Here is a 72,089-nt window from a genome sequence, read left to right on the forward strand (position 1 = left end):
AGACAAGGGAAAGGTGTAAAAGTTGTTTTAAAATAAGAACAAGAACAGTCATGAAGAAGAGGGAATATGCCTGTTCTATGATGCCCCAGAGGGCAAGACCAAGTTCAAATAATGTAAGTAACAAGGAAGCAGGTTTTACCTCAACCTAAGCTCTAATCATTAAAGGGCACAGGCTATTTAGAGATAGTAAGCCTCTATTTTTTTTTTTTTTTTTTTTTTTTTTTGCGGTACGCGGGCCTCTCACTGTTGTGGCCTCTCCTGTTGCGGAGCACAGGCTCCGGACGCACAGGCTCAGTGGCCATGGCTCACGGGCCCAGCCGCTCCGCGGCACGTGGGATCTTCCCGGACAGGGGCACGAACCCGTGTCCCCTGCATCGGCAGGCGGACTCTCAACCACTGCGCCACCAGGGAAGCCTTGAAGGATGAAATTTTTGATAGGAGTCTTAGTCCATAGTAGCTAGATGTCCACTTGTCATGCAGCACTTGATGCTGAAACTCCTAAATTCTAAGTGACTTTAAAATTTTGTCCTCAACGGAAAAATGTAGGGCATTTCCTCTCTACACCAATTCGCCAACACGAGAGGTAATTCCCTGCTTTGCAAAGTCGTCTAGCATTACGTTGTATTCGCCTTTTCCAACACTGACCTTCCTTGAAATGCCCCAAGACGACGTCATCCAGTGAGTTCAGGGGGCGGTGCGTCCCTGACCACACCCCCTGCTGCCAGAGCCTCGCCCCTCAGCAGTTTTTCCCCTCTTTTCAGGTGCGTCGTGACGTAAGACGTAGGTCACGCAACCTTGGCAACTGGTCCCGGAAGCAAAACCCGAGGGGCGGAGAAGAAGGCGGAAAGGAGGGCCTGCGTCCGGGTAGGCCGGCAGGGGGCGGGGTGGGGCCGGGCATGGTAACGGCTCGGAAGCCGAGGGGGCTGGGTCGGGGGGAGGCGGAGGGACCGGTGTCGGTCGCCGCCGCCGCCGCTGCCGCCGCTGCTCCAGCCTGTTCCGTGTGGCCCACGCGGGCCCCGCTGCGGCCATGATGATCCACGGCTTCCAGAGTAGCCACCAGGACTTCTCCTTTGGGCCCTGGAAGCTGACGGCGTCCAAGACCCACATCATGAAGTCAGCGGATGTGGAGAAGTGAGGCTCCGGGGCTGGGATTCGGGCGCGAGCTGGGGAGCTGGGCCTGGGCGGGAGGCAGGGCGAACTCGGCGGAGCCCCAGCCCTTCTCTGGGGGGCGGAGGCTCGGGTCCCTCCGGACGGAACCTTTGAATTGACAACACCAGGAAATATTCCTGTCTCCACCTCCTGTCCTTCGGTTCGGGCCGCCAGGCGCTGCCTTCGTGAAATTGTCACTCCGCCTGGATTTGAGCAGAGCATGATTGTTGCGGTGGACTTTCCCCTCCCGTAGGTCTCTACCTGACGCAGCCTGCGCCACCTTTAGACTATTTCTTTCTGGGTGGATATGACCTGTTTTCTTAGGGGTTGATAACGGGGATGATATATATGCTTGGTTTTTAGCATGTCAGGGGCCGTGCCAGGCACGTGAGATACAGAAGATGAAAGACAGCGTCTGCCTCGAGGAATTTACAGTCTTGTGAGAGAGACAGACGATTATAATACAGTGTGAATTGATATAGGTGTATATGCAGGGTTATTTGAGATTGTTTAAGGGAACAAGGCATCCGGGAAATTGGGATGCCTGAACTGAATCTTGATAAAGTCGGTGGGATGGGGTGGGGCTTGGGGGCCTGTGTAAGGCCAGGGAGAGTGACAGCTGTGATGCGTTTGTGATGCCTGAACTGAATCTTGACAAAGTCGGGGGGTGGGGCGGGGTCCGGGGGCACGTGGCAAGCCGGTGGGTCAGAGAGAGTGGGAGCCATGAAGGACTGTTTCTGTGTGATTGGAGTGTGAGGTATCAGAGGGGGAGTACTGTAGTGAGAAGCCAGAGGCAGGTAGGGCCCTGGGCAGTGGAGATACCACTGATAGAACTTTTATGCCAGGCTCAGGAGTTTCGAATTTTATCTGACTACTACCGGGTGCCATTTTATACAAAGGATCGACATTATCAGATGTACACTCTGAAAGATTTCTCTGGAGGTGATGTGGAGGATAGATTGGTGGGCTGCAGGACTGGGTAAGGAAACCGGTTAGAAGGGGTGAGAGGAGAGGTTTTAGAAGATTAAGTGCCTGAATTTGATGGCCACTTGATAGGAGGAGGAAGGAAGAAGGAGGAATCTATACCCTTGGCAAGATTTCATTGCCATTGGACAAGGTGAGAAACCCAGGAGGAGGAGCAGATTGGGGGCAGGTGTTGGATAGAGGATGAGTTTAGTTTTGTTGAAATATGTGTTGTGTGTGGGTTATAAAGTGGAGGTGTCTTAGGCGTTTATTTTGGAGCTTAAAAAAGATGACTTGTCCATGGATTTAGGTTTGGGAATCATCAGCTTATAGTTGATACCTGGAGCCTTGGGAGTGAATTAAGATCATCTAGAAGTTATCCAGAAGAAAAGGAAAAGGTCATGAGATGGAACCCTAGGGAGCACTGACATTTTAAGATTTAGGCAGAGGGAAGTGACCAGGGAAGAGAAGAGAGTCATGAAAGGATGTTTAGCTTCCTAATTGAAAAAAAAAAAAAAAAAAAGTAACATTCTTGCAGAGTCACTAAGAAAAATTGAGAAAATACAGAAAAGAAAGGGAAAAAATTCCCTTCATCCCACCACAGACTGAGTTACTCTCTGAGTTTTCCTCTCCATATAACTTTCTCTGTTACGTATTGCACCATATATATAATTGTGGTATATAAAGCAGTCAGCTTCAAATTGCGGTTACCCATATAATTTACTTACAGACTCCCTAAGAGGTGCTGGATGCATGGAGAGTTCTAAGGGAATCAAATTCCAGATCTTTAATCTCCTTGTTTATTATTTCTAAAACAGCTCTGCCTGAGTATACTTAGTCCTTTTTCCTTCACAAAAGAAAGGTTTATCTGCTCCCATCCTAAATTTTTCTGTGATGCCTTGCCCTAGGGTATAGAAACCTCTTGGGTGCTATATAAATGAATTAGGGGAAATTTTGGATTAACGAAACTTCCTTTAATGAATTTAGGCATCTTAATCCCATAGAGGCTTCCTGTCTTCCTTGCCTTATAAATGGTCCTACCTATTTGTTAATGGTGAAGCTTGACATTAGAAATGGGGTTAAGATACTCTGTGTTTGGCCTGTGTTTAAGATACTCGGAATTTAGGACATTTGAAGAAGTGTAAGTTAGTGGCAGTGATTCTTTTACATATATGACTGGAATATTTCATAGGACTACCAGATTTTTCCAGATACGTTGGGAAAAATCCAGAGAATCACATCTTATATTAGTTCATGTTTGGTATGCATTATCCAGTAAAGTCGTTAAAACTTTACTACTTGACTGGTTTATTTTACTTAGCATAATGTCCTCAGGTGTCATCCATGTTGTCACAAATTGCAGAATTCCCTTCTTTTTAAAGGCTGCATAGTATTCCATTGTATGTGTAAAACACATTTTCTTTTCTTATTTTTTTGTTTTTTTTAAACCACGTTTTCTCTATCCATTCATATGTCTATGGACATTTGCATGGGAGTGTTGATCTCTCTAGTATTTAATATTTTCTATTTCCTAATAGCAAAAGAATAAATTTCACTTAAATTTATGATGAAAAATTAATGTTATTAGACATCATACTAAAGATGGACAACTTAAAAGGTTAGATCACTGATATGTGCACATATACATAAACACAGAGATAAAATAAACATACAGTGTGCCTGTTTTTTCTTTACTATTGTATCATAAGCATTTTTCTCCATTATATTCTCCCTTTAAGTATTTTTAATGGTTCCATAATATTTCATCATATAGATATACTATAGTTTACCTAACCATTTATTTCTTTATAATTAGAGTATTTTCTATTAAAAATAAGATGATTATGAGTATTAATGTGTATAATTTTTTTTTCCTACATTGGGGATTATTTCTATATTACAGATTTCCCAAAGCTGATATTTTGGGTCAAAGAATATAAATTTGATTAAGTTCTTGGTACTTTTTTCTTAATTTTTGCCTCAGGGTGGAATGTAAATTGATACAGTTCTTCTGAAAATCAAGTGAGCAAGTGCTTGTTTCCCTCAGTGGGTGCTTTTGCTTTTTTTTTAAAGCTTGCAACAAGTAGAGAATTTTACTGGCGAAGGTGTTTTCCTACAAGAAACAGGATCTTTAATTGCTATCTTTTCTTCATAGCCAAAATTAATATAATTGTTGTGTAAGAACAAAAAGTTCACCAGAGATAGGAAGCTTATGGAAACATGGGACTGTGGTGCATTAAGTCCTCTCCTGGGCAGTCATGGTGGAATTAGAACCCGTCTTTATTCTTGAAAGTGGTGGGGCTTTGATGATCCAGGAATGAAGTAGATGTTTATAATAAGAATCAATATTTTTTCCATTTAGGGCTTAAGTATTTTAATTTGTTTATGCAAGGTTTTTTGCTTGTTTGTTTTTAATATATATACAAGACTTGATTGGTGTGTCTGATTGGAAATAGATTTAAAGCAGTTGGAAAGAGAGTAATTGTGGTCTTGGGATATGCATAGATCCTTTGTTAGTTTTATGTCAGAATATATTCTTTAATATAGCATTATTTTACTTTACCTAACAAGTATAACTATGTAGCTGTTCAAAAATCCAGAAGTCTTAAAAAAGAAAAAGCCTTCGGTTCTGCTAAAGTAGCTATCATATAACACTTGCACTAAAATTCTGTGCTTTGTTCAGGATCCGTTAGAACTTCATTCAGAGCATATTTACACTTTTGACTCTATTGCATACTTTATAATTGTAACCATATTGGAAATGTAGGGAAGGAAAAGAGTTCCATATAGTCACTTTGCCCTAATAAATGAATTGTTAGCATTTTTCATGTTCTTTTTTTATTCATTATGCAATTTTAAGGAGTATGATTGTTTGATTTTCCATCCTTTGATAGATAAGAAACCAAATAAAAAGGGATGAGGTTGCTTCAGGGGCAGATACCTACATTCTAGAGTAGCTAGAGGTATACACACTCAATTGAACTTGAGGACATTGTCTTACAAGATTGTTAAATATGATGATCTCGGGCTTCCCTGGTGGCGCAGTGGTTGAGAGTCCGCCTGCCAATGCAGGGGACACAGGTTCGTGCCCCGGTCCAGGAAGATCCCACATGCCGCGGAGCGGCTGGGCCCGCGAGCCATGGCCGCTGAGCCTGTGCGTCCGGAGCCTGTGCTCCACAACGGGAGAGGCCACAACAGTGAGAGGCCCGCGTACCACTAAAAAAAAAAAAAAAAAAAATATGGTGATCTCTGGTCAGCAAGAAAAGGTAAAATAACATTTTATATATTTTGTTTAAAAACAAAGAGAAGGGTACAATACATTATGAAAATTTTCCAAAATCAGTATTAACAGAAAAAAATTGGTACATAAGATAACCAGAAAATCACTTCCATGGAACCTCTGTGTTAGTTGTGCTTTCAGGTTGTAAGGAACAGAGACTCCCGTCCACTGCCCACCCCCGTGTTGCCTCAAGTGATGAGAATTTAATCATACATGAGGAAATAACTAAACACGGAATTAGCTCAGAAAATGAACAGCAGTTCTTGTGGCCCCAACTATAGATGTCTCTAATCTTCTTGTCACCCTTATTTCTCAGTCTCTACTTTGCTCTATCTGCTTCTCTTGCTATTACTTAAAAATTTCACTCTCCCCTCTTCTCTACCTCATGGTTCTGTGTCATGCCATGTCTCTTAGTCTGTGCTTCATTTAACTGTCATTCAGACTTATAAAAAGAGGGATCAGAGTAAGTTTAATTGGCCGTTATTCAATTCAGCATGAGTGTTTCGGGCAGAGTTCTCAGGCTAAAATTCAGGGGTTCCTGCCAGCCCATAGATAATTGCCTTTGGTTGAGAAGCAAAACTTTCATCCCTAAATTGACAGTCCTGGTTGTCACTCAGGGGTTGGGGTCATAAGGCATGGTAACCTATACATTGACCTACTTTTTTCAGAAGTAACGAGTAGCCACTTAAAAGTCTTTATAACAGGGGTCACAGACTCAGCTTTTAAAGGGCCAAGGAGACTGGTGAACCAGAGAGCCTATGCCCCACTTGAAGGGGGCAACCTCCACTCAGCTCCAGCCAGTTGGTGTCACGTGGAAATACAGGTCCAATGTTGCCAAGTGTTTTTTTTTTTAAGAGAAACTAGAAGTCCAGATTTCTCAAAAATCTCTCAATTTTTATTGGCACCTCAATAATTTTGCCAGTTATTTCAAATATTAAAAAATATATTGTGTAGGCTAATCAAAACACATCTGTGGGTTCATAATTTGTGATCCTGGTCTTATAGTATGTCTAATATAACTTTCTTATGTAATGAGGCTAGCTAGATGAGGTCCAGGTCTTTAAAAGCAGTCTTATATAGTGGAAATAGGCCTGGTGTTACCACTTAACTGGCTCTGTGATTCGAGTTAGCTGCTTAAACTCTCTGAGCCTTTCTTAGCTCACAGGGTAGTTTTTTTTTGTTTGTTTTGTTTTGTTTTTTTGCGGTACGCGGGGCTCTCACTGTTGTGGCCTCTCCCGTTGCGGAGCTACAGGCTCTGGACATGCAGGCTCAGTGGCCATGGCTCACGGGCGCAGCCGCTCCGCGGCATGTGGGATCCTCGCGGACCGGGACATGAACCCGCGTCCCCTGCATCGGCAGGCGGACTCTCAACCACTGCGCCACCAGGGAAGCCCCACAGGGTAGTTTTGAGGCGCAAATTCAAGTGTCTCAGATGTGATCTCTGATCATCCTACCTAAAACAGTGCCTCCCCCATCACCTTGCTTTAATTTTTGTATATCACTTGTTACTAGCTGACATTATATTGTGTATTTATTTGTATATTTATTATCTGTCTAATTTAGCCCACTACCTAATACAGTGCCAAAAAGATATACACAGAGAGAATGGATGATGAAACCCCTTATAGACTTTACAAATATATCATTTTATTAAATCATGTATTATTTAACTCATTTAGGAGTAGAAGGTATTCTGTGGGGATCAGAAGGAAGCAAAAGTGCCAACAGTGATATAAAATAATCCTGCTGACTTTTGGTTATACATAGGTTAGCTGATGAATTGCATATGCCATCTCTCCCTGAAATGATGTTTGGAGACAACGTTTTAAGAATCCAGCATGGCTCTGGCTTTGGGATTGAGTTCAATGCTACAGATGCATTAAGATGTGTGAACAACTACCAAGGAATGCTTAAAGTAGCCTGCGCTGAAGAGTGGCAGGAAAGCAGGTGAGAATCTGGGTAGTTATGGGTTAAACAAAACAGAAAAGAGTTGAAAAAATATTCAGTTGTGATATGTGTATTTTATTAGAATGGCTAGTACTATTATTAAATCTGATAGTTGAATCATTCTAGAGTTCATTTTTCTCATCCATAAAATGGAGGTTAATTACCCTGCTCTTGAACACTTCTTGAATTAAATTGAATTACAATTGAGCTGAGCTATGTAGGGTTTACTTTTTTGAGCTTTCAGTGTTCTTTACTGAAGAGGCATTACACTGTGTACTTTAATGTTCCTAGTTTTGAAGAACAGTGTTTACTTATGATTTGCGTTGAAAATTTGAGGAGCACTGAAATTAAGAAAAATGTATTTTCTTTCATAATCAAATCAGCAGTTATTTACTTTGTGCCTATTGTGTACTAGGTTCTTTGAAAAAAGTATAAGCCTTTAAACCATGTCCTCAGGCGGTGTACAGATTAATTGGAGAGACTACACTATCAGTACATGACAAGTTAAATAACAATAAATGTGCAGAAAAACTAAGACAGATCTTGTGTTAGTGAATTATGACAAGCATATGTATTTAGTAGGGTATTTTATATTATCTGTAGAATGTAATTGGGTGTGATAAATGAAGACACATGATCTATATTCTACATCACTGACTGACCCTTCTCATTTTGGTGTTTGAGGACGGAGGGTGAGCACTCGAAGGAGGTTATTAAGCCGTATGACTGGACCTATACAACAGATTATAAGGGAACGTTACTTGGAGAATCACTTAAGCTAAAGGTAAATCTTATTTTTTGCTTTTATGAGTCATTGATTGCCTTGGACAGTTTCAGTGTTAGAACTTTCTAGTAATGAGTTATTTTATGCTGCTACTTTACTTTCTATTGTGCGAGGCTTCAGAACCTAATGTAAAGGGATTTTGCTTGTTGATTATCAGCACAAAATAAAAGAAAGCCATAGGGGAACAATTTTTGCTAAAAATGTGGTTGGTAGCAATGGCAGACTGCCTTAATGTTATCATTATCGCTATCAAGAAGCATTAAAATGTGTCTGTTCTTGGTGTAATGTATTAGGTGATTTAGACAGAACCTGCTAGCTAGTAGCTTACAGTTTTACAGATGAACAGATATGTGGGCAGATAGAAATTTTGGTCAGACAGCTTGGATTATTGTTTGCCTACACTATGTGTGAACCTGGTGTGACTTCAAGCAAGTTATTTAATCTGACTGGTTTTGTTTTATCAGTAAATTGGATAAACAGAAATATCTACCTCACAGCAGATATAAGATAAATCTAAGGGAAAATTCCCAGTGAATTCTAAATCTCTATATTAATGTTAAGTTGCATCTGTGTAAGTCCTGCTTAGGAAGAGATTCACTTCGTGGTAAATGACACCAGGACGGTGGAATTGGTAGGCCTCATATTGGGAGCTTAGCTACATAGAGCCATGGATACTGCAGGGAACAGACAAAAAAATCCTTCCATTACAGTCTAATGGGGGAGGAAGGTTTTTCTAGTCCATTAATACTTCATAGATTAATATTCTCTCTTTTCACTCCTGATTGAAAAACTTTGCAAAGTGTGTAGGCTTTTTGATATTTCATTTCAAGGAGTGAGGAAGCGAGAGCTTGTTTTAACCCAATGCGATAATGATGATGACTTACTTTGCGGGCTGACTTACAAAAGCCTCCTGGAGGCTATGAAGTAGCATTAGCTGTGATCAAGGAGCAAGATCCACGGCAGTAGAGACAGGGAGTGAGAGAGTAGTAGGAGGTGAAAGACATGTGCTCAGTACCCTTTATTGGCACGTCAGCCTATCATGTGTTTGTTGTAATTTGTAATTTGTTCTAAGGTGTTGCTGACAAATGTCAGTGTGATCAAACACTCACTAGTGGTAAGGAGCTCAGGCTTTGGCAAACCTGAGTTCAAATCCCAGCACCATCACTTAACAGCTTGGAAAAGCAATTTAATCTTTGCTAAGCCTTAGTTCTCACTTTGGTAAACTAGGGATAATATCAGTTGTGAGGTAGTAAATAAGATAACATGTATTAAGTGTTTATGGCACAGTGTCTGTTAACACAATAAGATGTTAATAAATGGCAGCTGCTATTATTATGATAACATCATATCTCAAATGTCAAGGCAACTAAGTTAATATTATTGAAATACCAAGAGTAAAAGTAGCTATATTGTCTAAATAGTATTTACCCTTGCTTTATGGTCTAAACAGAGTTGATGAATGTGTTCCTTTATTGCCTTAAAAAATAGAGTGACTATTTTCCAGGTAAAATTGTTAGGACTTTGTTGCTTAATTCTCAAAATAGTCTTGTAGGATAGGCATTTTTATCCTTATTTTGTAGACGAAGAAATGGGTTCAAGATCTTAAAGTATGTGTCTCTTAGTAACATAACACTGATGTTAGAGCTTCTTTTAAGCACATTTGTTATATGTGGAAGATCACTTTCATAGGAACATTTTTTACTTTTAACTTTGTTTTAATACCTAAGGATTTTTTGACCTGTAATATTATTTGAGATTTTAAATTATTTAATCCTTCAGCTCTTCCTTAAAATACTATTCAGAAGCCCTGGTATGTATAGGAAGTGTTTGCCTGTGTGGGAGAAGGTATTTTATGTGTACAGTAAGAATATCAGAGAATGAGGCATTAGAATGAAGCCTTTCCTTTGCCCTTAAATTGTTGGTTTTTAGTTGCTGGGGCCTGTTGGTGTGTGTGTGTGTGTGTGTGTGTGTGTGTGTGTGTGTGTGTGTGTGTGTGTGTGTGTGTGTGTGTGTGTGTGTATGTGTGTGTGTGTGTTTAATGATTTCTCACTCTTTAGGTTGTTAAGCCTATTACTCTGAGTTGTAGCATGGTGTAAGAGGAGAGAGCCAGTCACAGAGTTGTACTGACCTGGCTGGATTCATATCCAGCCTTGTCATTTGTTGTCTGGGCTACCATAGGCACTTCTCTCAGACTGTGGTATGAGAATGTTATGAGAAGACAGGTCAAATGCCTAATATGTACCTGGCCTATAGTAACCTATCAACGTTTGGCTGTTTTCTTATTAAATAAATAAATTGAATATGCAGGAAAATATAAGTAGAAGACTGCCTCTTCTATTGATACTGCTTTTTAGGAATAAAACATGCTTAGTGTTCATGCATTTTAAAAAGCTTTTTTTTTTTAAGCACATTGGAACATTTGCCCAACTTAGTGCAATTCAGTATCTTGAGCTTTCTTTTTTCCTTTTCTTTTCATTGTGGTAAAAAAATATGTAACATAAAATCTACTATCGTAGTTATTTCTAAGTGTATTAAATACTGTTAAGTATATTCATGTTGTTGTGCAACTAATCTCCAGAACTTCTTCATCTTGAAAAACTGAAACTCTATACTTATTGAACAGCAACTCCCCATTTCTTCCTTCTCCCAGCACCTGGCAGTCACCTTTCTACTTTCTGTTTCTGTGAATTTGACTATTCTAGATGCCTCATATAAGTGGAATCATACATTATTTGTCTTTTTGTGACTGGCTTATATCACTTAGCATAATGTCCTCAGGGTTTATCCATGTTGTGGCATGTGTCAGACTTCCCATCCTTTTTAGGGCTGAGTAATATTCCATTGTATGTATATACCACATTTTGTTTTTCCATTCATTTGTCAGTGAGCATTTGGGTTGCTTCTACCTCTTGGCTATTGTGAATAGTGCTGCTGTGAACATAGGTGTGCAAATATCTCTTCAAAATTCTGCTTTCATTTTTTTGGGGGGTATATACCCAGAAGTGGAATTGCTGGATCATATGGTAATTTTTTTTTAATTTTTGGAGGAACCCCTGTACTGTTTTCCATAGCGGCTGTACCATTTTACATTCCCACCAGCAGTGTATGAGAGGTTTTGATTTGCATTTCCCTAATGGCTAGTGATGTTGAACATCACTATGCTTGTTGGTCATTTGTATATCATCTTTAATATCTTGAGCTTTTAAAAGTAACTTTAGGGCAGGAATGTGCTGACATAAACATTGGAAATGAATGGAGTTTATAAGACAAAAGGCAAAAAGAACTGCATATGAGTACTGTATGCTTGTTGATAGTTGTTTTCCTCAGAGGTATTAGCAATTCCTCAGGGTTAGCAATTAGCAATTTCCTCAGGGTTAGCAATTCTGATACTGTTTTAGTTTTGCAAGATGAAAAAGTTTTAGAGATCCATCTTACAACAATGTGAATATAATTTACACTACTGAACTGTACACTTAAATATGGTTAAGATGGTGGATTTCTTGTTATGCCCTTTTTTTTTTGGCCAGCAATTAGAAAAAAAGTTAAACATGATTGCCATGTAACCCAGCAATTCCACTCCTAAGTGTACACTCAAGAGAATTGAAAACTGTATATCCACATAAAAACCTGTACATGAATATGCATAGCTGCATTACTCATAATAGCTAAAATGTGAAAACCACCCAGATGTTCATCAGTGGATAAACAGAACTGGTATATCTAGACAGTGGAATATTATTTAGTCCTGAAAAGGGAAAGGAAACACTGATACATGCTACAACCTTGGAAACAGTATGCTAAGTGAAAGAAGCCAGACACAAGGGTACATGTATATGATTCCAGAATGATTTGCTGAACAAACAAATCTATAGAAACAGAAATTAGAGTATTGGCTTCCAGGGGCTGGGGGACGTGAGGAATGGAGAGTGACTGCTAATGGGTATGGCAGTTTCTTTTTGGGGTGATGATATGTTCTGGATTAGATAATAGTGGTGACTGCACAGTCTTGTGAATATACTAAAAACCACTGAATTGTACACTTTAAAAGGGTAAATTATATAGTATGGGAGTTATGTCTCCATTTTTTAAAAAAAGAAAAATCATTGTAATACATAGCAGTTTCACTGTATGTTCCTAATGGGATGTACACACACACACACACACACACACACACACACACACACACACACTACTTTCAGCAGTTTTCAAAAAGGGAATTTAACATAGGGTTCTTAGCATTTGCTGTTAATTAACTATATGATAAATTTAAAAATATTTATGTCAAGTAATTTCCTTATTATAAGCCTCCATCTGATGTGAGGGAGGTTCCACTTGAAAGATGTGACCAGGACTTATTTTTCTTGTAATGTATCAAGAATATTTGTAGTGCTCCGTATGTTTTTTAAGCTTTTTAAAGATTGTGGAATAACTTAGAAAAGTCCATAAAACATGAAGGTAGAGTTTAATGAATTGTAAAATGCAACCACCCAGGAAAAGAAATAGAACATTGTGAGCACCCCCAAGCAGGACCCTTCCCGATCATAGTTCTTTTAAAAAAATATTTCCTAGTATCTTTTGAAATTTTCAACCTTAGCTTTTATTTCCTTGAAACTAGTGTGCATTGTTGTTTTACAGTTTGGGCCTCATATTTTCAACATCTAGAGTCCCCAGTGTCTTTTATTGTCTTGTTATTTCTGTTGGTTCCGATTTATGGTGTCTAGACTCCTAATATGCTTTCTTATTTTTCTTTGAATCCTGTTTTACCTCCACAGAGGATTTTTGTTTATTTCTGGTGGGCAGCTGACGGCATTCATAGTCAAGGGCATAGGTTTGCAAATGGTTTCTGTAAAGGACCAGATAGTAAGTATTGCAGGCTTTGAGGACCATAGAGTTTATGTTGCAGTTACTCAGCTGTGCTGCTGTAGTCGAAAGCAGACATAGACAATATGCAAACGAATGGGTATAGCTGTTTCTCAGTAAAATTTTATTTATGGACATGGAAATTTGAATTTCATATAATTTTTATGTGACATGGAATATTCTTAAGAAAAAATTTCCCCCAGTCATTTCAAAAATGTAAAAAGGATTCTCAGCTTGCAGTTCATACAAAAATAGGTGGCAGCCCACATTGACCTGGAAGTCTTAGTTTGCTAACCTCTGGTATGGGGCCAGAGTTTGAGGTTTACTGGGCGTGTAATATAAGAAGCTCTGCAGCCAGCATAGCACTTTGAGATGTTATCCCAAAATTGGGAGCAGGGCAAGGAATTCTCCAAGGCCTCTGCCCTTAGTGAATACTGAGCAATTATGGTGCCAGCAGAGCTCAGCCTCTCCTCTGTCCAGTCATTGCTGATGCCTCAAGGCCAAAGCTGGAAAACCGTAGGCTCAGTTTCACTTTTCTGGGCTCCAGTCCTCTTCCAGATATCAGTCCAGTCATTCTTTAGTGCCTTGACCCTATAATGCTTTTAAGAAGTTTTTGTTTTTTCATCCAGCTTTTTAAATTGTCTTCAGCAAGAGGGTTTGTCCAGGTTACTTATTTTGACAATACCAGAAGCCAAAAATATCCCATATGTCTTAAGTGTAGCTGTTTTACCTTTTCTTTTCAGATGCTTGAGTTCAGGGAGGAGATAAGTGGAGTTGAGGAAGAGAAAAGGCAGAGAAATACAAAGTTTTAAACATATTTGTCCTTATGAATGAAGAAGATAGTATATAGATAAATATATTGAATTTCCCTAATCCATGTGTTATCTAATTATTTTTTGTCTTTCTCTTTCAAACATTTTATAAGAACAAGTAACTGGCAAAACTGATGGATTCATGTTCACCAATCACTTACTAAAGGCATATATGAAGTATTAGTGAAGTAGCCATTTACTAATGAGAAGATTCATGTAATGATTAATTTTTTGGAAGTCAGATGTATCTATAAGGAGGATTTTCAAATGTGTTCCTTTGAACTAAAACTAATTAAAAAGTAAGGAATTTAGAAGTTGTGTTTATTTAATAGTAACTAAAGTTTCATGCTCTTAGGGAATCCTAGAGGCACCAACGTTGGTCTTAAATAGATCACAAACATGCAAGTGATGCAAGGGACTGATTATATATGCTGCCCTATCCCTACCCCTCACGTTCCTTCCCCACTCCGAATTTCACCTTCACGTGTGGTCTCATGTTGGAATAAAATTGCAGAGGGCTAAAATGTTATCTGTAGGTAAACATGGAAGAACTATGGACATTTTTTTCACCTCTTGGGAATCACATACAAACTGCTAGTTTCTTTCATAGCAACCTTTTCCCCCTCTGCATCACTTAATACTCCCTAAGATCATTTTCCCACAAAATCTATGTAATCTCTTGGACATCCGTATCATATTTTTCTAATTCTTGTCCAGTTTTCTGAAACTACTCTTCATTTCTTAATTCTATGCATGAGTCAAACAAATGACCTAGTCATAGCTGCTAAGTAAAGTAAAATAATAGCTACCATTTACTGAATTCTTATGGTTTGACAAGCATTGTTGTGTTTATTTATGATACAACTATGTCAAAGAATTGAAAAGCTGAACATTTTGTAGTGAAATTGAATGTAGTAAAGAATGGTATCACAAATCATACTTTCGTGTTACTATTAGGAGACACTTGGATTTAGTGAGCTACTGACGTGACCTGCCTTGAGATTGTTGGTGCTTTTGTTGGGTTATGTATGTTTGTGTCCGGGGGCTACAAAATAATACTTTGGAAAAAATAGCTGGTATCCTCTACAGCCCTTTGGAATGCTACGAGTTTCTCTTAGAATTTCTCTGAAAGTTCTTATTTACCTCAGAATTTAAAACACCTTTGTTTGTAGATTTGGGGATCTAAAATATATACCATCATTCTAATGGGAAAAATTTTTTTTAAGTTCCAAATAAATGTCGTAAAAGTAGACTTTTATGGCACAAAACTGCTTTGAACTTCTATGATAGTAGTAGTTCATCACATTGACTAATTTTCAGATGGTTAATTTTCTCATAGTCACAATAGAGCACTTGATTTTAATGTGTTCTGTTTAATGATTTTCATATGAAAGACGATGAATTTTGACTCTTTATGTTGTGAAGCTATAATATCAGACATCTTAGGTTTTTCAGGGACAAGGCATATATCTCGTTTTTCGTGTCTACTGATAACACCCAAATTTAGAACCGGGTGTTCTGGCTATGCAGAAAATACTGGTAGGAAAGCTGTCTAAAATTTTTTTTTTATGTGCCCCTTCTTATATTTTTTCTTTTAGGTTGTACCTACAACAGATCATATAGATACAGAGAAATTGAAAGCCAGGGAACAGATTAAGTTTTTTGAAGAAGTTCTCCTGTTTGAGGATGAACTTCATGATCATGGAGTTTCAAGCCTGAGTGTGAAAATTGTGAGTATTGTGAATGTGTTTAAAATTAACTTCTTCCATTTTTACCATTGGTCAGAAATACAAGACTAACTTGAAATCATACCATCGTAACGTGATGTCATGCAAAGTTTCACTTGGGTCTAGAATACATCTTGTTAATATCCATCATAAAATTCACGAAATCTTACATATTTTATATATTGTATTCTGTATATTTTGTATATTGTTAAGACTTTAGCAAATCATTTTTTTGTAGACCTGTCTGGCTACTTTGCTGTTTGTTTATTATTTAATTTAAATGAAAACTGTGACTCAATTTTCACATTTCTGAATTAAAAATGATAATTGAAAGGATCTGCAGACAGCACAGTGGGTGTCATTTTATTTTATTTATTTATTTTTTAAATTATTTTATTTTATTTTTTTATCTTTGGCTGCATTGGGTCTTTGTTGCTGAACGCAGGCTTTCTGTAGTTGCGTTGAGCAGGGGCTACTCTTCGTTGCGGTGCGTGGGCTTCTCATTGCGGTGGCTTCTCTTGTTGCAGAGAACGGGCTCTAGGCGCGTGGGCTTCAGTAGTTGTGGTGCATGGGCTTAGTTGCTCTGTGGCAGGTGGGATCTTGTTGGGCCAGGGCTCGAACCCGTGTCCCCTGCATTGGCAGATGCATTCCTAGCCACCAGGGAAGCCCCTGGATGTCATTTTAAAAAGTCACCCATGTGTCAGAATTTCAGTGCCCTGTTAAAATACACTTTAGTCTCCAGCATGGAAGTGGAAAACAGAAATGACAAGTGTTAATTCCCTCTTTTTTTTTTTTTTGTATTCTTTTCTACCAGTGGAGGACAGACTACTTCCATTAACAGTGTTATTGGTGGAACATGCTAAAAAAGAATAATAAATAGACCCCCTATTTGTTTACTATTAGGTTATAATTGGGTTTCTAACACTTTCCAGAGAAACTTCAACTGAAACTTTTTATTAAATGCCTTATCCTTAAGATCCAGCTAAAATATCACCTCCTCTGTAAGGCCTTCCACAGCACCCCTAGGCAGAGTCAAATATCCCTTTACCATACTCCTATATGGTACTTTTTTTTTTTTTTTTTTTTTGCGGTAGGCGGGCCTCTCACTGTTACGGCCTCTCTCGTTGCGGAGCACAGGCTCCGGATGCGCAGGCTCAGCGGCCATGGCTCACGGGCCCAGCCGCTCCGCGGCATGTGGGATCTTCCCAGATCGGGGCACGAACCTGTGTCCCCTGCATCGGCAGGCGGACTCTCGACCACTGCATCACCAGGGAAGCCCTTTTTACTGTTTTTTTTTACCCCCTCTATTATAGCACTTATCATAACGACTGCCAAAGACAAGGACCCCAGCATCAAACATTGTTCTTGGAGCACGATTATGGATACTGTGATTTAAATAATAATAAAGAATGAAAACAATAAGTCAAAAGCAGCAATAGGTGTGTTTTAAGCTGAGTTTTTCTGTAGAATCATAGGATTTTGGAATTGTAATGAATTTTTAGAGAATCATTTAGTCTAGCCTCTGTAGATGAGGCCCAAAATGTTAGTTTATCTAAGGTTGTGACACTAATTAGTGACAAAGTTTTCTTTGTACCATCTAACATATATCATTATTCTAGCATTAGATGATTGTTCCTTGTTCACCTATAGTTTTCCCCCAGTTTACCTCTTGTCATTTAGATTTGTTCATTCTCCAGCTCATCCAGTCATGTACCTTTCCACTTGTCTACCTACCTACGGAATTGGCTATGTTGAATGTTCATTATGAGTTTGCATATCTGGATGTGCATTTGTATCCGAGTGGGTAGATAGTCTACAGTGTATACAAGTGGGTAGGTATGTAGGGAGCACTTGTTTTTTGCAGCTGAAGGAGTTGGAGAGGGTATGGGCATAAATGTATTATGTGTGTATCAGAGTAAATAGTAAGTCTCAAGCTGAAGCATAACATCATCTTAAAATGCTTTCTTCTTACCTAGTGTAACTCTTAAAAAGTATGTGATAGGGTTCCATTTTAAGAATGCCTGGAAGGATTTCATTAGAATAGTGAACTTCCTTTCTGAGTTGGTTTCTTTCTCAGAATGTAACAGATATTACTGTAAATAAAATAAATGCCATAATTTCTGGCTTAGAGGCAATAGGGTATGGACAAATGAAGTTCTTTCCTATAGAAGCAAAGATTAGGCTGGTAAATATGGATGTAGGTGAGAAACCAGGAATGTGGTGCCTGGGAATCAAAGGGAGTAGAACTTCTCAAGGTTGGCATGGAGGTCAGTATGCTGAAAAGAGATCTTAATAAGCTTAGAATGGGATGGTGTCTGCTAGACTAAAACATTTGTTTTTTGGTTTTAGCAATCAGGATATTGTTCTTCACTGTGGCAAGATCAAGGGAAGTTACATACTTAGGGGGTAAATAAAAGATGTGGAGGTGGAGACAAAGTGTAGATAAAGGCCAAACTTTCCTAAAGCTTACTGATATAGGAGGGGAAATAGATATAGCTAAGAGAGAACATGAGGTTGACAGAGGAATGTGTGTGTTTGTGTTTTTAAATATGGGGAAGACTTTAGCATGTTTAGGTACAGGAAGGACTCACTTGTAGACTTGTAGAGAAAGGGGTGAAAATGGCTGGAGTGAGGTTTCTGAGGATGAGTATGGGAGGAAGAGGAAGGCTTTGAGCCTTTGCTGTATGTGAGACTGATTGGAAAAACTCCAGTCTTCTCCTGTGTTTCTCCTTTACTCTTACACTACTATCCCACTCACAACACTTCTGACACCAGATGTGTGAGTTTTTTCCCAGCACCAAGCAATTCTGTGACACCAGTTGGATGTCCTACAATTTAATCCAGTTCTGACATTATCTACGTGGAAATAACGTCAGGTCCCACTCAGTCCCATGAGACTGCCCTCCCTCCAGATGCCAATAGCAGGTAGTAGGTCCCAGGTTACCCACAATCTCTGTTGGACTTGGCTACAAGTTGGAGATTCCCATGACATTCTCCTTTTGGATTTGATTATTTGCTAGAACAGATCATAGAACTCAGGGAAACACTTATGTTTACCGGTTTATTAAAGAAAATATTAAAGCAGGGGTCCCCATCCGGGCTGCACGGCAGGAGGTGAGGGGCGGGTGAGTGAGAGAAGCTTCATCTGTATTTACAGCCACTCCCCATTGCTCACATTACCACCTGAGCTCCGCCTCCTGTCAGATCAGCGATGGCATTAGATTCTCATAGGAGCGCGAACCCTACTGTGAACTGCGCACGCAAGGGATCTAGGTTGCACGCTCCTTATGAGAATCTAATGCCTGATGATCTGAGGTGGAGCTGGGGTGGTGATGCTAGTGCTGGGGAGCGGCTGCAAATACAGATGATCAATAGCAGAGAGGTCTGACTGCCCAGAGACCATAATAAATCAATTGTTTGCAGGCTCATATCAAAACCCTATCAGTGAGTGGCAAGTGAGAACAAGCTCAGGGCTCCCACTGATTCTGCATTATGGTGAGTTGTATAATTATTTCATCATATATTACAATGTAATGATAATAGAAATAAAGTGCATTATAAATGTAATGCGCTTGAATCATCCCCAAACCATCCCCCCGCCCCCCGCACCGGTCCGTGGAAAAATTGTCTTCGACGAAACTGGTCCCTGGTGCCAAAAGGTTGGGGACGGCTGTGTTAAAGAATACGGATGAAGAGATACATAGGGTGAAGTCTGGGAAGGTCCTAAGCCTAGGAGCATCTGTCCCTGTGGAGTAGAGGTGCATTGTCCTTCCAGTATGTGGGTGTGTTCACCAGCCTGGAAGCTCTTTGAATCGCACGCCACTGGGATTTTATGGAGGCTTCTTCACATAGGCATGATCAATTAGTAATTCCATTTCTAGCCCCTCTCCCTTCTCTGGAGAGTGGAGGTGGGCCTGGAAATTCCGAGCTTATAATCATGGCTTGGCCTTTCTGGGTACCAGCTCCCATCCAGGAGCCCACCCAGAGTCACCTCATTGGAACAAAAGCTGCTTGCTTCTAGTGCTCTTATCGGTTAGGGATTTATAAGGGTTTCAGAAGTCCTATTTCAGAAACCAGGGGTAGAGACCAGTGTATGATTCTCTATTATCTCACAGATACCATGCTAGATAATTATCTATATTATCTGATTTAATCCTCCTGAAAATTCTATGCAGTGAATACTTATTCTTATTTTCAGAAATATTAAGTAACTTGCCCTACATCAGTCATACAATGGATACGTTTGTCTCTCTGCCTTTGTTCATAATCTTTTAGGATCTAGATCATCAGTAGAAGGACTAGCCTTAAGAGAGAGAGATGCTTCTTCCATAGTGATAGGAGGAAGGGAGAACAGGATGCAGTTAAGTCAGCCTCTATGCCAGTGATTCCTAAACCTGGAGTTTTATCAGAATTCCTAGGCACATTAGAGATTTAGTTGTTTTTTTAACACTATAGGACAAAGAATAGATACATTGCTTTTATTTGGTGTTTTAACCTTGGCCGGAGGACGGCTAAAAAGTTATTAGAACTGCAAAGTAGTTGATTACGAATGTTTGTTTTTCCAGTTTCCATAATAACTATAAAACACTCTGAAAAATGCTGTTGAAATGTGGAAGATGCTTAAATAAACAAAATAACGTACTTTAGATTCTTGATATTGTTGGATTGAGCCTTTTAGATTCTCTTAATTTATTTAACTGTTTCAGGTTTTAAAGTGTGTTTTCCACCTTCAAATTTCAACCCAGACAACTTTTATTAAAAAATAATCATAATTTCTTTGTGGTACAGTTCCCTAGTGAGAAAGAGTGGATTTAGAGCTCTGTGCACCATGAGGCCTGGGATATTTTGGATTTGCTTCATTGAGTTTATTATGAGTTTTGATAACTTTGTGTGAGTGGCATTACCTATATCTAATTAGGAGATATTTGTTTCAGAAATTAATTTTCTTTTGTATTTCTAAATTAGCTTCTCTCAGCAATGTTTGTTTTTAGGTTAGGATTTTGTGTCTTAACCTACTTCCTTGTTAGGGCTTGCAGCTTGTAGGGCTGTGCTCTAACAGAGATTTAAAGAGAAGCTCTTTTTGTGCTAATGTTAGTTTTTAACTTTCAAAGAAAATTAATTTCCTATCTACCAAATACTGGCAGCACTGTGATGTTCTGTAATGGCTTTAACAGCTAGTGGTTAATTCCATGCTGAGCAGAGTCAAGAGTGAACATTGTCTGCCTTCTGCTCCCATGTTTTATTTAGAGTCCAAGTATACTGGGCAGTGACATATCTTTCATCTCTGTGTACAGAGAATTCTACAATGCTTGTACAGAGGTAGCTTTTTTGGACGCGTAGTCCCATAGAATTGTCATATTTTACAGACACAGGGCCCAAGAGATTGTTTCTTTACATCCCTTATCTTTGTAGGTGAAAGAGAAGACTTTGGGTGGTTCAGAAACTTGCTCTAAGTTGGTTGTTCTCAACCTTATCGGACCCATTGCTCCATTTTTTTTTTTTTAACCAAATACTTTAAGCACCCTCTACCTTTTACTAACCTGAAAGAAATTCATAGATAATATAAGCCACCTTCTTTCTAATAAATCAACATAATGTTCTAATTATAAGATAAAAGGGAAATTTAAAAATTGATTTAGAGTAAAATGATAGGAATTTCAATATGTAAATGCATAGTATGACTGTATAAGTAGTCAGATACTTATATTTGCATACTAAATCACTGTGAATGTGACAGCTACAAGTGTAGGCTGACAGATATGCCAGGTATCAGTCAGTGACTCAGATAACACAATCGGGACTGTCATCAGTGATGTAATTTTTCAAAGTGGTGAACAACTCTTAGTGAAGTGTCAAATAAAACAAAGTATAATCTTCCCTTGATTTACAAGGTAATTGCCTTCCTGGAAATTGAGTGAATTTTATATTTATATGTAAAATGGAATTAGGTTCAAACGTCAGATAATTATAAATCAGGTTTTTTCTCACCCACATAAATGCCAGGTGAGATATTTGACAGTTTTGTGGGATGCAGAATTGGACTTTGTTGTAAAGGATCGTCCTGGGTACTGCAGAACATCTGATGTCTCTGGTCTTTAACTGCTAATTGTTAGTATTGGCTGCTCATCTTTGTGACAATGAAAAACACCCTCAAATTTCCAAACGTCTCCTTGGAGAGAACTACTGCCTTAAAATATACAGCTGAATTGTAGAATTGGGACTAGAACTTGGTCCCTTATTCTTAGTCTCCCCATTGTGCCATGCTGAAACGATACTTCAACTTGCTTCACATGTTATGCCCAGTATGACTGTTAATAATTAATTTTGAAATCTGAAGAAATGTTGCAAATAAGTCTTTCCAATAATTACAAACAGCACTCTGTCAGTGCTAATGATGTGCTTCTCAATTTGTTGTGATACTAAGTTATCATGTCAGGTTCTTCCTCTAGCTCTTCATCACCGTAAGTCTTGCTTTTAAGTCTGTTGTTGTTAACCTGCAGAATACAGTTTGACTCAAAGCCTTTTCTCCATCAAAGAGCTTCTAGCCTCTATTTCATTCAGCCAATAGTTAATGAGCACCTGCTGTGTGCTAGCAACTTTTTTAGGCAATAGGGACACAGTGATGAACAAAGCAGGTATTCCCACTGTTGTGGAGCCTACAGCCAAGTGGAGGAGAGAGGCCTTAAGCAAGTAAACACATAAATGAATATGGTTACAGGTATGTTCATTCATTTGTGATGGAGAACTATGAGAGAGAATAACAAGAAATCTCTGTGATTATGAAACAGTAGGAAAGGCCTCCTCGTAGAAGTGACATTTATTCTAAGATCTGAAGGACAAGTAAGCGTTAGCCAGGAGAACAGCTCCAGGTCAGGGAACAGGGTATTGAAAGGTCCTAGGGCAGGAGAGGTTGGCCTGTGGCTGGTGACTCTCCAGGCAGTAAAGCTACTTTGGTTACTGGGTTATCCTTGTTATTTCTTCTTTCTTCATTAACATTGCCCTGTGCTTATCTGGAATTACAGGCAGTTCCCTGAATGTATCTTAAATGGGGTATTTCATGCCCCAGTACTTTTTTTCTTTTTTTGGTACGTGCTATTTCCTCTTTCTAGAATTCTTCTTCCCACCCCAGCTTTTCTTTTCATGGTCAGCTCAAAGATTGCCTTCTCTGATTTTCTTCAGCAGGCTTAGCTACTTATTTCTTTGAGTGCTTATTGAACCTTGTGTGTACCTCTGTTATAGCAGCTACCACATCATTTTGTCTGTCTGACTGTTTCCCTCTTTGATAAACTTCTTGAGAATTTAGATTATATTTCATTTGTATAAATCCAAGACCTACTATAATAAGAACTTGACACTTAGTAGACAATAGTATTTATTTAGTAAATGGTCAAATGTATTCTTTTTTTTTTACTAATCCTTCATTATAAAACTTTCAAATATGTTCAAAAGTAGACACAATTCTCTTTTATTTAAAAAAATTTTATTGAAGTATAGTTGATGTACAATATTATATAAGTTACAGGTATACAATATAGTGATTCACAATTTTTAAAGGTTATACTCCATTTATAGTTATTATAAAATATTGACTATATTCCCCATGTTGTACAGTATATCCTTGTAGCTTACTTTATACCTAATAGTTTGTACCTCTTAATACTCCACCCCTGTGTTCCCCCCACCATCCCTTCTCCCCACTGGTAACCACTGGTTTGTTCTCTACATCTGTGAGTCAGCTTCCTTTTTGTTACATTCACTAGTTTGTTGTATTTTTTAAATTCCACATGTAAGTGATATCATATGGCAGTTGTCTTTTTCTGTCTGATTTATTTCACCATACCATAATGGTATGGAGTGCATACCATAATGCACTCCAAGTCCATCCTTGTTGCTGCAAATGGCAAAATTTCATTCTTTTTTATGGCTGAGTAGTACTCCATTGTATATATATTACCATATCTTCTTTATGCAATCACCTGTTGATGGAAACTTTGGTTGCTTCCATATCTTGGCAATTGTAAACAATGCTGCTATGAACATTGGAGCGCATGTATTTTTTCTTTTTCTTTTTTTTTTTAAAGATTTTTTTGATGTGGACTATATTTAAAGTCTTTATTGACTTTGTTACAATATTGCTTCTGTTTTGTGTTTCGATTTTTTGGTCGTGAGGCATGTGGGATCTTAGCTCCCCGACCAGGGATCGAACCTGCACCCCCTGCATTGGAAGGCGAAGTCTTAACCACTGGACCACCAGGGAAGTCCCTGGAGTGCATGTATTTTTTCAAATTAGTGTTTTTGGTTTTTTGGGGTATAAACCCAGGAGTGGGATTGCTGGGTCATATGGTAGTTCTATTTTTAGTTTTTTGAGAAACCTCCATACAGTTTTCCACAGTGGCTACACCAATTTACATTCCCAGCAACAGTGTACGAGGGCTCCCTTTTCTCCTCATTCTTGGCAACATTTGTTATTTGTGTTCTTTTTGATGATAGTCATTCTGACAGGTGTGAGGTGGTATCTCACTGTGGTTTTGATTTGCATTTCCCTGATGATTAGACAGAATTCAGTAATGAATTAATATGTACTTGTCACACACCAATTTATGTCAGTCTTTAAAAAAATTTAATTTTTTTATTGATGTAACAATGATTTATAACATTATATAAGCTTTATGTGGACAACATTGTATTTCTACTTCTGCATACTTTACAACATGCTTATCACCAAAAATTTATTTTTCATTCGTCACCATACAGTTGATTCCCCTTTACCCATTTTGCCCTCCCCCCAACCCCTTCCCCTCTGGTAACCACTACTCTGTTATCTGTATCTATGTGTTTGTTTGGTTTATTCACTTATTTTGTTTTTGTTTGTTTATTTTTTATATTACACATATGAGTGAAATCATGCTGTATTTGTCTTTCTCCATCTGACTTATTTTACGTAGCATAATACCCTCAGTGTGCATCATGTTATTGCAGATGGCAAGCTTTCATCTATTTTTATGGCTGAGTAGTATTCCATTCTATATATATACCACATCTTTTTTATCCATTCATCTGTTAATGGGCATTTAAGTTGTTTCCATATCTTGACTATTGTAAATAATGCTACAGTGAACACAAGGGTGCAGATATCTTTTCAGAGTAGTGTTTTCATATTCTTTAGATGATACCCAGACGTGGGATAGCTGGCTAATATGGTAGTCCTATTCTTAATTTTTTGAGGAATCTCCATACTGTCTTGCATAGTTACTGCACCAATTTAAATTCCCATCAATAGTGTACGACTGTTCCCTTTTCTCCATATCCTTGCCAACAGTTATTTCTTATCTTTTTTATAATACCTATTCTGACAGGTGTGAGGTGATTTCTCATTGTATTGTGGTTTTGATTTGCTTTTCTGTAATAATTAGTGATGTTGAACATCTTTTTATGTGCCTATTGGCCATCTGTATGTCTTCTTGGAAAAATGTCTGTTCATCTCCTCTGCCCATCTTTTAACTGGGTTGTCTGGTTTTTTGGTTGTTGAGTTTTACGAGGTCTTTACATATTTTGAATATTATACCCTTTATCAGATATATTATTTACAAATATCTTCTTCCATTCGATGTCTTTGTTTTATTGATGGTTTCCTTTGCTGTGCAGAAGCTTTTTAGTTTGATGTAATCCCATTTGTTTATTTTTACTTTTGTTTCCCTTGCCTGAGGAGACATATCTAGAAAGATATTACTAAGACCAATGTCAAAGAGCATACTGCGTATGTTTTCTTCTAGGAATTTAATGGTTTCATGTTTTACATTCAAGTCTTTAATCCATTTTGAGTTAATTTTTGTGATGGTGTGAGATAGTACTGTAGTTTCTTTTCTTTTTTTTTGTATGTGACTGTCCAGTTTTCCCAGAACCATTTATAGGCAAGACTGTCCTTTCTCCATTGTTTATTTTTTGCTCCTTGGTCATATATTGTCCATATATGTGTAGGTTTATTTCTGGGCTCTCAGTTCTGTTCCATTGATTCATATATGTGTAAGTTTATTTCTGGGCTCTCAGTTCTGTTCCATTGATTCATATATCTGTTTTTCTGCCAATACCATGCTGTTTTGATTATTATAGCTTTGAAATATAGTTTGAAAAGAGGGAGCATGATACCTCCAGCTTTGTTCTTTTTTCTTAGGATTGCTTTTGCTATTCAGGGTCTTTTGTGGATCCATATAAATTTTAGAATTTTTTGTTCTATTTCTATGAAAAATGTCCTTGGGCTTTTGATAGGGCTTGCATTGAATCTGTAGATTACTTTATGTAATAAGGACTTTTTTTTTTTTTGCGGTACGCGGGCCTCTCACTGTTGTGGCCTCTCCCATTGTGGAGCACAGGCTCCGGACGCGCAGGCTCAGCGGCCATGGCTCACGGGCCTAGCTGCTCTGCGGCATGTGGGATCTTCCCGGACCGGGGCATGAACCCGTGTCCCCTGCATTGGCAGGCGGACTCTCAACCACTGAGCCACCAGGGAAGCCCTGTAATAAGGAAATTTTGACAAGTTGTATTTTATTCTTTTTGTTGTGATTGTAAATGGGATTGTTTTCTTAATTTCTCTGCCAGCTCATTATTAGCACATAGAAATGCAACAGATTTTTGTATATTGAACACAGCAACTTTGCTGTGTTCATTTATTATTTCTAATAGTTTTGTGTGTGTGTGTGTGTGTGTGTGTGTGTGTGTGTGTGTGTGTATGTAGTCTTTAGAGTTTTCTGTATATAAAATCATGTCAACTGCAGATAGTGACAGTTTTACTTTTTATCTTTCCAGTTTGGATGCCTTTTATTTATTTTTCTTGCCTAATTGCTCTGGCTAGGACTTCCAGTACTATGTTGAATAAGAATGGTGAGAGTGGGTATCCTTGTTTTTTCCTGATGTTAGAGGGATAGCTTTCAATTTTTCACCATTGAGTATGATGTTAACTGTGGGTTTGTCATATATGGCTTTTCTTATGTTGAGGTACGTCCCTTTGCTATCCACTTTTTTGAGAGTTTTTTTTTTAACCATAAATGGGTGTTGAATCTTGTCAAATACTTTTTCTGCATCTATTGAGATGATCATATGGTTTTTTCCTTCATTCTGTTAATATGGTGTATCACATTGATTGATTTGCATATATTGAACCATCCTTGCATCCCTGGAATAAATCCCACTTGATCATGGTGTATGATCCTTTTGTTGTATTGTTGATTTCATTTTGCTAATATATTGATGAGGATTTTTTCATTTATGTTTATCAGAGTTATTGGCCTGTAATTTTCTTTCTTTGTAGTGTCTTTGTCTGGTTTTGGTGTCAGCATGATGTTGACCTTGAAAAATGAGTTAGGAAGTGTTCCCTTCTTTTCAATTTTTTGGAATAGTTTGAGAAGGATAGATATTAAATCTTCTTTGAATTTTTTTTTTTTTTTTTGCGGTACGCGGGCCTCTCACTGTCGTGGCCTCTCCTGTTGCGGAGCACAGGCTCCAGACGTGCAGGCTCAGCAGCCGTGGCTCACAGGCCTAGCCGCTCCGTGGCATGTGGGATCTTCCTGGACCGGGGCACAAACCTGTGTCTCCTGCATTGGCAGGTGGACTCTCAACCACTGTGCCCCAGGGAAGCCCCTTCTTTGAATATTTGATAGAATTTAGCTGTGAAGTTGTCTGGTCCTGGACTTTTTGTTTTTTGGGAGCTTTTTGATTACTGTTTCCATCTCTGTACTAGTGATCAGTCTATTCACATTTTCTATTTCTTCATGATTCAGTCTTGGAAGTTTGTATGATTCTAAAAATTTGTCTATTTCTTTTAGGTGTCCTATTTGTTAGTGTATAGCTGTTCATAATATTCTGTTATAATCCTTTGTATTTTTGTGGTATCCATTGTTATTTCTCCTCTGTCGTTCCTGATTTGATTCATCAGGGCCTTCTCTTTCTTTTTCTTAGTGAGTCTAGCTAACGGTTTGTCAATTTTGTTTGTCTTTTCAAAGAACCAGCTCCTAGTTTCATTGATCTTTTCTATTATCTTTTTAGTTTTTATTTCATTTATTTCTGCTCTGCTCTTTATTACTTCCTTCCGTCTACAGCCATACCACCCTGAATGTGCCCAGTCTTGTCTCTATTACTTCCTTCCTTCTACTAACTCTGGGCTTTATTTGTTTTTCTTTTCCTAGCTCCTTTAGGTGTAAGGTTAGATTGCTGAGATTTTTCTTGTTTCTTGAGGTAGGTCTGTATTGCTATAAATTTCCCTCTTAGTACTACTTTTGCTGTATCCTGTAGATCTTGGTATGTTGTATTTTCATTTTTATTTGTCTTCAGGTAATTTTTGATTTCTCCTTTGATTTCTTCATTGATCTAATAGTAATATTTCAGTAGTATGTTGTTCAGTCTATACATATTTGTGATTTTTCCAGTTTTATTCTTGTAGTTGATTTGTAGTTTCATTCTATTGTGGTTGGAAAAGATGCTTGATTTGTCTTCTTAAATTTATTGAGACTTGTTTTGTGTCCCAACGTATGTTCTATCCTTGAGAAAATTCCATGTGTACTTGAGAAGAATGTGTATTCTGCTGCATTTGGATGGAGTGTTCTGTACAATTCTATCAAGTCCATCTAGTCTAATGTTTTATTTAAGGCCGCTAATAGTAGGGGTGTTAAAGTTCCCTACTATTATTAGTGTTGCTGTCAATTTCTCCCTTTAGGTCTGTTAATTGCTTCATATATTTTGGTACTTATCTGTTAGGTACATACATGTTAATCACCGTTATATCTTCTTGATGAATTGTCCACTTTATGGTTAGATACTGTCCATTTTTGTCTCCTGTTGACCTTTTTGGCTTGAAATCTATTTTGTCTGATATGAGCATGGATACCTCTGCTTTCTTTTGGCTCTGTTTGCATCGACTATCTTCCATTCCTTTACTTTTAGCCTGTATATCTCTTTAGAGCTAAGTGGTGTCTCCTGGAGGCAGCATATAGTTGGGTCTTGTTTTTTAACCCATCTAGCCACTCTCTGTCATTCAATTGGTGAATTCAATCCATTTACATTTAGTGTGATTATTGATAGATGAGGATTTAGTCCTGCCACTTTATCTTTTGTGTTCTGGTTGCTCTATATTTCTATTGTTTTTCCCTGTGTTTCTATTTGCCATTTTGTGTTGGTGATTCTCTATTAAACCTTTCTCAAATTCCTCTTCTTTTTGTTCTGGATCTCTGCTCTATGTTTATGTTTTGTGGTTACCCTGAGGTTTTCATTAAACCTCTCCTAGAGAAAATAGTCCTTTTCCTGCCGATAGCATCTCACCTTCTTTTACCTGTATAAATTCTGTCCTTTTCCTCTTCCCTTCTTATGTTTTTGTTGTCTCAAATTATCCTTTTTCATGTTGTGAGTTTGTTACCAAACTGAGATAGCGATAGTTATTTTTCTGCTTTCTTTACAACCTATTCTGATAAACAGTTGCAGTTCTCTGGTTCTATTTATCACCTTGCTCAAAGTTTTGTGTATTTTTGCTGTTTTGTTTCTAGTAAAAGAGCTCCTTTTAACATCTCTTATAAGGCAGGTTCATCTAGTGTTGATGAACTTCCTCATCGTTTGTTTGTCTGGGAAAGTATTTCTCCTTTATATCTGAATGACAACTTTGCTGGATAGAGTATTCTTGGGTGACAATTTTTGTCTTTCAATATTTTGAGAATGTCATTCCACTCCCTATTGGCATGTAGGGTTTCTGCTGAGAGATCTGCTGATAGCCTAATGGGAGATCCTTTGTAGTTACTATCCTTTTTTCCATGGCTGTCTTTAAAATTCTGTCTTTGTCATTGACTTTCAACAGTTTTAATATTATGTCTTGGAGAAGGTCTTTCGCATTGAGGTGGTTAGGTGTTCTCTGAGCTTTATGGACTTGTATGTCCAGTTACTTCTCCAGGTTTGGGAAGTTCTCTGCTGTTCTTTCTTTAAATAATCTCTCTGCTCCCTTCTCTGTCTCTTCTTCTTTTAAGATACCCATTATCCAGTTCCTAAAAGAATCACAGAGCTCTTGTAGAATTTTCTCGTTTTTAAAATATCTTATTTCTCTTTCCTTTTCTACTTGTATCATCTCTAGATTTCTACCATTGAGCTCACTAATACTCTCTTCCGTATGCTGTGCTCTATTTCCAGTGTCTTCTAATGCATTCTTCATGTTGTTTATTGAGTTCTTCAGCTCCAGAATTTCTGTTTGGTCTTTTAGAGTTTCAGTCTTCTTGGTAAAGTATTCCTTCTGCTCATTAATTTTATTTCTGAGCTCATTAAACTGCCTGTCTGAGTTTTCTTGTATCTCGTTCAGTTTCTTCATGATAGCTACTTTGAATTCTCTATCAGTTAGATTGAAATATTCTGTGACTTTTAAGTTTGGTTTCTGGAGATTTGTCATTTTCTTTTTGTCGTATAGTATTACCGTGGTTCTTCATGGTGCTTAATGAAATGTTCCTCTGCTTGTGCATTTGAAGTTAAATGACAGGTTAGAAGTGAGAGTGCTTTCTTTTGTTTTTTGGTAGGTGGTGCTGTAACACAAGTTTTTGGTTTATCTTATCTGTGCTACCTCTGGTTGTTTTTGAGAATTGTCACTTTCCAGCCCCCACTGTCTTTGTAAGAGGTGTGGCTCCATGCCTTCTTTGTCACTTCTTGTGCCTCTGGGGTAGTTGCTGCTTTGCTTCTGCCGGAGCTGCTATGTCATGAGGATGGTAGGCTCTTCCCTTGTGTCTGGGATCCCCTGAGACACAGGCTCTGCTGTGGGAAGAGGAGGATAATTGGAGGGGAGCAGGGTTGTGCAGGCTCCTCCACCATGTTGAGTGTCATAAGGGTTCTGCTACTGTGGATGGGGGGCCAGGGCTGTGGGAGGGACAGGGTCCCAGGCCCCACTGCCACTGCTTCCCAGTTACCTGTGGCCACGGGCGCTCCCACAGTTGGGAGACCAAAGTCATGTGTGCTGGTTCTCCTGCTGCTACTGGGTTTTCTGAAGCTGTGGGCTCATCCGTCTCGGTCATAGGGCTGGGATTGCAGGCACCGACTTCACTGTTCCCTTGGTTCCGCCTCCTCCATGTGTTCCAGTCCACCCACCTTTAGATATACAGATGTGTGGAATTCTCCAGTGTCCTGTTGAGTTGGGCAGAGGTATACTTTTGTTGAGTTGTGGATGTTTTGCGGGCTGTAGATTGAAGGGGAGAGACGGGTAGCCATGTTTCTGACAGCACTCCCATGAGGGATATTCTTTTGAAAGATCTGAAGACCCCACACCTCATCCATCCCCTCCCTCCCTGCCACCAGGACCCACTCTCCACTAACTCTGACTTTCTTCAGTGGTAATACTTGGAAAATAGAAATACATGGATGTGACACAGATCAAAGATGTTAAGAACGTGTTATAATGATCTCATAAACCAGACTTTGGCAGTATGAAATAGTACTTAATTGGTTGCACTGAATTAGAGCATACCATTAAAGCCCTCTTGTCTTTATGTAAAGTTAATAAAAGAACTAGGTTGTTCTTTCATTTTGATATTACTGGTATTGACATTTACTATAAGTACAATTATTTTTTTCACATTATTTAGGTGAGTTTTAAATCTTTTTAACCTCATTATCTTTTGACCTAGAAAAAATATTTTTCTATTGTAGGAAACTGAAACCAGTATGTTACGTAGTATAAACAAGGTTTTGAGCCTTGGTTGGCGCTAGGGCAAAGAACCTCTAGTTCAGAGAGTTTTATATAGGGCTAATTCAGCCTTCCTCCGATGCCTTAAAAATGTTTTTTCTTTCAGCAAAGTAATAAAATATTTAATTTTCATAAAACACTTTTTACGTTTTTCTTTTCCAGAGAGTGATGCCTTCTAGCTTTTTCTTGCTGTTGCGGTTTTTCTTGAGAATTGATGGGGTGCTTATTAGGATGAATGACACAAGACTTTACCATGAGGTATCTATTCTCATTTAATGAAAGTACTAATTGACGTTGAGCTTGTTCATGTTGTTACGTTGTCAGTCTGACAGTTTGAAATTCAGTAGTACTTTATATTATATGGCTATTTGTCTAACCTTTAAGATCGGGTGTGTCATATTCACTGTTGACTGCACAGTTATCGAAACATTAAATCTTCTTTTCCAAAAGTTCTACGAGTTGAACATGTTTTCCAAAAGACACTCCCTGGTAAAGGGGAGTCTGATGCTTTTTAAAAACCTCTTAAACTTAATCTCTTTAAGAAAACTGTCCCTTAACTCTTACTTTTTTTGTAGTATGTGTTGTTTATGTAATGTCCTGATATTAGAAATACCAATCTCATGGCCTCCAGAAATTTGTATTATACAATTATTTTGATAGTTGTTTTAATATTTGAAAGCTCTGTGCTCCATTTCAAGGAACTGTTAACATACGAAGTTTTTAAAAAAATAAGTGAAGAAACTAGGGGGGAGGCTTAAATTGAGTCATGAAAATTCTTCTTGTAGCTTTATAGCAGCCTATCCTTTTTGAATGAATTTTTAACGTCATATTTGTGATCACATAGAATGAGGAATGAAAGAAGAAACCGGCAGTATCAGTCAGGGTAATCGTAGTAATAGTTAACTCTCCTAACAACCCTATGAAATAGATGCTATTATTATCTCTGTTTTACAGCTGAGGCAACTAAGGCAAAGAGAGATTAAGTAACTTGCCCAAGTTATACAGTTAATAGGTGGCAGAACTGGAATTTAAGCCCAGTAAGATGTGATTGGATTGGTATTTTCCTAAATCCTGCACTTTCTTTTTCTTTTGAAATAACATGGTCACTGTGATGGATCTTTTTCTTTTTAAAAGTGATAGTAAAGTACTAAAAATAAGCTATACTTTACTCCCTCAGAAAAAATGAAATCTAAATTTTTAGAAATGCTTATACTTTAACTCAACAATATTGATTTTTTTTTCAGAATTTATCCTCAAAAGATTCTTACATACAGTAACCCACAAATATTAATCAGGCAGCTGTATAGAGTTGTATATATAAAATATTCATGGCAATGCTATTGTTTATAATAGCTAAAAGGAAAGAAGGAAGGCGCTATAATGCCCATTGAATGAGCATTGGTTAAATGGCCATTTATATCCTGTTGGCCTACAACAAATAGACTGCCAGATATTTCTCCAGCAGAGTTGGAATTATTCGGGATCAGCAGAAAATTGCAATTCAGGTCTGTAACCATGGTGAGCCATGTGCAAGTCCCCACACGGCAAGGGAAGGAGAATGCTTTTATAGAGAGGAAAAGGAAAATGGGAGTGCTACAGTAAACAGAGAATCCATGACTTTCCATTGGTTGAGTCCTTGCCAGGAAATAAGAGGAGTCTTTCTTTTTTCTGTTGGGCTCTGCTATGGTTGCTGGGTATGAGAGCTCCCCATGCTAGTCTCCCAAATCTATTTAATTGAGGTTTCTGTTTATTAATTTTTTACAGTCCATATAGTGGAAAAATATGCAACCATTAAAATGAATGGCAGAAAGTTGTTTAACTGATTTGGAAAGATGCGCATATTAATGTTGACTTTTAAGATGCAAGTATGAATCTATATAAGATTTTATGTAGAGATTTCTAAATGTTAAGGATAGTGTTATCTGTAGAGATTGTGATTGCTGATGATTTATACTCTATACGTTTATAGTATTTGATTTTTTTTAACAATGAGCATTAATCTGTTTTGTTGATATAAAAGATTGAAACTTTAAGGGAGCATAATCTTGTGATTTTTCTTTTATTAAATAATGTTTTACCAAAAAACAAATTGTAATAAATTGCTTTCTAAAACCTCACTTTAAAAAGTCTTAAATGGGAAAATTGAAGTACCAAAAAAGTGGCTGTAAATAAACAATTTGATAAGAATTTATTAGAAATGGGAAAGAATAAAATTTGTTTAAACTTTTTTGGGGAGGAACATAAAAAGTAGCCACAGTTATATAGGTAGATGGTAATATAGCTTAAGGAAAAGATGTAGTTCCAAACTTGAAGTAATATTAAAATCTCTTGCATATCTCATTTACAAACATACACATTTTCTTTCAAAGTAAAACCTTTGCTTGTGTTTTTCTTACATGATAATTATTAAATCTGTTTACATATGCGTATCAGATATTAATGTGATTTAGAGATTAGAATTAATAATTCATAATTCTTGAATTAGTTATCTCACTGTAGAATTAGATGTTCTTATCAGACTTAATGGTACTTTCACAACCTGTTCTAAAATGTGGGCAGTTCTGTTTAATAGAAAGAATTTTGTTAATCAATATAAATAAATTTATTGCAATTTTTTTGATTTTTAAACATAGGCTGACAAGACCTACATGTTACGAGAATATACATCACGAGAGAGCAAAATTGCTAATTTAATGGTACAGTATTTAAATATCAGTTTTTAGAAGTTAAATTTTAATGTTTTATTTTAAGTATGGTATTCCCCCATGCCCCACCCATCCACCAAATCTACATCCCTAAATCCATTCATTTACCTAATAGGGCTCTATAGGAGAAATCCTATTGGAGTGTATTTTTTCTGGAACTTATCTCAATTACAGTTAGAGTTGTTAGGTACCTTAACCATCATCCAATCCAATTTCCACATTTTATTTTGGAAAAACTGAGACCCAGAGGTGTGACTCCAAGTTGCACAGCTAGTTGGTGGTGGAGCTGCAATAGGATGTTCTTTCCATGACTTACTTTTGGGGGCATAATCTCCCCTGCTTTTTTTTTTGCTCCCCTGGGACTTGTAAAGGGTTTCTACAAGTCTATAGCATTTGATAATAGGTTGTTTAAAAATTGATACCTTCCTGCTAACTTGATTTTTTTATTCACTCTTAGTGTTTATTTCTGTCTATATATAGAATATACATAGGTTAGAAAAGTTACATAGGGTCTCTTGTAGACCACATATTGGCATCTAACTGAAGGCTAGTGCTTTCAAGGTACAAAAATAACAGGAAAAAGGGATTAGATTAAGATGTATTAAATTCTTAGAACATTTATGGGAGCATTATAAATGATATATTCCTGTGATCTTTGAGGAAACCATCTAGTAACAGAGCTGAGTCAGTAACAAGAGATACCTGATATTATTAGGAACACCTGATGATGCTCTCGCTCTCTCTCTCTCTCTCTCTCTCTCTCTATATATATATATATATGGCATCTCATTTTAAAATTGGCATGCTTTAGGAATGCTTGAACGAAAGCATTTTCAAAACTATCAGTGCAGTAATTTAATATATGCTAATATGATTTATGTATTTCCTAGCATGTTTCACCTTCCCTCTTCACGGAACCTAATGAAATATCACAGTATTTGCCGATAAAGGAGGCAGTTTGTGAGAAGCTAATATTTCCAGAAAGAATTGATCCTAACCCTGCAGACTCAAAAGAATGTACACCTGTGGAATAGAATTTATTACAACATATACTGACCGTGGAATCCGACTGGAGACCTTGGGGCTATTTGGAGGGGGTATTTTTATTATGAGAATTAATTGCCTTGTCTATGTGCAGATTTTCTGTAGCCTTAAAGGAAAAATAAATAAATAAAAGAGTGTCGCAGGCAGTTTCCGCTCAACTGCTGTTGTACTCTCTGTCTTCAAATTCATATTCCAGAAATTTATATCTTCTGGAGTTAAATTCAGATTTCTAAATTGTCACAAAGTGGGGTCTCACCAGTAGGGGGTGATGTGTGTATCTCTCAGAAGCAGTGGCCATAACCTGTATCTATCATGAAACACTATCTTCTACCACGAGGAAGTTACTTTAAATCAGTGAATCGTAACACCTTGTGACTTTCATATGATTCCTAATTGTTCACGTTGATGTAGTGGCTCTTTACCTTGGGTTTTTTGATGTTTATTCACACTTCTGGAGAGTCATGACTTGCCTCCTAGGAAATTGATCTCAAATGATCTGTACCCAGAAATTAAAAAAAAAATTACCCTCCTAAATGTTAATTGGCTTTTGAAGTTTAAAGAAAGTTTCAGACATAGAAACAAATAAACTAGGTTTTTGGAGAACTTAAGGTGTTGTGTCCATGGAAACACACAATCATGGTTTGCCACTGACAGGGTGTCAGAGCTGTCTCTCCTCCATCTTTAGGTGCTTTTTCTTATGTGTGGTTCTATTTGTACTGACGTTTTTTACTTCCAGCTTCCACGCACCCTCAGAGTGAATAAATCTTTTGGATATTGAATTTGATATTGGTCCTAAAAGGTTTGAAGTGTTAATATGGATTGTTTTAAGCAGAAATTACATCAGCCTCTGAAGCAACCAGATTAATTTTCTGCTTAAAATATTTGAAGGGTAGCTGTGGAGGAGGAAGGGGCTTATTTTAAAATCTAAAAGCCAGTTTTTCCTTTTTTAGATTCATGTTTTTGGGAATTCCCTGGCAGTCCAATGGTTAGGACTCCACACTTTCACTGCCAAGGGCCTGGGTTCAATCCCTGGTCAAGGACCTAAGATCCAGCAAGCCGTGCAGCATGGCCAAAAAAAAAAAAGATTCATGTTTTTAACATTACAGGGGATCCAATAAAGTGTAATTAATTAGTACAAGATCTAGGTAGTACAGAAAGTTTACAAAAGTAAATTTGAAATCCATTTGGTTATTTTGATGGTGACCCTTTAAACATTTTATATTCTTTTCTGCCTTTTAAAATGGTCTCCATAAAGTAGCAAGTGGTTATAAAGCACCAAGTAAGAAATTACTTTAAATGGATTAAAAAAATATTTTATTTAAAGGGCAGGGGAAAAGAATTACCCCCTTTTTTTCTTGTTTGAAACAGCTATTGTACATATTTCCACTTGATACATAAATCATTAAAGAAGAATATTTAATTGTAAGTATTAGCAAAACTCTTCAGGTATTAGCCTGAAGATAAATTTTAGTGAAACAAATACAGTTGGATATTCATCATTACTCAGACTCTGGTGTGTTGTTTTGTATATTGTTTTTTTAGCTAATTTTATTAGCTAAATTTGGTCACAAATGATTTGGGTATTTGTTTGCTCTCTGCTACATCACCTTCAAGGTATAGGAAATCAGGATTTTGTTGGCTTTGAGAAAATACATGGCATGTTCACTGTATGTTAAGTATACCGGTACTTAATGTTTTCCCTTAGGACAGAAAAGTGTATATATTGTACTCTGCTTTCTGTTTATTTTATTTGCCATGCAGATTTGAACAGAACAGACTCTTTAGTCATACAAATTATTAAAAAATGAAAAACTGTAATAATATTTATTAGTTGAATTAGAGGTTTCTGGGCAGCATCATATTACACATATATTTTTAACTTGATTCAGATGTCTTAGTCCCTGAGTCAGTCTTAAATTACTTATTTTGAGAATCCATTGTTAAAAATTGTAGAATTGACTGTTTTATAGAAGAAGGTGGGAGGTGGATAGGATGAGTGTACTTTTGAAAGCTTCATTAGTTTATTCCTGTGGAGAATGCCAAGAAAACTTATATTTGCCCATTGCTAAACAAGACATATACCATTTTATATTTATTTGTTCCAAGTGTCTTTTTGTAAGAGGAGAATAAACAATAAGTAATTACCCATCTGTGTTTTGCTATTTCATTTAATTTCGTTTTTCTTGAAGCTTAATTAAAAAATGGTTTGGTATACCTTTCTTGTTTGTGCTTTATGTTTTGAACTTGGTCAACATTATAGCCAGATTCTCCAGACAGATTATAAATGAAATTCTAACAGATAGTCCAGAATATAATCCTCCAGTTTAGCTACTGGGCTCTTGTTCTTCCTCTCCCTCTGTCCCCTAGTGTGGGTTGGCCAAAAAGTTCATTTGGGTTTTTCCGTAACATCTTATGGAAAAACCCAAATGAAATTTTTGGCCAACCCAGTACTTCTGTGGATGTTTTAATTAGCCATTGTTTTCTCTATGATAGGTTAACGCTTTCTGTTTTTGAAAATATAAATACTTGTGGTATGTATCATTCCATTTAGTTTTAAGTACTGTCCAATATGGTGCTAGGTACAGGGGTTACAGTAATGAAGAGATTATTCAGTTGGCCCTCCGTATCCTCAGTTTCTGCATCTGCGGATTCAACCAATCATGGATTGAAATATTGAAAAAAAAATTCCATGGGGCTTCCCTGGTGGTCCAGTGGTTAAGACTCCGTGCTCCCAATACAAGGGGCACAGGTTCAATCCCTGGTAGGGGAACTAAGATCCTGCATGCCCCGCGGCGTGGCAAAAAAAAAAAAAAGAAAAAAAATTCCAAAAAGCAAAACTTGAATTTGCGGTGTACCCGGCAGCTATTTACATAGCATTTACATTGTATTTACACCTATCTACATAGCCTTTACATTTTATTAGGTATTGTAAGTAATTTAGAGATGATTTAAAGTATATGGGAGGATGTGTGTAGGTTATATGCAAATACATCATCTTATATAAGGGACTTGAGTATCCTCAGATTTTGGTGGGGGGAGGGGACTGGAGTCAATCCTCTGTGGATACTGCGGGATGACTGTATTATATGTCTTCATGGAGTTAAAGTCTAATGGAGGAGACAAAGTAAAAATAATTACAAATTTTAGTAATTGCAATGACAGAAATAATACTTTAAAGAGAATAACAAAATCACCTTTGGTAGAAGTAGAGTTCTACCTGGAAAAGCATGTATAAAGCCTCAAGAGAATGTCACTCCTAACTTACCCAGGAGAAAAATCTGGGTAATCTATACAATTACAGTTTTTCTTGAGCATATCAGACAGCTGAGGTTGCAAAGCAAAGTAAACTAAATCCCAAAGAGTGATAAGCCCTCCAACAAGAGGTGGAAACTACCAATCATTTCATCTTAGAGCATGAGAGAAACAGGTGGCCACTGTACGTACAAGCAGGTAAGAAAAAAATTAACTAAAATTTTAATAAATTCTGAAAAGCTTAGTATGGGCTAGTTGTCAGTTTGGAAGAGCTGAGAGTCTCAAATAAGAGGACTTCATACACTCACACAGGTTCTTTCCCAGGGGCCTACCCCAGTGCTCACAAGAAACACTGGGGCAGGTCAGGGGACCAGAAAGTCCCTGTCAGTGGTTCAAGCATGCAGGAGGTAATTGGCTCCTGCTTAGGGATAGGTATGAAACCCTGCCCATTTGTCCTAGACCCCTCTTTTGAAGGATGCAAAAGACTTAAGCTGCTGGGGGAAGAGCAACAAATATCACCCCCCAGGACCCCAGCAAAATCCATTATTTCTGGGGGAGGAATAAAAGCAAAACCCATCTGCTTCTGGGAGGAGGAATAGGAAATGCTCTGCCTTCAGGCCACGAAGAACCATTACTGCTGGAGAAGGAGTATAAGCAAGTAACCTCTGACCTTGGAGGAGGAACAGAAAAACCTGGGCCCAGGATACTATATGGATAGCAAAAAGAGAAGTCTACCACTGGGAGATGGGCATGAAATTCACACAACAGTAGAATGCACATTGTTTTCAAGTGCATCTAGAACGTTCACCAAGATACAGAATATTCTAGGCCATAAAACCTCAATAAATAAAACACTTGAAATCTTGTGAATTATGTTCTCTGACCATAACAGAATTAAACTAGTAAAAACCAGTAACAGATATCTGGAAAATACCCAAATAACCTCTGATGAGAGAAAGAAGTAAAGGGAGACAAATACCATGATCATAGAATGAAAGACTCAAAATGTTAATATGCCAGTTCTCCCCAGATTGGCCTACAGAATCAATGTAATCCCATTCAAAATCCTAGGCGACTTTTTCATTAGACATTTTTTAAGATGATTCTAATATGTGTGGAAATCCAAAGAATCTAGAACAGCCAAAACAATTTTGGAAAAGAATAAAGTTGGAGCACTCAGATTACCTGATTTCAACATTTAGATCTACAATAGTCAAGACCACATGACAATTGTTTTAGCATAGACATACAGATGAATGGAACAGAATAGTAAGAAAGAGACCTAAAGATCTACCTTGAACAAAAATGCCAAGGTAATTCAGTGGAGAAACGTTAGTCTTTTTTTTTTTTAACATTAAGAATATTTTTATTGAAGTATAGTTGATTTACTATGTTGTGTTAGTTCAAGGTGTACAGCAAAGTGATTCAGTTATATATGTATGTATATATATACACATACATACATATATACTTTTTTAGATTTTTTACCCTTATATTGTATACTCAATATACAAAAGATTGAGTATAGTTCTCTGTGCTATACAGTAGGTCCTTGTTTATTTTATATGAAATTATAGTCTTTTCAACAAATGCACTGGAACAATTAGACATCCAAATGCAAAAAAAATTTTTTTTGAACCTTATTTCACACCATGTACAAATATTAAATCATAGACCTCAATGTAAAACCTAAAATGAAGAAAGTTGTGGAGGTAAACAAAGATCTTAGGTTTAGACTTTAGGTTTCTTCAATAAACACAAAAAGCATTAGTGACTTTATGTTTCGTCAATAAAACACAAAAAGCATTGAACATAAAGAAAAAAATGATAAAATGGCCTTCATTAAAATGAAAAACTACTCTTTGAAAGATACTGTTAAGGATATCAGTGGATAACCCACATACTGGAAGAAAATATTTGTAAGATATGTATTTGATAAAGGACTTATATCCAGAATATATAAAGAACTCAACTCAATAATAAGACAATCCAATTTTTAAAGTTGTGGATGGTAAATAAGCATATGAAAAGATGCTAAAAAGAAAAAAAATGCTAAAAATTCATCAGTTATTAGGCAAATACAAATGAAAACTTCAATGAGATATCACTACACCTATTATAATAGCTAAACTTTTAAAATCTGACAATACCAATTGGCAGTGAAGATGTGAAACAGCTGCAATCTCACACACACATTGCCAGGGAGAATGTGAAATGGTTCAACCGCTTTGGAAAACAGTTCGGCAGTTTCGTAAAAACTTTCACTTACCATTCAACCCAATAATCCTAGAGGAATAAAACGCGTCAACACAAAGGCCTATGTACAAATGTTTGTAACAACTTTATTCATAATTGCTAAAAACTGGAAACAATGTCCAGATAAACAAATTATGGTGTATCTTTACTACTCAGCAATAAAATGGAACTAACTACTAATACATGCCACTACATGGGTGAATCTCAAAACCATTATGCTAAGTGAAAGCAGCCAGGCGTGAAAGACTATGCACTGTATGATTTCATTTATATAGCTGTATTAGGGCCCTCCAGAGAAATAGAACCAACAGGAGATATATACATGTATAAAAGATTTATTATATGAAATTGGCTCATGTGATAATGGAGGCTGAAAACTCCCAAGATCTATAGTCAGCAAGCTAGAGACCAAGGAGACCCAATGGGGTAAATTCCAGTCTGAAAGCCAATCCCAAGAAGAGCCCATGTTTCAGTTCAAGGCCAAAGGTTGGAAAAGACCTTTGTCCCAGCTCAAGGTAGCCAGGAGTGCATTTTTATTCAGCCTTTTTGTTCTATTTAGGCCTTCAACTGATTGGATATGGCCCACCAACATTAGGGGGGACAATTGGCTTTACTCAGTCTACATATTCAAATGTTAATCTCTTCCAGAAACATCCTCACAGACACACCCAGGGTAATGTCTGAACAAATGTCTGGGCACCCGTCTGGCCCATACAAGTCGATGTATAGAATTAACCATCACAATGACATTCTGGAAAAGGCAAACTTACTGGGCAGGAATCAGATCAGTGGTTGCAAGAGAAAGGGAGATTATTGAACACAAAGGGATATGAGGGAAGTTTGGGGGAGGTGATGGAATATGCCATGTTTTTATGCGGTGGTAGTTACATGACCATATAGGTCTCTCAGAACTCATTGAATTGTACACATAAAATGGGTGAATTTCCTTATATGTAATTATACCTCAATAAACATGAATTTAGAAACAAAAAGAATTTGAGGAGCAATTTAAAAAACAAGAAGAGTTGGTCTGGGGACTATTCTGAGGACATGGCATTTAAACTAAAACCTGAAGGGTGAAAATAATTTAGCCATGTGATTTGTTTGGGAGTGGAAAGAGCTTTCTAAGAGAGGAACAGTATGAGAAGTCTTTGAGGTAGGAAAGACCGGCAAATTCAGGGAAGTGGACAGAGCTGGGTTGCTTGAACACAAAGTGAGGTTAAAGAAACTGGTTAAGGCCAGATCATTTAGGGGTTTATAGTCCATGTGTAAGGAGGATAGATTTTGATGCAATAAGAAACAATGAGAAGTTAAGTATGGAGGCAAGTGATCTGACATATTTTCCATTCACTTTAGCTGTGATGTGGGGATGGGTTGAAGGTGTGAAGAGGCAAAGCAGAGAATCAATTAAGGAGGCTGTAGCAGTAGGCCAGGTGAGGGGTGATGCCATTTGAACTAGGATTGCAGCAGAGCTTATTAAGAAAACTGGACTCAAAATATACTTTTGGGGCTTCCCTGGTGGCACAGTGGTTGAGAGTCCGCCTGCCGATGCAGGGGACATGGGTTCGTGCCCCGGTCCAGGAAGATCCCACATGCTGCGGAGCGGCTGGGCCCATGAACCATGGCCACTGAGCCTGCGCGTCCGGAGCCTGTGCTCCACAATGGGAGAGACCACAACAGTGAGAGGCCCGCGTACTGCAAAAAAAAAAAAAAAATTATATATATATATATATATATATATATATATACTTTTAAAGTTGAATTCACTGGGTTTTCTGATAAATTCAACATGAAGAATGGAGGAAATGGAGGAATGAAGGGGGACGTTTAAGGTTTTATTTTGACCAAGTAGGGAGATATTGGTGTTATGCAATGTGATGGGGACAGAAAAGAGAGACAAATTTAGAGCAATGAAAGTTCTGTTTGAACACGTGAGGTCTGGAATGCCTTTGAGATGTCCAAGTGGAAATGTTTAATGTGTAGTTTAATGGGTAATGAAATCTATAGCTCAGTGGGGACTTCCCTGGTGGTCCAGTGGTTAAGAATCCACCTACCAATGCAGGGGACACGGGTTCAATCCCTGGTCGGGGAACTAAGATCCCACACGCCCTGAGGAAGCTGGCGCACCGCAGCAAAAGACCCCACTTGCTGCAACAAAGATCCCACGCACCATAACCAAGACCCAACTCAGCCAAATAAATAAATAGTTTTTAAAAAGAGAGAAAAGTTATCGCTAATATAGATAACATTTAAAGTCATAGCAATGATTGAGATCGCTTTGAGAATTTTTTAAGGAAATGAAGAAGGCCTTGCAGGGATCCCTGAGCAACCCTTGGACGTCAGAGACGGGAGAAAGAACAGCCAGTGAGCAGATGAAACCAGGGGAAAGCAGCAGAAGCCAAGGGAAGAGCAGCATATTTAAAGGTAGGAGTTGTCATTCGTGGGGAATGCTGTCAAGGCAGCTAGTAAGGGGACAGGGGTTTCTAATGGCAGCATGGAGGTATAGCTGGTTTTGATACAGTTTTGGGGGAGTAGTGACGTCAGAAGCCAGACTGGACTGTGAAAAGCAAATGTAGAAATGACAGAGCTTTCAGCAAAGCTGCCTTCACAGAATCGGGCTGGTAGCTGGGGTGTTGCTGGGACAGTTACATCTATGGGAATAGTCCAGTAATCAGACTGGTGATTCAGGAGAGGGTATAACCAGTGGAACAATTGGTATTATTGTAAGTGAAGCGATTGAAAGCCTCATGCTTTATACTCGTTTATCAGCCATTTCTCACAATAACTTTGTAAAGAATTATTATTAAGTCTATCAAAATAAGATTCCAGATAACACTGGTTCCAAAAACCAGGAATTATCTAGTTTCTTTCCTTGCTTGCTTAACCACATAGCCTCCCTCAGGCATTTACAGAACATCAAAGGCTTTCCCTAATCTTTGCTAGGGGCACACACTTAGTTGTCCCTAGGATGTCATGCTGTAATACTCCTGTCAATGTGAGCCCTGTTCTTGCTTTGGGGCTTCACTGAGTTGCACTGTAACTATTAGGTCAGGCGGTGCTTATGGGAAATCTGCCTGCACTGGTATCATCTCCAGGAAACATGTTTAGGTGTGTGGGGTTTCCTACTCAGGATGTATTTAGGGCACTGGCAGAGAAACACCCGTGTGGCTTCGAAGGCTGGACTAGTGTTAGAGTGACAGGCCTCTGTGTGAGCATGAGACCTGACTCTGTCAGAGACCGAAATAAAAGCTCATTACAGCAAATATCACCCCTGTCTGGTTTGGGTTTTCTGCAAAGCATAGCCTGAGACCAGCACTAAGATGCAGGTAGTTGGGACGTGATCTCTGGAAGAACAAACAAGTGAGAACGTGGAGAAAGGGAGATAGGGAGGCAAGGCACAATGTGGTGTCATGAATGAGCAGGTTACCTCTTGCTGGAGACTTCTGAGATGCCTTGTCCCAAGGAACGAGCCTTGGATTGTCCCAGCAGAGGAGGGGGGCCTGGGGCATTTATAATCCCACCCCACTGGACCTGGCTCCAGGGGATAGCTCCCCCCTTAACTGCCACACCCCAGCGCACACACACACACACACACACACATGCATGCGCAAGAAAGGGCTTGGGAAGAGATGCCGTCTGCATGCCAGCATGTCTGCCACAGGTGCAAGTGGATTCAGGTGGGCGAAGGAATATGAAAGGGGGCATCAACAGCCCTCACTAAAAACCCCAAATTCATGTATTGCAAACTTACTCCCCTGCGGTGATGACGAGAAGAGTCTTGTTTTTATTATCCCCAATTCTGTGCACTCCTGAACTGAAATGGTTTCTCTGACCCCTGTCCACTTAACTGTTCCTTTATCAGCCAGCTGTGTTGTAATTGATCAAGGGGCTACCAGGTGGTGAGAATCCCCGAAGAGTGGTGATAGGACGTCAAACAATTCCTCTTCAGTTCTCTTTCCTCCTTTAAATGATCATGCCTCTCCCCAAAGGGACTTTGAAAAAATATATCTAAACTCTCACACCACCATTAAAATCAAGTGAACACGCAAAACAATCTAGGGCTTGTAGCAAAAGAAAGCTGGTGTCTGTTTCCCTGCTAAACCTGCGTTCTCGACCAGGCACCCATAAGCAATGGCTGAACTTTTGCTCTACGTTAACTCCCCTGGAATTGGAGGCAACCTTTCTTCACATGGGCTAGGGAGAGAGGCTCTATACAATTATATTCTCAAAAAGGTCTATGACACCAAAAGAGAATAAGAACCGCTATCCTCATTGGCTCACCAAGGCTCCTTTTCTACTTCACTTATTTACTTCATGTGGAGGATTCAAGAAAAGGCAAGAATACGCATTGGATGGAGAGGGGAAGTCTGGCTGCCCGGACAAATCCCCACAGGGTGCCATAACCCTGAGGAGGTCTCCCTAGTCCAGCCTTTTGGCTTCAGATGTTCAAGGTCTGACTTGCGACCACTCGGAGGTCTGATGTCTTCCTGGGAGCGGCAGGTTATAATGGAGAAAGCTGCTTGGTAAGCAAGAAACCAGGGCAAAAGAATAAAGTTCAGGATTTGCACAGTCAGTGGCCCCAGGTTCTCACAAGTGTGATGGGGATGCACCTGGTTTAGGCAGAATTCATGCACCAGAACCACATCTTACCTGTCCCGTGGTTAAATGGGCTTTGCCAACATTGCCTTAGACTCTTCTTTAGCCTCTAGGATGAATCAGTCTGAAAAATCGGCTTTCCTTCCCTCTCTCCCCCTTTTTCCTCTCCAGATATATTAAGACATTCAATCTTGATATCTTAACGTCTTTTAGGCCTTTTTCTTTAAAATCACCAGGAATGTGATTTTAAAGAAAATCCATTGGATAAATCCAACGGTTTCTGTCTTAATTTCATGCATTAAGGATCAGAGGTCTGTCTTGTTTTCTCTTCCCTCGGGGCTACCTCCGTAAAGTGCCCTGAATACAGATTTCTTAGAGACTCTCTAAAAGCTGTTTTCCTTTTAGCTCTTGCTGAGGATGCAATTCGACAAGGCACACATGAAATTTCAACTAAAAGCTGCCTGCTTGTCCGCCCTGGCAAGACAGACGTACAGAGAGGCTCTGCAGGAGTGCATCACACAGCCTGGAGGAGCTGGTTGCCTCTGCATTGCACAGTGGGGAGTGAGAAGAATGGTTAGTAGCAATGATGCAGTAGGTTACTTAACACCTACTATGGTGCTAAACTTACTACGTGTTCCTGCGCTGTGCTGGTGCTGGAGATGCAAAGGCAAATAAAACAGGGTCCATGCCATGTAGGGACCTTTTTGTGAATGGAAGAAACAGCATGCGAACAACTAGAGCATTTTGTGCTAAGTGTTAAAATAGAGGTAAGAATCAGGTGACTTGGGAGTACTGTGTGCTGGGAGAGAGAAGGGGTCAAGGATGGTAAGAGAGCAGGTGTTTTCCCGGAGGACAAGGTGGGGAACGCAATGAGTTCAGGAACTACTCTCTTATGTTTGGGGCCCAGGCATGTCAGAGAAAGGGGAGAAATGAATTCACAAAGGAAAGTATGTGCTGCTGAGTCAGCCACAGTTTATCTGTAGGTAGTGGGGACTCCTGTGCATTCGTTTCCTGGGAATGCTGTAACAAATTACTACAAATCTGATGGCTTAAAACACCAGAAATTTGTTCTCTCACACTTCTGGAGGCCAGAAAGGCACCAGTCGAGGTGCTGCCAGGGCTGCGTCCCTCTGGAGGCTCTAGGGGAGAATCCTTTCTTTTCCTCTTCCAGCTTCTGGTGGCCTCTGGCATTCCTTAACTTGCGGCTGTGTCCCTCCAATCTCTGGTCACGTTGCCTTCTCCTCTTCTGTCTGTGTCAAATCTTCTGCCTCCTTCTTCTAGGGATACATATGATTGCATTTAGGGCCCACCTGGATAAACCAGGATAATCTATCTCAAGATTCTTAAAGTAATCACATCTGCATAATCCCCCCCATGCCCTGCCACACACACAGTTTTTTTCGCCATATAAGATAACATCCCCAGATTCCAGTGATTCAGACATGGATATCTTGTAGGGGACATTTTTCAGTTTACCACATTGTGGGAGATTTTAAGCAGGGCAACACTTAGGTTTACAAAGATCCTACAGGGGGTGGAGTGACCCAGTCAGAAAGAACCCCCTGAAGACATTTATTAAACCTAACATGAAATAGCATGGTGGAACAGTGGATTGAAGGAAGTTACAGCAAATTCACTGTACCCACCCTGGGTAGCAGCCTTGGTTAGAAGAGGGGCTTAGGAGTTAGACTGATGAATGTGGAACTCAGAAACCCAGAGCAAGTGAATTCACCTTTCTAAGCCTCAATTTCCTCATCTGTGAAAGCTGCATTATGGTAATAGTATCTACCTTTTGGGGTTGTTGAGAGGAGTAAACTAAATATGATACATTGATTGGCACATGAGTAGGACTCAACAAAGCACATTCTGGTGATGACTAATGTTCTGGCATCAGGTTCCTGAGCAGAGGTGGCTGGAAAACCATCAGATGGAGCACATTTCACCCAGTGGCCTCTGATCAACTTGTTGAACCAGTCCACTAAAAGATAGATATTGTTTATGCACAGCACTGAAAGAATTCCTGGTTCTTAGTGGGATGGTTTAGCTACATTTAAACGCAGAAATCACCTACAAGTAATATTGTTCTCTTAGACTATCAGAGCCTGCTCATGACTTGACACCGTACAATTGATAAATGCTTAGCAGGAATAGTGCTTGCCTCTCCCGTTGCAGAGCACAGGCTCCGGACGCGCAGGCTCAGCGGCCATGGCTCACGGGCCCAGCCGTTCTGTGGCATGTGGGATCTTCCCGGACCGGGGCACGAACCCGTGTCCCCTGCATCGGCAGGCGGACTCTCAACCACTGCGCCACCAGGGAAGCCCACATTTTTAATTTTAATGTGTAGTGTTTAAAGTCAATCAGTATATATTGTGCAGAGCATGATGCTTAAATCGTCATGTTTGGGGAACATAATGATTTGGGCAACAGAATATTATGCTTGGGGAACAGACTGGAAAGTCAGTTTGGGGAAGTCTAAAGGGGCCTTGAGTGGCAGGTAAGACCTTCAGATTTGATGGTGAAGACAGGGGGAAGCAGGTGCAGGCTTTGGAGTCAGAGGCATGACCTGATGAAAACGGTAACTGAAGGTGATAAAACGTGCATTGGTGGCAGGAGGGATCTGAGGTAGAAGCAAGGAAGAGACAGGGAGGCCACTTAGGAAGCTAGTGCAGTTTCCCACATGTGAGGTGACTGGGACCCGACTGGGAGGGAAGCAGGGGGAATGGAGGGGACAAGAAAACTTGAAGGAAATCTTCCTTCCAATAAATTAGAGCTGATAAGGGTAGGTTCAAACGACAGGTGGTAGAGTAGTAACAGTACAAGGGTAGGATCAAGAGAGATTGGTAGGCAGGCAGAGTGACAACCGTGCGGTGGGAGCCACTGAGAGTTTCTGCTTGCCCTCGTGGGGAGGTGTCAGAGCTGGCTTGCTCACCTTGGGAAGGGTGGGTCACTGCTGAGGATGACAAAATGAGGTTTGTGCAGAGGGGAAGTTCTGGGAGGCCCTGGAGAGGAGCAGGAACTACCCCTACTCTCCTGGGAGAATCAGCCGTTTGTGTTAAATTTTAAAAGCAGGAGTTGCCTGGCCATGATGGGGGCCACCGCCAACTAGGCAACCGGATGGGAGTGGTCCTAAGCGCAGAGGGGCCGGAGGAGGGTGGTTCTGAGGAGGGGGTGGGAAGAAGGAGTGTGTAGTGTTCTGAGTCCTCTCGAGGGTGGGAGGTCGAGGCCGCGGCCGATTCCAGCTGTTGTGCGGGTAGTTAAAGGACACACGCTGAACATCACAGCGGAGGGCCCAGAAGACAGAAGGACGCATGCGTCGCTGTGCTCTGGCGCCGATCCCAGTGCCCGGTCCTCTCACCGGTACCTCCCTGGTCGCTGTGTCAATTGTTTCCGCCCTCGTTTCCTTTCTTAGCAACAGGCTACTCCATGAGAGACAGTTTGCACAAAACCCCTCCAAGCCAGCTGCCTCAGATGGAAATTCTGCATACTTCCCTTCCTCCCTCCTTCCTTTCTTCTCTCTCTTTCTCTCTTTCCCCTACCTCTCCATTTTTCTTTCTTTTTTAAAAAAATGATTGAGGTGAAATCTGCATAACATAAAATTAACAATTTCAAAGGGAACAACTCAGTTGCATTGAGTACATCCACAGTATTGTGCAACCACCTCCGCTATTGAGTTTCCAAACATTTTCATCACTCTAAAGTAAAGCCCCTTATCCAGGAACCAGTTTCTCTCCATCCCGCCTCCCACCCCCCCCCCACCCACGGTTCCTAGCAACCACCAATCTGCTTTCTGTTTCTATGGCTCTATCTCTTCTGGATATTTCATATAAATGGAATCATACAATATGTGACCTTTTGTGTCTATATTTATTATTGAGTAGCAGCACATTCACAAGTTTCATAATTGAAAAGTCAGTGAAAGATAGTGATATGTTCTCTGCCCCATGGTCGCTTAATTCCTTCCCTGAAGGTAAGGAGTGACCTCAGTATCTTTTGTTTATTATTATTTTTGTTTTTCTGCCCTTCCAGGTATATTTCATGCATATAAAAGCAAATATGCATATATAAATATATATCTTCTTTAATCTACCATTCTTTATTATGTTATAAGTATGATGGAATGCCATCACTTGAGTTAAGGTGAATATTTTCACCAGGTCTATATAGGAATTCTGTTATCTGACTCTAAACCCACCATCTTTTCTTAAAATTAAAATTTATTGTGTTTTGTCGGATTATACATTTATTGTAGAGTTAATTAAAACTAAGACAAAGGAAAAAAGCAAATATACATATATATACACACATATGTCTATCATCTATCTATGTATTCATCATCTATCTATCTTCTCCTACACTGTTTAGACTTGATTTTTTTCTCCTAACAGTATATCTTGGAAAGAGTTTCATTATCAGTATATTAAGACTCCCTCATTCTTTTTATTTATTTATTTATTTATTTTTTTTTGCGGTACGCGGGCCTCTCACTGTTGTGGCCTCTCCGGTTGCGGAGCACAGGCTCCGGACGCGCAGGCTCAGCGGCCATGGCTCACGGGCCTAGCCACTCCGTGGCATGTAGGATCTTCCCGGACCGGGGCACGAACCCGTGTCCCCTGCATCGGCAGGCGGATTCTCAACCACTGCGCCACCAGGGAAGCCCTCTCATTCTTTTTTTAGTAGTCTTTTAATGACTATTTTGTATTCTTGTGACTGAGTATATCATAATTTATTTAACTATTCCCCCCACTGATGGACTTTTAGGTTGTTTCCAATCTTTTGCTATTATAGACAATGCCAGGATGAATTGCCTTGTACACAGGCCAGTTTGCGCATGTGCACGTATCCGCAGATAAATTAAGAGTCTAATACTCAGGGTTCAAACTTGGACACATTTAGGGTGAGATAAGGATGGACACCTGCTACATTGTACAATAAATAACATTCATGGATTGGGAAACGTACTAGGCACTGTACTAAGCATTTTTTAAGCAGCTTTATTGCAATATAATTCATATCCCACAAAATTCACTCAGAGTACACTTCAATAGCTTTTAAATTTTAGTATATTCACAGTTTGTGCAACCATCACCACAACTGATTTTAGAACATTTCCACCCTCAAAAGACCTCTGTACCTATTAGCCGTCACTCTCTATTCCCTTCTGCCCCAACTCCTGGCAACCACTAATCTACTATCTACTTTTTGTCTCTTTGGATTTGCCCATTCTGGACATTTCATATGAATGAGATCATATAATATGTGATCTTTTTTTAAAAAATTTTATTTTGTTTATCCATTTTTTATACAGCAAGTTCTTATTAGTTATCTATTTTATACACATTAGTGTATACATGTCAATCCCAATCTCCCAATTCATCCTATTCCCCCCTCCCCCCAGCTTTCCCCCCTCTTGGTGTCCATACATTTGTTCTCTACATCTATATCTCTATTTCTGCCTTGTAAACGGTTCATTTGTACCATCTTTCTAGATTCCACACATATGCTTTAACAGACGATATTTGTTTTTCTCTTTCTGACTTACTTCACTCTGTATGACAGTTTCTAGGTCCATCCACGTTTCTACAAATGATCCAATTTCGTTTCTTTTTATGGCTGAGTAATATACCATTGTATATATAGACCACATCTTTATCCATTCATCTGTCAATGGACAAGCATTTGCTGTTTGTAGATTTTCTGATGATGCCCATTCTAACCGGTGTGAGGTGATACCTCATTGTAGTTTTGATTTGCATTTCTCTTATGATTAGTGATGTTGAGTAGTTTTTCATGTACCTCTTGGCCATCTGTATGTCTTCTTTGGAGAAATATTTATTTAGGTCTTCTGCCCATTGTTTGATTGGGTTTTTTGTTTTTTTTAATATTGAGAGGCATGAGCTGTTTATATATTTTGGAGATTAATCCTTTGTCTGCTGATTTGTTTGCAAATATTTTCTCCCATTCCGAGGACTGTCTTTTCGTAATATGTGATCTTATATGTCTGGCTTCTTTCACTTAGCGTGTTTTCAAGGTTCATCCATTTTGTAGCACGTATCATTATTTCATTCCTTTTTTATTGCAGAATAATATTCCATTGTATGGATCGATCACATTTTATTTATTTATTTATTTGGGTTGTTTCCACTTTTTTGTAACTATGAATAATGCTGCTGTGGACATTTGTGTACAAGTTTCTGTGTAAACATATGGTTTCACTTTTTTTGAGGATATGCCTGGGAGTAGAATTGCTAGGTCATGTGGTAACTCTATTTTTAAACTTTTGAGGAATTGCCAAATTGTTTTCCAAGGTGGCTGCCCTATTTTGTATTCCTACCAGCTGTGTATGAGGGTTCCAATTTGTCCACATCTTCAATGACACTTGTTATTATTATCCGTCTTTCTCATCATACCTATCCTAGTGGATGTGAAATTTTATCTCATTGTGGTTTTGATTTGCATTTCTCTGATGACTAATGATGTTGAACATCTTTTCATGTGCTCATTGGCCATTTGTGTATCTTTTTGGGAGAAATGTCTATACAGAGCCTTTTCCCATTTAAAAAATTGGGTTGTCCTTTTATTATTGAGTTGTAATAGTTCTTTACACCTCTTAGATAAAAGTCCCTTATTAGATAGATGATTTGCAAATCCTTTCTCCCATTCTATGGCTTGTTTTTTCCCACTTTCTTGGTGTCCGTTGAGCACAAAGGCTATTAATTCTGATCAAGTCCAATTTTTCTATGTTTTTTCTTTTGTCATTTGTGCTTTAGATGTCAAATCTAAAAAAGATTTTGCCTAACCCAAAGTCATGAAGATTTATTCCTATATTTTCTCCCAAGAGTTGTATACTTTTGTTGTCAAATGCAAGTTCATGTGCCCAATGCACAGTGAGGCCAAACGAACGAAAACAGAGGAGTGTGGAGCAGAGAGAGGTTTACTGTAGGTCAAGCAAGGATAATGGGTGTCTTGTGCTCAAGAAACCTGAACTCCCTGTTGGGTTTCAGGGAAGAGTTTTATAGGCAAAATTGGGGTGAGGGCTTGCAGTTTTGCCTCTTAAATTTAAGCTTATGATTCATTTTCACTTGATTTTCATATATGACTTGAGGAAAGGGTTCAAATTCATTCTTTTGTATGTCAATATCTAGTAGTCCTGGCACCTTTTGTTGAAAAGAGATGGTGAGCATTTTATACTGATTATCTCATTCACATCCCATAAAACCCTGGGAGCAGGTATTATTTTTATCTCTTTTTACAGATGAAGAAATCAAGTCTTAGAAAGATGAAATAACTTGACCATGTGAAACCAAGCAGGACTCTGTGGGGCTGTCCTGGGTACAAATCCTCTCTGTGTCCCCCCATTTCTTGTTTGTAGGAAAAAGACTTCAGCCTCCTAGACCTTCCCTGAATTCCAAAGGGCAGATTCAAACAGTTGTTGATCAGAAAAGTGAGGGAATGCAGAAACAAAGGAGGAGCACTCAAGAAACAATAATGCAGTGATAAAGAAGGATCCTAGTTCCTCCTCAAGGAATGCACATAAAATATACCTCTGAGTTCTTCTGCAGGAACTGAGGCCCCCACCCAGGTGGATGATGCTAACTTCAGGCTGAGCACCAGATTCCTGGAGCACTGCCCTCTTACTTCACCACCAACCAATCAGAAGAAAGTCTGCACACAGTGGAAGATAATGAAGATGCTGACCCCCTCCCCAAATGATTAACTGTGATTAACTTCCACTTTCTCCCTTTAAAAACTTTCATGGTTAAGCAGAATCTTCGAAGTTGGTTCTTGGACATGAGTCCACCTTCTCCCCAGGTTGTCAGCCTCCTGAATAAAGCAACCTTTCCTTTCCAACGAACACTTTTCTCTTGAGCATCGGCTTTCAAGTGGCAAACAGCCAAACCTGAGTTTGGTTACACATGATCGCAAAACTAATAAAAGGAGGAACTAGATTTAAACCCATATCCTTCCGATACTAGGGACTACTTTATGCTGTAAAAGATCTTTATAAATTGTAAAGCACTGTAGAAATGTGTTGTTGAAACCCTGAAAGGAATAAACTTTCCAAAGGTGAATGTGTAAAGAGAGAAAACAGAGAGCAGGCAACACCTATTTTATGGTTGGGAAAAAGAAATGAAGGTAGAGAAGAACTAGTTATAGATGGGGATCCATGAGACCAGTGGTTCCCAGACGTACAGATTTCATAGACATGGTTTTCACAGTATGACAACTGATATCTTGACCATTTTACCGTAATATCACGTATATAACTCACATAAGCGGCAGGTCAAGGCGCTATGAACAGAGTTGTGGAAGACCACAAATATTTAATCCTGCTAAGAATATTTTAAAAACACCTGCCTTTTTCTATCATTATCACTTCAGAAAATCAACAGTAATTACAGAAAAAAGAACAATTCTTCCCAAGAAGTGTGGAGATTATACACCACATACACATGACACATTGTCATATACTGCATAGTAAATATTTCATAAGTGCTGACATATGTCCTGTGGGTTCTCTTTTGTCTTTTTTCATTTCCCTGCTAAAATTTCCCTGCTAAAATGGTCAAAACCTCATTTCCCTGCTAAAATGGTCAAAAAGTCATCATTTGTAACTTTATCCTCTTTGAAAATAGGAACTGCATATTTCTTCGTTGGCACATAGCACTCAATAAATGTTTTTTAACCGAATAACAGACCAATTAAAAAAATGAATCAGCAACCTTGAGAACAAGGAGGGGGGAGGAAGTTAGTTTTAAGATATTTTAAGATACCTTATATTTTAAGATAATGTTCCTCAAGCATTACATAACTACTTGCATAGTGATATAACTAGTTATATTGGGCTCCAGCGCAGATTCTAATATTCTGCCTCCTTCCCTCTTTCTTATGGGTCCTGCAATTAACTCAAAGTGCTTCCTTCCTCTTTCCAGCAGGAGAGGAGGTTGGTCTCTAAAGTTCTTTGAAGTCAGGGATAATGTCTCTTTAGTTTTGTATTTGTACATCAAGCACCTGGCCTTGTGTATGGTATGTAGTAGGTGCTCAATAAATGTGAAAGGACTGAAGGACTCTGTGAGGTTAAGTCAATGGGGGACAGGGAGGCTGCCTTGGAGAAAGTAGAGAGACCTTGGAGGGAAAGGAGACTGACCAGGTTTTCCCTGGGGTAAGATCCCATGCTCCAATCCTGCTGGATGCAGATACCTCACCCGTCTTCCTCAGGCTGAAATTCTGTTAAGAGTTTTGCTGTAGGTGGGGCTGTCTGGGTTATAAGACTTATAATCCCCTGCTTCAGGTAATTTCATCACTGCTTGAACATAAAGCTTGTACACTGATACTTTGATAGCAGGCTTGTTTTTCTCCTAATTTAAAACAGAAAATCCTTGTCCTTTTACATCTGAACGCATCTAGCATTTCCCCTCAGGCAACCCAAATCCTTTGACTGGACCACTTACAGGCAAGTGTGCCCCTAAGATTTGTAGGGTCTGGGAAATAGTACAAATGGAAGTCCATATGTCTAAATTTATATATATATATATATATATATATATATATTTTTTTTTTTTTTTTTTTTTTGCGGTACGCGGGCCTCTCACTGCTGTAGCCTCTCCTGTTGCGGAGCACAGGCTCCGGACGCACAGGCTCAGCGGCCATGGCTCACGGGCCCAGCCGCTCCGCGGCATGTGGGATCTTCCCGGACCGGGTCATGAACCAACGTCCTCTGCATCGGCAGGCGGACTCCCGACCACTGCGCCACCAGGGAACCCCTGTCTAAATATTTTAAAGCTATAAATCAAGCTAAACAATTGTTAAATTATGTTTGATCCTCCTACATTGACAAATACACGTAGAGCTATAGTTTTCTTTTTGTTGTTGATCTTAGTTCCCCAACCAGGGATTGAACCTGTGCCCTTGGCAGTGAAAGCTCCCAGTTCTAACCACTGGACCGCCAGGGAATTCTCTGTAGTTTTCATATGACTGAAAATTGGCAAAATATCAAAGATGACTGAATCCAATTATTATTACAAAATTGGAATATATTATCATGACAACATAAATTCAATTTTCAAATAAAATTGTCACTTTTTATGTTTTCAAGAATTATTTTTCTAAAATATTCAAAATTAAAAGTTAAAGGGAAGAAATATAATTTATAATTAACAAATGTTAGAAATTAAACCAAGTATTTAAATAAAGTTGAAACTTTTTACTTGACTTTTTGAAAATGCAATAAAATCTTATTAAATATTTTTATCAAAAGCTACTGATGATTCTAGTGTTCAGTGTCAAGTCAGTGTCACGTTTCACATACGTTATGCCTAGACCTACATATATACATTTAAGAGTAATATGAAGTGTTTAATTTTGCAAAATACTCATCAGCCTCCATGTGATATGTTGCAGATACTGCATTAATTTGTGCGTACCTCTGCGACCTTAAATTAGAGCATGTAGAGAAACAAGAAAATGTATACTTGGTGCTACTGGGAGGTGGTATTTTCTCATACAAGAATCTATTGCATCCAAGGCATCTTAGTGGGGGGATCTGACAAGTGCACTTGTCTTTTTCCTGTTACCTAAGCTCTTGCATTGTTTCATATCCTACTGGCTCTGAAACAGTCTCTGTGTGCGCAGGTAGTGGCACAACCCAGGAGCTTCACAGCATTCAGATGTTGTCACCTTTTGTGTCAAGGACATTGGGCAGGAAACATGAAGAAGCAGTTCCCTGGGACCTGAGCAGTGTTATCCACGAGAGGGGGTGTCGCAGTGCTGAGTGTCAGGTCCCAAGTAACCAAAGAGTCGTGTGTTCTTTAACGCATTTGTGTGTGTTTGTGATTGGCAGGCTTCCCTGCAAGCATGGGCCAAGAGCGGAGTCTATCCCTACGCAGCCCTAAGAGAAATACTGATTTTACGCATGGGGTGAGATTACAGGTATATGATCTTTCTGATCAAAATCTCATTTTCTGTGAGGAATGCAGAGTGGAGGTGGAGGTGGAGGGCGGCCCAACGTTCTCACTTTGCTGACAAAAATAGGCCTTCCCGGCTGACTTGGGTAGCATAGTCATTTAAGTGTTGCCCTATCTGCCAATCTGGCTGCTACAATTCACTGAATTGCAAAAGACAGATACAAAGTTTCTCATTCATTCATTCACTCACTCAATGTGGATTTTCTGAGCACCTGTTTTGTGGGTGTTTTTCTGGGTTCAGGGAGTAAAGAACTGAATGACACTGTGAAGTGGGTCTCACAACGTAGAGGAGACAGACTTGACCATGAATAAAGGGAACACTGTGAGGTGAGTACTTACAGGTGTGTTTAAGGTGCTTTGGGAACACAGAGGAAAGAGCAACTGCAACATCAGTGTGGGTTGGCTTAGAGAAGGCGTCAGAGGACATGGCAGAGTAATACTAGCTTCCATTAGTTGCTAACTGAATGCCTGCCATGTTCCAGGCTCTCTACATATACTATCATGTTTACTTCCCACAATAACTTTCAGAGGTGGTCATTTATGTCCATCTTACAGATGAGAAAATTGAGGACCAGAAAGGTTAAGTAACTCAATACCCCACATCTAGTATGTGGTGGTGTTAGAGTTGTAACTCCCAGATCTTCCTAACTCCACTATGGATGGACTTTCCACTCTGTGCTGATATTTCAAGAGCCTTGAAAGATGTGTAGGAATTTACTTGAGTGAAACAAGAGGGTAAAGAGCACCCAGGCAAGAGCACCGGCATTTGTTATTCAAGATTTCAGGTGTAAATTAAAATTATAAAGCATAGCATATTTGCCTTCCATAAAGATGAAATCACATAGGGGTGTAATTACAGCCATTTGACTGACTTGTATAGGGTCCTTTGCAAATCCCTTTGCTTGGTTGATTTATAATACCTTCTAACAAGTTCTTGGTAACATCTAAATTCTCTCCATTCAGACACAGATTCCTACTCTTTCATAAATATTCTCCTGTGCGCGCGCGCGCGTGTGTGTGTGTGTGTGTGTGTGTGTGTGTGTATGGGGGTGCAGGAGGGTGCAGGAAGATTCTCTAGTGGCTGTTCCTGGTAACCTCTCTTGGATTTGTTTTTTCTAAGCCTATTTAATCTCCAAGTTAGTATTCCAGACATTCTCCAGCAAGCAGTTTGAGATGTGAGCCCACGTCCTGTCTCCGGCACCATCCTGGGGGTTACATGGATTCTCCAACATAGAATCATTAGCGCTGGAGTCCAGTTTGAGGTCAGTAAAACAAACCATCCAAGAAACACAAAACGATCTGGTATACCTTTCCCCACTCCCTCACCCAAGTTCTACCCGTTTCTCAAGTTTTTGCCCAAATCATTCCTCTCGATGCATTTTCAGTTGGAACTACAGTAGTGTTTTTCTTGTTAATGTTTCCACAAAGCTTGTTAGAGATTGAATTTGCTCCAGTTGGCCTCAAGGGATTTTTAAACAGTTGTTTCCAGTATAACTACAATCAGAACACGGATTCCCCACAGCATTTGTTTACAAGTCTGCAACCACACCAGAGGGAGTGTAGGATACGGGGAGAGGGGGGTCCAGGCTTCACCGTCTTTGTTTCTGCAGTGCCTCGCATGTGCTAGGGACTCCGCGTTTGTCGACTGAACCTGCGAGGGCCCCGGGAGGGAGGGGAGCCGGCTAGGGTGTGGAACGCTGCGCCGGACGCAGAACTGAGGTTTAGCCACGCTCGGTCGACCTTAAACCTCTTCCTGCCCGCCCCTCCTTCCCGGACCAAAACCAGCCCTTAAACGCGGGCTAGGCGCAGGCTAGAGGCGGGTGCGGGATCGCCGGGCGCCTGCGCAGGCAGCCGCCAGGTGGGCAGGTAGCTGGGCGGGGCGTGCCGTGGTTGGCTGCGGCGGGGGCCGAGCACTCGGAAGAGCCCGCGACTCAGCCAGAGCAACAGGCGGCTGGCCGGGGGCTGGAACCGGGGTGGACCGGGCCCGCCATGGACAAGCTGAAGAAGGTGCTGAGCGGGCAGGACACCGAGGACCGGGGCGGCCTGTCAGAGGTGAGTGCGCCGCGGCGCCCAGCCGCCTGGCCGCGCCCTCTCCGCCCCGAGGCTGCTGCGCCCCCGCCTCGGTGGAGGGTCGGCGGGGGGCCTGGGAGCGCGCCGGGGCTCGGGGGTCCGGGTGACACCGGAGCCCCGCCCCCAGCTCCGCCGGCGCCTGTTGCTGGCTGGTAGGAAAGGCAAGCAGGACTTCCAGGATTTCGTGGAAAGCAGCTCTGCCCCTGCTCCTTCCCCCTCCTCTCCAGAGCTCCGGACCCCCGCGCTCCCCCCACTCCCCACCTCAGGTACCAGGGCCCAGACACTCTGCACAGGACAGTCGGCACCTGTTTACTTTTTTGTCCTGCACCCTTCAGCCTTCCGCGTCCCATCCCCCCACAAAGGGAGGGCCGAGCTGGAGCAAAACCTAGAAACATCTGCGAAGGGGAGGGCGGATATTCCCGTTCGGCGGCCCCATCCCTGCAGGCCAGGGAAAGGGCTTTAGGGCCGAGCTAGGCTGGGGCCTCTAGGGTAGATCGCCTGCGCCGGGGGCCTGGGTGACCGCCCCTCCTCGCTGCCCACCGCGAGGCGGGGCTGGTGGCCGCGCCCAGGTGCTCTCGGCTGCGTTCCTGCCCAGTTTAGGCTGTGGGGTGTGACACTCGCACCCGACCTTGTGCGCACTCTTGCTGTAAACTACCCCCAGGAAAACCGTGAACTCCTGGACGGCTGGGACCACATCTTGTTTCTCTGTGCACACACTTCACGTAGACTCCGTAGGCGCCCAGGACCTGAGGCCGCCTGCACACTTGTTTGTTTTTTTAGAAAGGTTTGGTCGAGCTGAAACTTGGGCATTAATGCCCTATCTTCTAGAGCCACACAGGATGTTTATTTCCTATTTCTAGTGCTTAGAGTTTTGTTATTTTTTTTCTCCGTGAATGATAAAATAAGATTTCTCTTTATTTTTTGGCATATTCCGTGGGCCTCAGTTTCCTCATCTGTAAAATGAAGCTCTTGCACAAGATAATATGGCTTCTTTCAAGTTGGAGCCTAAGTTTTTCCTCATCAGTGTCTCACGTGGCTATCTCAGCATGCTGTTTTCACTCGCTTTTGTGGTTGTTGATTTTATTCTGACTTTTGTGTGACCCTGATACCTCCACGCCCACCATGAAATCTTGGAACCCTAAAAGTTGCTCTCTGAATCTTCACCTTGAAGAAGCAACACTACAGACATTGAGTGTTTTAGAAATTGGAGTTTAACTTTTTTTTGACATTTCCAAACAGCCTGTGGCTTCTTTTAAATCTGTTGCCTTTATGAATTGGTCAAGGCTCGCTAATAATTTCATGAGTTCCTCGTTTTTTGATATCTGGCTTCTTGTATGAACTCACAAGCCAAACCTCAGACTGGGCCTAAGAAAACTTATGTGGTTGACAGTCATGCTTATCTAAAGCTTTATGTTGCATGGACTGTCAATAAGGTTTTAGAGCAGCTGGGGTTCAAGAGGGCGTTGCTTTCTCTTCCTGTGGACTCTTGTGGGGAGAGCGGGGATGATGCAGATATTTTGATTTAGAAAATCATCATGAAGTGGACAGACACTCAGGAGTGAACGATGTAGTGCAGATTGAAAACATAAAATGCTGAGTTAGTTTTTACCTAAAATAGTGAATGCCTGTGTTGGACACAATGAAGGGCTTTAAAGAGTTGTAAGCTCAGGCATGTAGAATCTATTTTAGAAAGACTAGGTGCTTCTGTCTGGTTCTAAAACACTGCTGTCACTTTCCTCTCTCTGAGTGTGAGATTCCTGTTTACATCATTGTGTGGCACTTCCTGAGTCCGCAACTAACCAGGAAGCATTTTGCGTCCAGCTGAATTCACTCTCAGGGTTGTTTTTGGCTCAGTTTTTACTTATTAGGGCAGGACCTCCTTGAAAATGTTGGTACTGACTTGATTGTCTCACATTTCCCATGATTTTGAGGCTGGCAAGGCTGGAGGATGCTGGTGAAATTTCTGTTTTGTGGGGGATATTGGACTTGGTGGTCTTAAAGTCTCTTCACATTCAGTTATAAAAACAGTCAGACATCACCAGAAGTGAGTGCTTTAAAAAACTGTTATCCTGTTAGCTAGTGGGAAGCAGCTGCATAGCACAGGGAGGTCAGCTGGGTGCTTTGCAACCACCTAGAGGGGTGGGATAGGGAGGGTGGGAGGGAGACACAAGAGGGAGGGGATATGGGGTTACACGTATGCATGTAGCTGATTCACTTTGTTATACAGCAGAAACTAACACAACACTGTAAAGCAATTTTATTCCAATAAAGATGTGAAAAAATTGTTATTCTTTTAATGCAAAAATAAAAATATGACTAGTTCTGTTTCTCCTACATATGAAACTGGGGAATTATAAAACTTGCCTGGTGATGTCTAATCACAGATGGCCTCTTGATGAGTTTTGTGATTGATACCTGGTCTTCATAAACCCACCTTCAATCTTCAATTCAGTTTCTATGGGCTTCTTTCTGAAACTACGGGCTTTATGTTTTCTCTACAGGATTGCAGGGACACGGAGGGTCTGAATTGTACCTGGTTTGAAAGCACAGGAATGAGGCAGTGTTCCTTTCTCACCTTCTTCCTGTTACCAACCCTGTTTCCCGGAACAGTTCTCAGCTTTTCTTCTTTTGGCAAGAGCCCCTCTTCTCTCCACATCCCAGAGTCAAAGGGACCCTTGTGCATAACTGCCCGTCAGACAGCCTGTGAGCTCTTTGCCTACAGATTCTATCCAGGTGCTATTCCAGCTACTCTAATTTCCCAAAAGTGCGCTAGCACAGTTTCCAGAAACCATGAATTTAAGGAGTTATTTTACATCAATGGAGTTGATTTTCACAAATTGGCACAAAGAAGTGTTTAGCTTTCACTGGATCCGGCTGGAAGTGGGGCAACAGTTTCCTCTGGCCTGTGACTAAGCATGCTTAGTGAAAGAACGTGCAACCATGTAGATGAAAAGTTATCGCCCCCTCCCTCATTTTGGCAAATAGGGTGACATTTGGATGGGAGTCAGCTTGAGAGACATGTAGAACCAGCGTGTTACTTTCCTTTTTAAAGCAGAAACCAGAACTGCTTCCTATCACGAGTGATTTTAATTTTTACAAGAGCTGGCATCTCACTGTCCTGTCGAGACTATTTTGTGCTCTAAATACCAAGGCCATGTCAAATTGATACTTAACCTTGTGGCTTATCCTGTAAAAAAATGGGTGAGGGCTTCCCTGGTGGTGTGGTGGTTGAGGGTCCGCCTGCCGATGCAGGGGACACAGGTTCGTGCCCCGGTCCGGGAGGATCCCACATGCCGCGGAGCGGCTGGGCCCGTGAGCCATGGCCGCTGAGCCTGCGCGTCCGGAGCCTGTGCTCCGCAGCGGGAGAGGCCACGACAGTGAGAGGCCCGCGTACCGCAAAAAACAAACAATCAAACAAACGGGTAAATCTTTTAAAATGTCTCTGTTGATGCCAAGTAATGCTCAGGCAAGCATTGGATTGAATCCAGTCCAATCCCACTACCACAATTTTCTTCTTCCACGTAGCTCTGTTCAGTTTTCCACCTTGGCAAGGTAAGTTCTTCGGTGCTTGCATGAGTAGGAAGAGTGGTGGCTTTCGATTTTCTCCTGTCCTTGTGGGAGGTTGAACAGGTGAGTCAGAAGGGGTCTAACCCGAGTGTCTGGGGTGCCAGTGAAGACTGGTAACAGAGCATCACAGGGCTCATTTTGGGGGAGAGGTTCCTAACGTGGGACCAGGTGGCCCCTCTGTCAGCTCCTAACACCCTACTCCCCCGGAGTGTCAACATCCTGAGCGTGCCATTCTGTGTAGGGTCATATGTTGCCATATGTTTCTGCAAGTGCTGTGTGTGTGTGATGAGCCCCACTTTCAATATGTGTGAACATATGGGGCAGATCACCTGCCCTGAATACCTGTCTCATGAGTGGGGAGGAAGCCATGCTGTAGTGAAGCCTGCCACGCCTGAGGAAACCTCTGGTCTTCCAGCTTCTAGTTTGACAGGAAGTTTAGAGACAGGGTTGAGAATAGGCCCCTGAGCTGGGAGCAGTCAAGGCTGAGGGAGTTGCCGGTTTAGTGACCCTGGGGACCTCTGCCACCACTGCCTTCCTCCATCAGCTGGGGGCACGTGTGGTCACCACATTGCCAGATGGGGACTGTGCTGGCCACTTGAGGTGAGCCCTGGGTGAATGAATATGCAGGGAGCCTGGCTGCCCTGCCTTGGCTGGGCAGGAGGAAAGGCCTTTGGTCTCCCTGGCAGCTGCCTGTGCAGCTTGGAGCAGCTGTGGCCACTGCATGAGGTTGACAGACTAGGAAGGTCTCTGGTGCAGACACTTGACTGTCATCTTTGACATGGGGAAGAAATCCTCAGGAGTTACTCACAGGCTCCCTTGCTTTAGTGGGGCTTTTCTGGAAATCTCGGCCTCCTCTGAACTTTGCTCTTGGGAAGGATTAAGCGTGGTGACAGAGGGGTGAGTAGGGCAGTCATTACTTAACTAGGATCCGTCTCACATGTGGGTGACTTGACTGATGCCGGCACCTTGAAGAACAACTTCTGCACCAAGAGTGAATAGACTCGGCTTAGAGTCCTGATTAGGATGAGAGCCTGAGCCCTCCCGGGTCCCAGAAAGGCCAGCAGGAGCAGTGAGTCCTGAAGCTTGGCTGGTTGACTTAGGAGACGGTGCCCCTTGGATCCAACTGCGCGAGTGCCACCCCTGTCTTTTCCCCTTTCCCTGGGCCCTGCCTGGGGGAGCTCACAGCTTTCCAGTTGTGGTCCTTATCCTGCCTAGGCTGCCGTAAAGGCTGAGGCTGCTCTAGGGTCTGCTGTCTTGCAGACGTGGGGTGCCGTGTCCGTGGGGACATGGGTTCGAGCCCTGCTCCAGGAAGATCCCACATGCTGCAGAGCAACTAAGCCCATGCGCCACAACTACTGAGCCTGCGCTCTAGAGCCCGCAGGCCACAACTACTGAGCCTGTATGCCACAACTACTGAAGCCCGTGTGCTGTAGGCCCTGTGTGCTGCAACTGCTGAGCCCACATGCTGCAACTACTGAAGTCCACGTGCCTAGAGCGTGAATGGCCATCATCAAAAAGTCTACAAACAGTAAACATTGGAGAGGGTATGGAGAAAAGGGAACCTTCCTACACTGTTGATGGGAGTGTAAATTGGTGCAGCCACTATGGAGAACAGTATGGAGGTTCCTTTAAGAGTAAAAATACAGTTATCATATGATCCAGCAATCCCACTCCTGGGCATGTATCCAGAAAAGATGAAAACTGTAGTTTGAAAAGGTACATGTACCCCAATGTTCATAGCAGCACTATTTACAATAGCCAAAATATGGAAGTAACCTAAGTGTCCATTGACAGAGGAATGGATAAAGAAGATGTGGTGTATGTGTGTGTGTGTATATATATATATATATATATATATATATACACACACACACACATATTCCATTTTATATGGAATATATATATTAATATACATATTAATTATATATAATGGAATATTAGCCATAAAAGTGAATGAAATAATGCCATTTGCAGCAATATGGATGGATGTGGAGATTATCATATGAAGTAATCAAAGACAAATATATGATATCACTTATATGTGGAATCTGAAAAAGTGATACAAATGAACTTATTTACAAAACAGAAACAGACTCAGACATAGAAAACAAATTTATGGTTACCAAAGGGGAAAGGGGGAGAAGGAAGGGATAAAATTAGGAGTTTGGGATTAACAGATACACACTACTATATATAAAATAGATAAACAACAAGGACTTACTGTATAGGATAGGGAACTATAGTGAATATCTTATAACAACCTATAATGGAAAAGAATCTGAAAAAGAATACGTACATGTATAACTGAATCACTTTGCTGTACAACTGAAACTAACACAACATTGTAAATCAACTACAGTTTTTAAAAAACAATCATGCTATACTCAAAGACTGAGTAATTGTATCTACCTAAAATTTGAGGAGACAAGCTCATTTACAATGTAAGACTAATTAAGTTAATTAAAGGGGAGTGGTGATTATAATAAAGTACATCTTATTCTAAGGACAGTAAACGATACACTTCTAAATAGCTGTGAAACCAGCAGAAAATTGGACGTAACAGTCTTTGACATATGCGTAGCCAAAAATTTCTTAAATATGGGTCCTTTTTAGATTTCAGCGTTTCCAGGTTTCTGTATTTTCTTTCACATGTATGGTTTCTGTCAGCTCTTTATGTTGGCCTGGATCCTTTAATTCTGCTTCTGTATTTGAATATCTACTTCATATATAACAACAAATAGTATACATAATTTAATAAATGACCAAGAGAAAATGGCCATATTTGTACTCACACACCTAATATCTTTCCACATCAGAGAGAGTGGAAATGTTATCAAAAGATATTTTACTGGGCTTCCCTGGTGGCGCGGTGGTTGGGAGTCCGCCTGCCGATGCAGGGGACGTGGGTTCGTGCCCTGGTCGAGGAAGATCCCACATGCCGCGGAGTGGCGGGGCCCGTGAGCCATGGCCGCTGAGCCTGCGCGTCCGGAGCCTGTGCTCCGCAACGGGAGAGGCCACAGCAGTGAGAGGCCCGCGTACCGGAAAAAAAAAAAAAAAAGATATTTTACTATTATTAAAACAGTAATAAGTGACCATTCTTCTCATGGAATTTGAATCATCTAAATTGAAATATAACTGTCTTATGCTACATAATATCCCATACTAATATGTTTGTCCTTACTTAATGTCAAAGATATTTGAAGATGATTTTACTTATAATAAACAGAACATGGTGGAGCATTTATGCATAGGATAATATTCTGGAACAGTCTCTGAGGTCAACCTTGGCATAATTTGACTTGTGGTTTAACGGTATCTTATTCTAAGTACCGTGATTTCGTCATAAACATGGTCAAATCATTTTGTGGTAAAAACAAGAGAAAGTACATATAGCATACATGACACAGTACAGCACTAGATAGATTTTTTTATAATAAACACTCTTTAGGAAAAATGGAATGCATGTGTTTTTCAAATATAATTTTTCTAAGATCTAAATCTATTACAAAGGCACATATCTTTAAAGCAATAAAACTTTAAAAATTTTGTAATATAAAGAACAGTGCACTCAAAAGAAAGAACCCAGTGATCATTCCATTCACTATTTTTCCACAGTTTTCTTTAACTCCTCTTTCGAACTCAATAGCATCTGTTGGATAATTTTATAATTCCCTACGGAGTAAGAAACCAGAAGTTATCTTTAAATTTCCATGGACGATTTTGCAGTTCATTATGGAGTAGGAAAGTAGATAATACCTATACATTGTCAAGATAAAGTTAAGGGACTTCCGTTTGTGCCACAGATTTTACCAAGAACCAAAAATGCTAAATTTCTCTATATGATTTCCAGTGATGGAAACAAGGCAGAGACAGTAGGCACCCAAAGTGGTGAGTTAGCGCTTTCCGGATGCCTGTCGTCCTCATGGAAGAGACCCTGGAACTATTTGTTGGCCCGTTTGTGTCTGTACATCTGCATCATCCTCTGACGGAACACGTCAAGCGTGTCTTCTTTGTGCTCCTGCCTGTCGGCACCCAACCTCTCCCCTTCCGAGGCAGTTCCCACGCTGACGGGCTCCCTGATGCCCTTCGCACAGGAGCCCAGGCCGTGGCCCTCCTTCCAGCCCATCTTCTGTAGCATCTGGACCCCCAGGTTCTTGTCGGTCAGGTTCTGCTGGGCGAAATCAAAGTCCTGGCGTTTCTTCTTCTTGGACACGGGACGACCCCGAGGCCTGTCATAGGCAATTCGAACCGGTTCGTGAACTTTGGGCTCCTGGATGAGACACAGCATAGCTGTGGGACACAGCTCGGGTCCCACCAGCCCATCTCTTCAATCCACTTCACTGTTTGTGAAGTGCATTGTGCTTGAGACAGAGTTTCCACCTCTGGAGATGTCCAACCAGAGGATCGGTAGCCTCTAATCAGCTGCTGGAGAAGAGATTCATGGCCGGATTCAGTGATCATGAGGGCTCCTGTAGCTATGCACAACTAGGATTCTGTGTTGCTGCCTTTCTCTGTACAAATTCTAAATTTAAGTATGTGTCCTTTGTTTTTGGTGATTAAATATGCATATACATGTATGTAATTAGTTTTTTAAATATTTCAGGTTGTGGAGGCAGCTTCATTAAGCTCGAGCACCAGAATAAAAGGCTTCATTGCCTGTTTTGCTGCAGGAATTCTCTGCTCACTGCTGGTAAGACCGCCCACCCCTCCGCCATCTTTTTCCCCCTGCGTTCCTTCCCGCTATCTTTCCACTTTCATCTACCTCCTTTTCTCTTCTGCTCTTCACTGAAATGCATGGATAAGAGGAGGGGGAGGAAAGGGAAGTGGTGAGGGAGGTAAGGGGGGCGCGGAGGGGAAAAGGTTCCTCTGTGCACTCCTGGTTCGGTGGCTGTGGTGGGGTGTTCCGCACGTGCGGATACTCTGTGCCTTATCTTTCAGGGAACTCTTCTGCTCTGGGTGCCCAGGAAGGGACTATACCTCTTCGCAGTGTTTTACACCTTTGGCAACATCGCATCTCTTGGGAGGTAACAGTTTTTTAAAATCTAACCTTAGCCAATTATTAGATGGGAAAATGGACGTGCGTTGTGTTTGGAGGGAGGTGAAAGAGGATGCTTCCATAGTTTTAAGGATTTGGAGAGAAAAGAAGTAGTTAAAATACATCACTTTCCGGCTTCCCTGGTGGCGCAGTGGTTGAGAGTCCTCCTGCCGATGCAGGGGACGTGGGTTCGTGCCCCGGTCTGGGAAGATCTCACATGCCGCGGAGCGGCTGGGCCCGTGAGCCATGCGCGTCCGGAGCCTGTGCTCCGCAATGGGAGAGGCCACAACAGTGAGAGGCCCATGTACTGCAAAAAAAACCAAACAAACAAAAAACCCTCCAAACTTCAACATATATATATTTTTTCTTTTTTAACTTCAACATATTTTTATATCTTAGTTCATCCTTGAAGTACCACTGGAGAAGGCAGGAACTGTACTACCATTGTGGTTTTACATGGCACGGAAGAGTTGAATGATTTCTTCAAAGTTTACCACACTGCCCTCTCCATTGCTCTAGTCTTCCTGCTGCTGCCCCTTGCTGATTGACTCACATGCTCACACCCTGTACTGGGCTCTGAGGATTCAAGGGTTTGGTTCCTGCTGTGATGGAGCTCACTGGCTGGCCAGGCAGACAGACATATAAACTGAGCAATGCTCAGTTGCTCCCTGAGCAATGCTCAGGGAAGGGCAAGTGAGCTGATCTGACGTGACCTGGGGAGACCGGAGGGCTTCCCGTAGAAGGTGATATCTGAGCTGCTTTTAGCTCTGGCCTCTATCACTGCTCACTACAGGAGTTCCTTGGTGGGCTTCTCTGCCTCTTTTATGGACCCTCGCCAGGCCATTTTCCACAGAACTGTGGAGCCATTCATTTATAGCCTTGCTTAGCCCCCTTAGTGGCTTCCCATTCCCTCTCAACGGGTGAAGTCCAAAACCCTCAGCATGCATATAGGACAGACTCTTCGAGTCGTTCTCCTCAGCCAGGCTGAACTTGGATTTCTCCAAACGTCCTTGTGCTTTGCTTGGGCTGTTTTCTGTGCCTGGGATGCTGCCCCGTCTGCGCCCCGCCTTTGATGGGTACTTGCTCATTTGTCAAGACCTGACTCAGAAGTCACCTCTTCCATGAGACTTCTCTTAATTCCCTTTTCCCCTCCAGAATCAATGACCTCCTTTATATGGGCTCTGTCTATCCCATATATATTTATGTGACAACACAGATAGCATTTTATTACACTGACTTGTTACAAGTCTACCACTTGACAAGGGCTACACTTCTGTCTTACTTGTCCCTAATTGTCCCCAAACCTAGGTCTTTTTCTGCCTGGAAATGTTAACCAAATGATTAAGTGCAATGCACTGGCCATGCTTAAACTTAATTTATTAATTCTGTTTTCTTTCAAGTTGTTTTTTTTAAATTTAATTTTTATTTTATTTTAGAGTATAGTTCGTTTACAGTGTTATGTTAGTTTTAGGTGTACAGCTAAGTGATTCAGTTATACATATACATATACCTATTCTTTTTCAGACACTTTTCCCATATAGGTTATTACAGAATGTTGAGTAGAGTTCCCTGTGCTATACAGTAGGTCCTTGTTGATTATCTATTTTACGTATAGTGGTATGTATATGTTAAGCCCGAACTCCTAATTTATCTCTCCCCACCACGTTTCCCCTTTGTTAACCATAAGTTTGTTTTCAAAGTCTGTGAGTCTGTTTCTGTTTTTTAGGTTCATTTGTATCATTTTTTTCTTCTGATTCCACATACGAGTGATATCATATGATATTTGTCTTTCTTTGTCTGGCTTACTTCACTTAGTATGATAATCTCTAAATTTATTAATTCTTATGATAGTATAATGCTGGCCCTTGGAGATGTCTAATCTTGCCTCCAAAGCTCTCTCAAATACTGACTTTTGGGGGGTTTTGCTTTGGGCAGACAGCATAGGTTATAATGTATAGTCTAGACTGAGCATAAATATATGGGTGTGTTGGTTAGTCCAAAAGAACTATTTAGCAAATCCTAATGGGACCAACTTTTCGAAGCATTGCCCAGGGAGATAATAAAGGGAGCGAATTGTTATTACTGGGTGTGTCTAGGAGTTTGTGGCTCTGCCTGTAATCTTTTATATTTTTGTATATATGCTGCATGTAATTTTTAAGGCCACCCTTGGCTATCGCTTCTTGTTCAACGTAGGCTCAAGAGTGCACTCAGCGCAAACACTTGACCTGGGAGTGCAGCTTTGAGTTCAAATGGAAGCTTAATGACAGTTCAAAGAGAGGTAGACTTATTTAACAAATTTTTGTTTTTAGAACACTCAGTAGCTAATGTCATCTGCCGGTGGGCTTGTATTAAATGCTGGCTGTAAACCAGCTACGCCTGGGGTGATGCCACACGGGGCGTTTCTGTCAGGAGTCGGGAAGCATGACCTATACCGGGCCCTGGCACTTGCCGTGTTAGGCGTGAGTGTCTGCTTCGTTTGTGTTTACTCTTTCTCACTGGCCACCTGTCAAGTTCCATCCCTACAGAAGGCATGCTGGGGCTGTCTTTTGGAGCTTGGGAATCCAATAGATGTGGGTTGGAATGCCAGCTCTTTTATGGGCTTAGCTGTGTGATCTTGGATAAGTAAATTAACCTTTCTGAGCTTTTATTTTCTCAGCTCTAAAATAAGTGTAATAATACCGAACTCACAGAATTGTTGAGGGGATGAAATGAGATCATGTACGCGATATCTAACGCTTAGCAAGTGTTCCATGCATCACAGATGATATTCCTATCAACATTAGAACTGTCCTCTGGAGATTACAAAAGAAAATGAAACGCTCTACCTTTTAATATAAACTACCTAAGCCTGTAAGATGTGGTTTTTCTTTTTTAGATCACCGGAGTCACTTTGGTTTGTTTGTTTCCATGGGTCGGTTGTGAAGGAGGCAAGGTAGCACCTGGAAGGGAGGGGTCCTCTAACCTAGTGGTTATGGACGTGGCTGCGGAGTCAGACCTACGTGCATCTATCTACGTCCTCACTCTACCGTGTATTCTAGTTGGGTGGCCTTAGATAAGTAACAGGTCCTTTCTGGACTTAAGCTTCTTTGTCTGCAAAATAAGTATGATGACTGTTCCTATAATCAACTTCATAAATTGTTAATGGACTAAATAAGAATGAGGCACAAAAGGCCCTGAGGCACAGTGCCTAGCTCAGTCGGAGCTTTTCAAGGGTCAGCTACTATTACTGCTATTATTGCCGCAGGTGAGCTGGGGGAGGTGATGGGGAGGCACCTTGGTTTACCTCGTGTGGTTCTGTTCCGGTCTGAACGGCTTGTGTGCGTTTGCCTCTTAGCACTCTCTTCCTCATGGGACCAATGAAACAGCTGAAGCGAATGATAGAGCCTACGCGTTTGATTGCAACCATCATGGTGCTGGTAAGGTCTGCCTGTTCCCTGGATGTCTAAAATAGGAGTGTTTGTTTCTGCTGTTTGCAATTTTTTTCCTCTTAAACCTAAAGACTTCTATCCTTTTCCCTTTCATCTTGACTTACTATCTGATGCCTGTAACCACTGTGGCAGAAGGGAGCATTCTTCATCTAATGATTTTTCCTCTCTTCCCCCGACTTGTGTTTCAGTTGGTGTTAAGGTCTGCCATTTCTATAAAGCCCCTCCAGAAGGTGTTGCTTCTTAAATTTGGCAAACTCATGTGGTAATAAGAGGGCTCGGACACCCTCCTGGTGGTGGGTGATGCCACATACAAGGAAAGCTTAGAGGGAATAACTGGGGAACACAGGGTTCATCCTCTCAAGTAGGTGTCCAGTCTCCTAGCATGGGCTGTTTTTCCCCTTGTCATTCTCTGACTTTGGGATCCTGTTTGTTTTTGTCAGTTTTCCTGAAGCACGTGTGGTTTCCTCATGGCCCAGCACCCCCGTTCCCTGCTCTCACCACAGTGTCTTCAGTCTTGTCCTATCTTCCTGTCCCATTAACCCAGAATGCCTCTCCCTTCCTTGGGCCCTTTCCTTCCATGGGACCATCCCATCATTCCAGACCACGTCCTCTGGACTGCTGTTACAGTTATCAGTATTGCAATGTCCAGACCTTGAGCAGCATACTTTGTAGTTTCATTTGTGTACGTCTCATTTGTTCAGGTGGGTAAGTTCTCTAAGGCCGTGGCCACACTTGCTCCTGTTTTGTGTCCTTTCAGAGCATTGGGCACCATGCTGGACACCAAGAAATTATTTTGGTCATATTTATTGAGTGGTTACTGATACAGCAGGACGGAGAGGACAGGCATGACTGACAGCTGGACTACTCATTGTTTTTGGCCATCCCTGGATGTAGATGGCCTGGATAAGTCTCTTGCAAAAAGAACTTACTAAGAAAGGACTCAGGGACAGTGTTAGGTGACGTGTAAACAAATAATTGACTCTCTGGCTGTGAGATTGACATCTAGTGTTAACCTTTGTCCTCACATGCCCTTTCTCCTCCAGACGCTAGTGTTTGGCACGAGTTAAAGAGGTGTGTGTTTAACCTACTTTAGTATATGTTGGAATGGAAGGATGGATGGATGGGTGGACCAGAAATGTGCTTGTGTTTGCTGGGCAGAGATTTTGGGAAAATTTGAAAGTAGAAGAGGATCCTTCTCTTTTTAATCTACATGAATCCTTATTGGCCAGTTTCATTTCACTGGGATTTGAACTCCTCTGCCGAAGACGGGTGCTCGCGTAGCTTCAGTGCTTTGAAATGAAGGATGCACTTGGTTGCTGTGATAACCACAGAATCTGATTACTGCAGTTTGATGTGTTGTTGTAAGTTTGTCAAGAATGATGTCTTTACAGTTTCTTCCCCTCCCTGTTATTGTATTAATTAAATAAAGTTTCCTTTCTCTCTCTAGTTGTGCATTACGCTTACCCTGTGTTCTGCCTTTTGGGTAAGTGTGTATTTTAATTTTCCTTAACCTTCTTGGTGTGTGCCTCTTGTCACACACGTACCTGTAACCGTATCATTTTTCTTCCAGTGGCACAACAGAGGGCTTGCTCTCATCTTCTGCATTTTGCAGTCTCTGGCCCTGACGTGGTAAGTAACCTTTTCGACAGTCCCTTCCCACATCGATCTCTGACTAACGCAGCTGAAGGAGATAAAATCCCACATGGTGTGGGTAGGAGGATTGGGAAAACAGAAGCTTTTCGACTTCAGAATCCTTAATGATGCGAGTCAAATCACACCGCAGAGCACCAAAGCCTGTCGACTCAGCCCACCGCCAGTAGGTGGCGTTAGTGGCCTTGAGTGGTCGTGGGAGGCTCTTTGCCCACTGTGGCATTTTTGCTGGGCTCAGGGTTGATTTTGAGATGTTACAAACGTTATTCAACCACTCACGTCTGGTAAGGGCAAGGACAATGAAGTTGT

General features: G+C 40.5%; 2 protein-coding genes across 3 annotated transcripts in view; both read left to right on the forward strand.

Annotated features, from left to right (window-relative positions):
* Window positions 1-906: 906 nt before the first annotated feature.
* Window positions 907-37,179, forward strand: TIPRL (TOR signaling pathway regulator). The gene is made up of 7 exons (XM_060033600.1): window positions 907-1,131; window positions 7,160-7,339; window positions 8,024-8,123; window positions 15,394-15,525; window positions 31,379-31,474; window positions 33,850-33,912; window positions 34,812-37,179. The coding sequence occupies exons 1-7, from the start codon at window positions 1,028-1,030 to the stop codon at window positions 34,953-34,955; spliced, it is 819 nt and encodes a 272-aa protein (XP_059889583.1). The 5' UTR covers window positions 907-1,027; the 3' UTR covers window positions 34,956-37,179.
* Window positions 37,180-57,941: 20,762 nt separating this feature from the next.
* Window positions 57,942-72,089, forward strand: part of SFT2D2 (SFT2 domain containing 2) — a 361,103-nt gene continuing 346,955 nt past the window's right edge. The window contains exons 1-6 of one of the 2 annotated variants that reach the window (XR_009522341.1): window positions 57,942-58,082; window positions 66,271-66,357; window positions 66,606-66,691; window positions 70,037-70,118; window positions 71,578-71,613; window positions 71,701-71,861. Coding sequence is in view for 1 of the 2 variants with exons in the window: in XM_060033614.1 (XP_059889597.1) it covers window positions 58,020-58,082; window positions 66,271-66,357; window positions 66,606-66,691; window positions 70,037-70,118; window positions 71,578-71,613; window positions 71,701-71,759 (413 nt within the window). In the remaining variant the exon portion in view is untranslated. The remainder of the gene's footprint in view (window positions 58,083-66,270; window positions 66,358-66,605; window positions 66,692-70,036; window positions 70,119-71,577; window positions 71,614-71,700; window positions 71,862-72,089) is intronic. The other variant, XM_060033614.1, reaches the window with a different exon arrangement.

Source organism: Delphinus delphis, chromosome 1, assembly GCF_949987515.2.
Source record: "Delphinus delphis chromosome 1, mDelDel1.2, whole genome shotgun sequence".
Lineage (NCBI taxonomy): Eukaryota > Metazoa > Chordata > Mammalia > Artiodactyla > Delphinidae > Delphinus > Delphinus delphis.

Excerpts from the sequence above, each read along its gene's own strand:
- TIPRL (XM_060033600.1), top strand. The coding sequence starts at position 1,028 with ATGATGATCCACGGCTTCCAGAGTAGCCACCAGGACTTCTCCTTTGGG. Across the intron at positions 1,132-7,159 it reads AAGTCAGCGGATGTGGAGAA|GTTAGCTGATGAATTGCATA; the intron begins GTGAGGCTCCGG and ends GGTTATACATAG. Across the intron at positions 7,340-8,023 it reads GAAGAGTGGCAGGAAAGCAG|GACGGAGGGTGAGCACTCGA; the intron begins GTGAGAATCTGG and ends TTGGTGTTTGAG.